This window comes from Jaculus jaculus, chromosome 17 (genome assembly GCF_020740685.1).
Source record: "Jaculus jaculus isolate mJacJac1 chromosome 17, mJacJac1.mat.Y.cur, whole genome shotgun sequence".
NCBI classification, from domain to species: Eukaryota; Metazoa; Chordata; class Mammalia; order Rodentia; family Dipodidae; genus Jaculus; species Jaculus jaculus.
The window spans coordinates 66,140,689-66,211,971 of record NC_059118.1 but is presented as its reverse complement, the minus strand read 5'-3'; the positions used below and the strand labels follow the sequence as shown (position 1 = coordinate 66,211,971).

Genomic DNA, 71,283 nt, shown 5'->3' with positions numbered 1-71,283 from the left:
ACCCACGGGGGCTTCCGCGAAGGAGTCACCGAGCGCTGCCCTGAGACCCACGGGGGCTTCCGCGAAGGAGTCACCGAGCGCGGTCCTGAGACCCACGGGGGCTTCCGCGAAGGAGTCACTAAGCGCCGCCCTGAGACCCACGGGGGCTTCCGCGAAGGAGTCACCCGAGCGCCGTCCTGAGACCCACGGGGGCTTCCGCGAAGGAGTCACCGAGCGCCGTCCTGAGACCCACGGGGGCTTCCGCGAAGGAGTCACTAAGCGCCGCCCTGAGACCCACGGGGGCTTCCGCGAAGGAGTCACCGAGCGCCGTCCTGAGACCCACGGGGGCTTCCGCGAAGGAGTCACGGAGCGCCGTCCTGAGACCCACGGGGGCTTCCGCGAAGGAGTCACCGAGCGCCGTCCTGAGACCCACGGGGGCTTCCGCGAAGGAGTCACCGAGCGCCGCCCTGAGACCCACGGGGGCTTCCGCGAAGGAGTCACCCGAGCGCCGTCCTGAGACCCACGGGGGCTTCCGCGAAGGAGTCACCGAGCGCCGCCCTGAGACCCACGGGGGCTTCCGCGAAGGAGTCACCGAGCGCCGTCCTGAGACCCACGGGGGCTTCCGCGAAGGAGTCACCGAGCGCCGCCCTGAGACCCACGGGGGCTTCCGCGAAGGAGTCACCGAGCGCCGTCCTGAGACCCATGGGGGCTTCCGCGAAGGCGTCTCCCGAGCGCGGTCCTGAGACCCACGGGGGCTTCCGCGAAGGAGTCACCGAGCGCCGTCCTGAGACCCACGGGGGCTTCCGCGAAGGAGTCACCGAGCGCCGTCCTGAGACCCACGGGGGCTTCCGCGAAGGAGTCACCGAGCGCCGTCCTGAGACCCACGGGGGCTTCCGCGAAGGAGTCACCAAGCGCCGCCCTGAGACCCACGGGGGCTTCCGCGAAGGCGTCACCGAGCGCCGTCCTGAGACCCACGGGGGCTTCCGCGAAGGCGTCTCCCGAGCGCGGTCCTGAGACCCACGGGGGCTTCCGCGAAGGCGTCTCCCGAGCGCGGTCCTGAGACCCACGGGGGCTTCCGCGAAGGAGTCACCGAGCGCCGCCCTGAGACCCACGGGGGCTTCCGCGAAGGAGTCACGGAGCGCCGCCCTGAGACCCACGGGGGCTTCCGCGAAGGCGTCACCGAGCGCCGTCCTGAGACCCACGGGGGCTTCCGCGAAGGAGTCACCGAGCGCCGCCCTGAGACCCACGGGGGCTTCCGCGAAGGAGTCACGGAGCGCCGTCCTGAGACCCACGGGGGCTTCCGCGAAGGAGTCACTGAGCGCCGCCCTGAGACCCACGGGGGCTTCCGCGAAGGCGTCACCGAGCGCCGTCCTGAGACCCATGGGGGCTTCCGCGAAGGCGTCTCCCGAGCGCAGTCCTGACACCCACGGGGGCTTCCGCGAAGGAGTCACCGAGCGCGGTCCTGAGACCCACGGGGGCTTCCGCGAAGGCGTCTCCCGAGCGCAGTCCTGACACCCACGGGGGCTTCCGCGAAGGAGTCACCGAGCGCCGCCCTGAGACCCACGGGGGCTTCCGCGAAGGAGTCACGGAGCGCCGTCCTGAGACCCACGGGGGCTTCCGCGAAGGAGTCACTGAGCGCCGCCCTGAGACCCACGGGGGCTTCCGCGAAGGCGTCACCGAGCGCCGTCCTGAGACCCACGGGGGCTTCCGCGAAGGCGTCACCGAGCGCCGCCCTGAGACCCACGGGGGCTTCCGCGAAGGCGTCACCGAGCGCCGTCCTGAGACCCACGGGGGCTTCCGCGAAGGAGTCACGGAGCGCCGTCCTGAGACCCACGGGGGCTTCCGCGAAGGAGTCACTGAGCGCCGCCCTGAGACCCACGGGGGCTTCCGCGAAGGCGTCACCGAGCGCCGTCCTGAGACCCACGGGGGCTTCCGCGAAGGCGTCACCGAGCGCCGCCCTGAGACCCACGGGGGCTTCCGCGAAGGCGTCTCCCGAGCGCGGTCCTGAGACCCACGGGGGCTTCCGCGAAGGAGTCACCGAGCGCCGCCCTGAGACCCACTGGGGCTTCCGCGAAGGAGTCACCGAGCGCCGTCCTGAGACCCACGGGGGCTTCCGCGAAGGCGTCTCCCGAGCGCGGTCCTGAGACCCACGGGGGCTTCCGCGAAGGAGTCACCGAGCGCCGTCCTGAGACCCACGGGGGCTTCCGCGAAGGAGTCACCGAGCGCCGTCCTGAGACCCCCGCGAAGGAGTCACCGAGCGCCCCTCTCCTCTGCTGCGTTTTGTTGCTGAGCCAACTCTGCTGGTGCTTTGCTGGACTAAGCCGTGCATCAATGTTTTGTTTCCCCCTGAAATTGAAAAAAAATAGGCTACAAGAAAACAAAAAGAAACAGGAAAAGTGAGCAAAAGAGGAACTAGGAATCAAAAACCTGGGCTTTGTACACAATGGACCCGTTTCTCTTGCTGTCCTCGGTAAGGCACGTAAACATCGTTAATGAAGCACGCTTTAGTCACATGCCCCTTAGAAAACCCATGTTGTTCAACATCTCTATCAAGGGAGTAATAAACTACCAAACATGACTCATAAAAATTAGGACTTGTGGGCTGGAGGGATTGCTTGGTGGTTAAGGCACTTGACTGCAAAGCCAGAAGACCCTGGTTCGATTCCCCAGGACCCACTTAAGCCAGATGCACAACGTAGCGCATGCCTCTGGAGTTCGTTTGCAGCAGCTAGAGGCCCTAGCATTCTCTCTCTCTCTTTCCCCTCTTTTCTGTCAAATAAATAATATATTCTTTTAAAATTAGGACATGTTACATGCTGGCGGTTTTTCCTAATGCACATATGAAGTTGAATGATGAACCCCATTCATTAGCCCACTGATCTCTTAAAAAAGAAAGTTTTCTGGACTAGACAGATGGCTTAGGGGTTAAGGTGCTTGCCTGCAAAGCCAAGGGACCTAAGTTTGATACCCCAGTACCCTAGTATAGCCAGATGCACAAGGTGGTGCATGTATCTGGAGTCCATTTGCAGTCACTAGAGTGCATCCATTCTCTCTCTCTGCCTCTTTCTCTCCTCTCTTTATCTCTCTCAAATAAATAAATAAAATATTTAACAACAATAACAAAAAAGAACGTTTTCCTTCACTAAGTCAGATCAAACTAAATGTGTGTCTTGCTAAAATGACGCTATTGTACCTTTTGAGGGAACCTAATGCAAGGTCTTGTGTTCATGAAAGCACAAATATGCCTAAATAAACACCACTGTGGATGTCACAGAAGTATAAATATGACTAATGGATCACTGAGATAATTATTTTTGAAACACCAATACTTACAAATAGCCTTCCTTTTAGATGTCTGTCCTAATTATTAGCCCAAGGACACAACAGGTTTTCTGCCCCCACCCCCCACCCCCCACCCCGGTTTTTTTTTTTTTTTTGCTATTTATTTTTAAAATATTTTTATTTTAATGGAGAAAGAGGCATATACATACATACATATATATACATATATAGATAGATAGAGACAGAGAGAATGAGAATGGGCATACCAGGGCCTCTAGCCACTGCAAATGAGCTCCAGGCACATGCACCACCATGTGCATCTGGCTTACATGGATACTGGGGAATTGAACCTGAGTCCTTAGGCTTCACAGAAAAGCACATTAACCACTAAGCCATTTCTCCACCCTGTTATCTATTTATTTATTTGCAAGCATAGAGACAGACAGAGAGAATGGGTTCACCACAGCCTCCAGATGCTACAAACAGACTCCAGATACATGCGCCACCTTGTGCATCTGTCTGGCTTCATGTGGGTGCTACAGCTGAGCCATCACCCAGGCCCAATGTCAGATTTTCTATCAGGATGATACAACATTCTTGCAATGTTCTCTCCTGGGTGTTCAAATAATAACTTGCTCATGTAGTAGTCTCTGCTCAAATGCAAAACTAAAACTGCACATGGATGTTTATCCCATGACCAAGTCCCTGCTCTTGTGACAATCAGCAAGCCTTGGCCACCACGCAAAGACAAGAAACCATTCTATCCTAAATTTGCAATTTAAAATTTCACTGAGGGCCTTAAATTAACTAGAGTATTGAAATTGCTGACGATATCCACACTTCACTCATTGATACCATTTGGATGTGGAATGTCTCCTGTGGGCACATGTGTTTCAACATTTGGTCCCAGCTGGCAGGGCCACTTTTGGAAGGATGTGGAATCTCTAGGAGGTGGAGCCATACTGAAAAAAGTGGGTCACTGGTGATGGGCCTTGAGTGTCTTGGTCTGGCCCTGCTCCTTGTCTGACCTCTACTTCCTGGGCTAGAGAGGTGTGAGGAGGTCAGGCACCAGGACACGTTTCCACAGCCATGGAGCAGGCAGCCACTGGCCTCCTGCCACAACAGACCAAAGCTCCTCAAACCATGAGTCAATATGACCCCTTCATCTCTGAAGTTGTTTAGTCACATATTTGGTCACAATAACAAGAAAGGGAACTAATACAGAAAAGTGGACCAAGAAGTGAGATCATTGCTGCAATCTCCCTGTGGTTCACAGGCCTTAGGAATGGGTTTACTGGAGCAATATGGAAGAGTTTGGTGCTGTGGGCTGGAGAAGCCCTAAAATGATGCAAACCGTGTTATTGGACTGTTCTTGTGGGAAAGCCAAGGACCAGAATGCTGGTAGAAATGCAGATGGTAAAGAGAGTCGTATGAAGTTTCAGAGGAGTGAGGAAGACTCTGTTGCAAAGCAGGCTAGAAACCATTCGTGTTATATTTGCCAGCATCTGTATGCCAGTGGCCTCATAGGGGCCGATGCCCCTACGCAAGACCTGAATAACAGGAGGGAAAAGATGGACACATCAAAATAGATGAGGGACTAGTTGGAAAGAAGGGGTTCACTGGAAGGGGATTCAGAAGAAGGAAAAGGTAGGGTGGTGGAGGGGACCATGATCATGATATATTGTCTATATGTGTGGAAGTTGTCAATAAAAAGTTTAAAACTTAAAAAAAAAAAAACCTTTTAGAAAATAGTCTAGATGCATTTGGCTTGTGCCCTGAGATTTTGTGTGAGGCTGAATTTAAAAGTAATTGATAAAAATGGGCTGGAGAGATGACTTAGTGGCTAAGGCACTTGCCTGCAAAGTCTAAGTAACCAGGTTCCATTTTCCAGAACCCATGTACGTCAGATGCATAACTGCATGCATCTGGAGTTCGTTTGCAGTGGCTCGAGGTCATGAGGTGCCCATTTTCTATGTGCCTCATCCTCTCTCTCTCTCTCAAATAAATAAATAAAATATTTTAAATAAAAATAATTGATAAAATCGTCAGATGGAGGAAATACCAAGCCAGGCAGTGGCTTGTCATCACTCACTGCTGCCAGCCACATTGATGGTGAACACTAGACAGATGTGGAAAGAATACAGCTTGGTGCTGGAGAGATGGCTCAGCAGTTAAGGTGCTTGCCTGCAAAACCTAACAAAGATCGATTCCCCAGTACTCCATGTCAAGCCAGATGCACAAAGTGGCACATGTATCTGGAGTTTGTTTGCAGCAGCTAGAGGCCCTGGCGGGCCCATTAGCTCGATGTCTCTTTTGCACACTCTCTCTCTGCTCCTCTGTGCTTGCTTATAAATAAATAAAAATATAATTTAAAAAATGTGCAGTCTGGCGAGGATGGGAGTGCACGCGTGGTTAAAGCTGTGGGCAGGGACCAGGCAGGCAAGGACAAAGTGCTCGTAATTGGTGAGGAGATTGGTGTTACTAAGGAGAAGCCACGCAGTTTGTAGCGGGACAATGGAAAAGGGACCCTGAGGGCAAGATTCCATGCGTCCAAACCTTCAGCTTGTTCGAGTTGGTGGTGCACACCTTGAATCTCAGCACTCAGGAGGCAGAGGTAGGAGGATCGCTGTGAGTTCAAAGCCAGACTGGGACTACAGAGTTTGCTCCAGGTCAGCCTGGGCTAGAGCAAGACCCTAACTTGGAAAGAAAAAATAAAAAAAAAGAAAAAGAAAAAGCTCCGTCTTGTAAGGATGCACAGTCATCTGGGTGGATTTGAACTCACTACATCACCTGAGGTCTCAGACTCATGGTTTGTCTCGTGCCTCAGCCTCCCCAGTGCCGGGACTAGAAGAAAGCCTGAACGAGAATGTCACCCCAAGGGCTCTGAGATGGCTTGAAGGTAGAATGTCCCCATCAGCTCATTTGTCTGTGCCGAAGCTCCATGCGGGTAAGAAGAGGCATGGAGGAGCCTCGCCTGGAAAGCGGCCTGCCTCTGCGGCCGGGCCGGCTGCTTGCCAGCGCTAGCGAGCGCAGCTCACCCTTGCTGGTTCCCCGCGGAGCGAGAGACGAGGCGTGCACCTGTCTGTTCTGCAGTGCTGCCCTGGAGGCGGCCGCTGGAAGGAGCCCTTCCCTCCGCCAGCGCGTTCTGTGCCAGCGACAAGGACAGCTCTGCAGGCCCCGCCCGGCCACAGCCGCCGAGGGAAGACTTTTCCAGGTTTGGCCGGGAAGTCTCGCAGAGCTGCTCTTCCCGTGGTCCGAGGACACCAGGCTGCATCCTGAGCTGGCAGAAGGACTTGAACTAACCACAGGATGCTGGTTTTGCAGCCACGCGAGGGGCAAGGGCAAGGACTCCTCCGAGCGTCCGGTCCCGGCGCGGCTCCCGAGCGGGCCGGGCACGGGCTGTGACGGCGGGGCCTGCCTCGCGGTGAGGCCCGGACGCCGGAGATGCCGAACTGCGGCATGGCCTCCGAGGGAAGCCGGCTGCAGAGGCCATTCGGCCACAGGCGCTAGAACCGAAGGGTCCGACTACCCAGGCCTGGCAGAGCCCGAGGACGTCGTCACGAGCCTCAGGTGCCGGACACGGAGCTGCAGAGTTGCTTGTTCACTGCTCTTACTGCTGGTCTGATTCCTTGCTTTGGTCTGTTCTTCCTTTGTGGCCCACCTGTTCCACTGTGTGTTGAAAGCACGTAACTTCCTTTTTTTTTTTTTTTTTTTTTTTTTTGAGGTAGGGGCTTGCTGGAGTCCAGGCTAACCTGATATTCACTCTGTAGTCTCAGACTGGTCTCAAGTCACAGCGATCCTTCTGCCTCTACCTCCTGGGATTAAAGCGTGCACCACCACACCTGGCGCAACCTGCTGTTTGAATTTGTAGGGGCTGACAGATAACAGTGCCCTAGGTCCCTGGAGAGACTCTGGACTTACAGTACTGGAACTTGAAGAGTACCGAGACATGAGGTTGGATTGGACGCATTTTGCATTAGGAAGTGACCATAACCCTACTGGGGCTAGGGGTGGAAGGCCATGGTGTGAATGCGAATATCTTGCATAGGCGCATGTGTTTGAACACTCGGTCCTCAGTTGATGATGCTGTTCTGGGCGTCTCTCGAGCCTCTAGAAGGCAACGCCTTTCTTGAGGATGTGGGTCACTTGGGAGTGGGTCTTAGTATGTATACCCTGGGCCTGCTTCCTGTCTGGTCCTTGATTCTTGGTCTGCAGGGATTTTAACAGGGGAGCAGACTTGCCCATGCCTTCCCTCCACCATGGCACTGCCAATGCCGTGTCTTCCCAACCAAGATTTGCATTTGACTAAAACAGTGAGGATAAGAACTATACTAGGCATTTTCAAATAGTGTCTAACACAAGGATGCCCACTTTATTACTTGTCTTTGTTTAAGAAATATGCATTTCTATGTGCTGGAGAGAGATGGCTTGGAAGTCTAAGGATGGCTGTGAAGCCTAAGGACCTAGGTTTGATTCCCCAGTATCCATGCAAGCCAGATGCACAAGGTGGTACAAGCATATGGAATTCTTTTGCAGTGGTTAGAGGCCCTGGCATGCCCATTGTCTCTTTTTCTCTCTGCATCTATCTGCTACTTTCTCTCTCTCAAATAAATCAATAAAATAATTTTTTAAAAGAAATATACATTTTCTAGAGCAAGGTATGGTACTTTATATCTTTTTTTCTTTTCTCTTCTTTTTTTTTTAAAGGTAGGGTCTCACTGTAGCTCAGGCTGACCTGGAATTCACCGTGTAGTTACAGGGTGGCCTCAAACTCATGGCGATGCCTTCCAAGTGCTGGGATTAAAGGCGTGTATCACCATGCCTGACCACGATACTGTACACCTTTAATCCCAGTGCTCTAGGGGTTAAAGTAGGAGGGTTGCCATAAATTTGAGACCAGCCTGGGACTATAGAATGAGTCCCAGGTCAGCATGGGTCACAGTAAGACTCTGCTTCATTAACAATAGAAAGGAATAAAGGAAAGACAGAAGGGAGGGAGGGAAGAAGGAAGGGAAAAGGAAAAAGTTTTAAAAAATACATTTTCCAAAACAGTTTTATTTTTAAAATTTCAAGTGTGTGTGTATGTGTGTATGTGCGCAGTGTGAGAAAGAGGGAAGCAGAAGGGCATGGACATGCCAGGCTTCTGGCCACTGCAGATGAACTCTGGACACATGCACCCAGTACATGTATCTGGCTCTATATAGGCCTGGGAATTGAACCCAGGCCTACAGACTTGCAAGCAAGCATCTCTAACCACTGAGTCATCTCCTTGGCCCCCAAAGTTTCATGTTTTAAAAATATATATTTCTTTATTTTTTGTTATTTTTGTTTATTTATTTGAGAGAGACAGAGAGGGACAGAAAGACGCAGATATAGAGAGGAAGAGAGAATGGGCACGTCAGGGCCTCCAGCTACTGCAAACGAACTCCAGACACGTGCGCCCCCTTGTGCATCTGGCTAACATGGGTCCTGGGGAGTAGAGCCTCGAACCACGGTCCTTAGGCTTCAGAGGCAAGTGCTTAACCACTAAGCCATCTCTCCAGCCCCAAAGTTTCTTTTTTTTTTAATTTTTATTTATTTATTTATTTGAGAGCGTCAGACACAGAGGGAAAGACAGATAGAGGGAGAGAGAGAGAATGGGCGTGCCAGGGCTTCCAGCCACTGCAAACGAACTCCAGACGCGTGCGCCCCCTTGTGCATCTGGCTAACATGGGACCTGGGGAACCGAGCCTCGAACCGGGGTCCTTAGGCTTCACAGGCAAGCGCTTAACCGCTAAGCCATCTCTCCAGCCCCAAAGTTTCATTTTTAAAGTTATTTTCTATTCCACTCTTCTATGCAATTATTTACTCTTGAAATTAACTCAGGAATGTAAACCCATCTATGCAAATGCTTCGCAGCGCTCCTAGAAGAAAAGCCTGGATGAAAATGTGTCTACAGTCTTTCAACTAAGCACACACGCTGTTACGAGAAAATGTGCGCTGTACTACTCCATGTGGGCAAAAGTGTATAAGCTTATTTTAATAGTCCAACACTGACTTTGTATTTAAATACTGGACACTATTTTTAAGCACAGCAGTGTTCCTGGATATGCTGTTAACTCCTCACTACATGTGTGGTTGTAGCCTAGAACTGCAATTTAGTTTTGCTCCCCAAACAAGCTCTTCCCTTCAAATACTAAACCTCTAACTTCATCCTACATGAATTAAGATCATTTACATAACACGGGCCATTCCCTGTTTAATTGCTGGTCCGTGCCCTTACTTCTAACCTTAAAATGCTTCATTTAGCAGAAGCACTGAAGGGAGTAAGTGCATGGGAATGGAGCTTCCCCCAAAGTTAAATGTGTAGTCGATACAAAAGACGTCCTTGCAGCAGTAATCCAGGAATCAGATTACTAGACTTGTCCTTCTTTCTTCAAGGATGGAAGAAGGAAAGGGTGTAACCATGGGAATGTTCCTTCCCAAACACAGATCTTAAACAAAACCCCAGTGCCTGGAAACACACAGGAGTGCAGAAGGGCCAGCCTTGACAGAGAGCCCCCGCCCTCGCCCCAGACAGAGCAGCGACGAGAAACCCTTTCCAGCACAGCAGGTCCCATCCAGACAGCGTTCTGCTTTTACTGAAGGCAAAATGCCTTTAGTCTATAAAATAGAAAACATGTCAGCCACTATAGAAATGAGCTACGTGTCTAAAATGTCCTTAAGGATATTGCTCAGTACCTAGAATCTGTAATTTTCTCTTGGTAATTACTGTATCATTTGAATCCCAAATTAAAGCTTAATACTTATTTTTAATATCTTATTTTAGTTATTTACTACAGAGAGAGAAATGGGTGTGTCAAGGCTTCTAGCCACTGCAAATGAACTCCAGATGCATGAGCCACCTTGTACGTGTAGCTTACATGGGTACTGGGGAATCAAAACTGGGTCCTTAGGCTTCTCAGGCAAGCACCTTAACCACTAAGCCATCTCTCCAGCCCAAAGCTGAATACTTATTATGGTTGAACTAGGTAGAGTCCTACGAGGAACATGGATTTTTTCTGGCATAAACTTCAAAAGAAACTACTAAAATCTGGATAAGTTCATATAGAAATATAAACTGTCTCTCTTGTTAAAGAGACTGAAGTATGGGCTCACTATGATCAAATTAATTAAATAATACCTATTATACACCTACATATGCTAAGTAATGTCAACTGCTAGGAAATCAGCTGCCAACAACAATGACAAGAAGGCTGGAGAGATGACTGGGCAGTTAAAGGCAGGTGCTTGCAAAGCCAGCCAGCCTGGGTTCAATTTCCCAATACCCACATAAAGACAGATGCACAGAGTGGCACATGCTTCTGGAGTTCGTTTGCAGTGACAAGAGGTCCTGGCACACCCATGTAGACTATCTCCTCTCTCTCTCCCTCCCTCCCTCCTCTTTCTCCTTTCAAATAAATGTTAAAAAATAAGATTTTCTTAGAAAACTTGACAAGATTTCTGCCTTCATAGAATTTACATCAAATTTGGTGGCCAATTATTAAAGTAAAAGAAATATGAGCTGGGGAAATGGCTCAGCAGTTAAAGACATTTGCTCGCAAGGCCTGACAGTCTGGGTTCAATTCCCCAGTACCCATGTAAAGCCAGCTGCACAAAGTGGTGCACGTACGTGGAGGTTCTTTGTAGTGGCAAGAGTCCCCGGTACACCCACACTTTCTTTCTTTCTCACACTTCTTTCCATATTTGTTCGTGAAATGAACCACGAAGGCTCTCACCAAATGCCGTCCTTGGCCTTAGACTTCCCAGCCTCTAAAACTGTAAGAATAAATCTGTGTTCTTTAAAAATTACCCAGCCTGTGATATTCTTGTGTATTAGGCTCATGTATGTGCAGTTGTGCTCACAGCACACGGAGGACAGAATATCCAGTGTTTATTCTCTATTGCTCATCTGCACACGTTTCCTTGAGATTCCATCTCCCTCTGAGTGTGGAACTGTGGTTTTTGGTTTTTGCAAGCCCCAGTGACTCTCCAGATCTCCCCACAGGACTGGGGTTTTAGACGTGCGTGTGTGACCACATCCAGCTGCTTGCATGGTGTCCTGAAGTCTAACCCAATCAGCCTCATGGCTCCTCTGGTTCCCTACTTCTGTTAAGTGTTGATCCCTAAAACTAATCTTTAGGGGGTTTTTGTCTGTTTTGTTTTTCGAGAAAAAGTCTTCTTATGAAGCCCAGGATGGCCTTGAATTCAGTCTTCTTGCCTCAGCCTCCAGTGCTGGGTTTACAGGCATGTACCACCACATCCAGCTTCCCATCTTTAAAAAAAAGAATTTTTTTCTTCTTCCTCTATATTCCTTATATTCTTAAATATTACTTTTTTATTAGCATATGCCAACCACACACAACAGTGGGCCTCACTATGGCATTCTCCACACATGCATATAATGGACGCCAATCACCCAATCATGCTTACCCCTCACCCCCCCATCCCTTTCTCCTGTCCAGTCCCCCTCACCTCTACACCTACCTGATCTACCCTTCCCTTTTGCCGTTTTCATCAGCAACCCAAGACTCCAACCAGAGCCACCTACAGGAGCCTGGGCAATTCACCAGTAGCCACAACACAGAAGAAAATCTCCCTTGCCGAGAAGCCATCACCAGCCAGCAGATCTTTAGGGAGGGGTGGGGTTCTCAGCAAAGAGAAAACATAAGGAAGCTTATCAAATGAAGAGTATCAGTCAGTAACCACAATAAACTTGTGAGAATTAGAAGAGAGCCAAGCAAGCTTAGTACCTTAAATATTTAACTTGTTCATTTAGGAAATTAAAAATAGTACCCAAACTGAGGTTAAGATATGCCATTTGAGGGCTGGGTAGATGGCTTAGCGGTTAAGGCCCTTGCCTGCAAAGCCAAGGGATTTCAGTTCGATTCCCCAGGACCCACGTAAGCCAGATGCACAAAGTGGCACATGTGTCTGGAGTTTGTTTGCAGTGGCTGGAGGCCCTGCCCATTCTCTCCATCTCCCTCTTTCTCTCTCTCTCTCAAATCAATAATTTTAAAAACATATGCCATTTGAGATAATAAAGAATTTTAATATAGTATTCATATGCATTTAATTAACTTTAGAAATTAAATGAGCGAATTGGTCAGCATATGGGTGTATGTGAATTAAATGCTTAACGGAAAGTAATGACCCCGTCTTTCCTTTACCAGGTCCTAAACAGAATTTAAGTAAATAGTGTCCACCCACTACTGGCAGGCTGAGAAAGTCGTCATCCTAGGAAATCCTGCTGCCAGGATTCAAACCCGAGCAATGGCCTCCGGATCAAACGGTCACAAGGCTATCTCGCATACCTCATGACTTAGGAAACCATCTCCTACGCGCTAGGAATCCTGTCTTTGACCGTATATACGACCACCTAGCAATGAAGCAAAACTGTCGCCGCCCAGCGTTTCTCTTACCCTTGCGCTGCTGGGAGCGCGGGCTGGGGACAGTCATCGGGCCTTTGCCGCCCCCTGCTGGTAGAGACAGCCGCACACACGCCCCAGTCAACCGCAGCCTCCCTCGAACATGGAACCCCAGATTTTCATTATGCATGATTTTCTAGAACAATCCTGGTACATATGAGAGTCACAACTGATTTCTGTAAAACTGGACTGCAATGTTTACTGAACCTTTGCTATGCACTGGAGCCTTGTTTGATAAGAACCTTTTAATTATGTAAATGACTCACTATAAAACATGAGGGTTTTTTTTTTGGCAATTTTTGTTGTTATTATTGTTGTTTTCGAGGTAGAGTCTCCCTGTAGCCCAGGCTGACCTGGAACTCATTCTGTAGTCCCAGGCTGGCCCCGAATTTATGATGGTCCTCCTAGCTTAGCGCACCCCCCCCCCCCATTGCTGAAGCCACCACACACTGTGGTTAAGGTGGAGCTGAGGTCACGGCCTCCTCCCTGGGGCCTCGGTTCCTCGATGTGGGCAGGTGCTATGCAGGCAGCTGGCAGAGAAGTAAGTCCTCAGCAATCTCACCCAGCAGCAAGACCTGCCTTCTGGTGCAGGGCTGCCCCAGAGGTAACCAATCACTCTCTGAATTAGAGGCCCGCTTCACAGGGGGGGAGTTCATGCCTGGTATTTGAAAACCAGTTGAAAAAAAAAATGGTCGGAGCCAGGTGGCTTTAATCCCAGCCCTCAGCAGGAAGATGTAGGAGGATTGCTGTGAGTTCGGGGATAGCCTGGAACTACAAAGTGAGTTCCAGCTCAGCCTGAGCCAGAGTGAGACCCTACCTAACCTTGATAAAAAACAAAAAATAAAAAACAAAAGAAAGACATGATCATTTTAAAAATCAGGACTGGAGAGAGGGTTCAGTGCTTAAAGTTGTTTGCTTGCCAAGCTGATGGCCCAGGTTCAATTCCATAGTACACATAAAAAGCCAGATGCACTTGGTGGCCCATATGTCTGGACTTCATTTGCAGTGGCAGGAAGCCCTGGTGCATGGTGTGCCCATACACACTACCAGCCTCCCCTCTCTCTCTTTCTCTCAAAGAAAATATTTTGAAAAGTTAAAACAAGACATGGGCAGGTGCCACTAAGTATAGCACAAGAAAAACCCAACAGGGAAAGGCTGGAGGCTCAGGGTGCCCACTTCTGGCTCATGTTCCCAGAATAAACAAAGCATACCTAGAAGAAAAATGAGGGGTGAGCTGCAATTGCTTTCAACAGAGGAGGCAGAAATGGAGATGAAAACATTTGACATTATTAACCAAACTGAGGACACTGACAAGGGCTTTTTCAAGTGGTCTTAAAAGGAGGACTAAGCTCAGTGGTAAAAGTACTTGCTCACCTAGCTATGTCCTGGATTCTACCTCTATGATGCGATATGGACCAAAGAAGTGGGGGAGCCCAGGAAGGGAGGAGAGGGAATATGCCTGGGAGGGGCAACAAGTCCCTCCGGTCTGGCACAGAACGCCAACCAGGGCACCAAGTCTAGGCAGTGTTTTTGCAAGGACCATACCAGCTGTCGCAGCATGGACATCACCCTGACCCCATGCAGCTAATGCAGGGCCACTCTCTGAAGGGAGAGGACACTGCTACAGCCCAGCCCTGCCTCTTCAGTTTCCTCTCTTGGGAACAGCCTCTGCTCACTGGCTGAGGCTCTGCCTTCCAAGAAGGTAACAGCCTTGCCCTCCTGGTGTTGCCATGGTCCCCCAGCCCTACCCTTCCTCTGTGGGGGAGAAGGTGAATGGGAGTTTTCCTCCAGTAATAATGTGAGGTCATCTTGGGGCAAATGATGCCTTGACCCAGTAGCTGTGACATCCTTGGAGCAGAACAATACGGTGGCAGCAGGTCTATGGAAATGGTAATGAAACAGCCTTCTGAAACCCCTAGAAGGCAGAAGAGGGGGAGTCACAGACCCTTACCTGTGCTTCTGCTGATTGCCCCCCCCCCCACACACCTGCAAGTGATCTTGGGGGCTGGATTACTCAGGAATTAGGTTAGTGTGGCGGTTTGAATGTATGACCCACACACTCAGGTGTTTTTGATTGAACTTGCGCCTTGAGTCTCCAGCAGGCAGAGCCCTGCCCTGCACAGGGATGCAGCGAGTGCTGGTGTTGCAGATGCCTTCAGAGGCAGTGCCAGCCCTGGCTGTCCCTGTTCGCTGGCTGATGGTGGCGTCTCTCTGCGGTGATCTATGGAAGGAAGCCAGCTTCCTCCACCACTACAGCTTTCCCCTGGATCCTGTCAGCCTGAAATAAACCCTTTCTTCCCAAGAGCTGCTTCGGGTCGTGTGTGTTCCCAGCAATGCTGTCAGTGCAGCAGTTAGGGGAGGGGAACTTGAAGATGCGGCTTCCAGGCCCCATCCAGGACAGGGCGGGGCTCTGCTGGGGAGCAGCGGCTTTGCAGTCACTTGTGCTCCTAAGCAACCTAACCCACTCACTGGTTCCCTGCACTGGGCTTCGGTGTGACTGTGCTTTGGTTTCTCCTCTGAGCCCTCCTGGATGAACAGACAAGTGCTTGGATCTCCTCAGATAGGAGACTTCTCACCACACCCTGGGAGTGAGAACATCATCCTGCTCTCCTGATTTCAGACAGACTGCTCAGGGTGAGCCTTTTTTTTTCTCTTTTTTTGAGGCAGAGACTCACTCTAGCCCATGCTGGCTTTAAACTGATGGTGATCTTTCTTCCTCATCCTCCAGAGTGCTGAGATTAAAGGTATGTGCCACCATGCCCAGCTGAAAGGCTTCCTGAAGGAGAATTTCTCCCTGGGGACATCCTTGCCAGGATCAGCCCAGTGGGGCTCCTCCTAGAGGGACCACAGCTGCGTCCTTCCCTGCAGCCGTTGGTGCTCAGAGCCAGAACGCCAACATGAGATTATGCATAAGGAAACCTATACCAGAAAGTGTTACGACTAGCTGCACATGCCAGCTCTTGCCTGTAATCCCAGCACTCAGAGCTGAAGCTGGTCATGACGTTCCACACCAGTCCGGCCTATATAGCTAGACTCCGCCTCACAAAAAGAACACAGTTATCTGTTATATTTTCCAGGCATGGTGGCACATGCCTATACCAGTATTTGGGAGATAGAAACAAGAGGTGAAGAGTTTGAGGCCAGTTGGTAAACAGAAGACACACAACGAAAACACAAAAGTGGGCTGAAGAGATGGTCAGCAGTTAAGGCACTTACCTACAAAGCCTAAGGACCTGGGTTCAATTCCCCAGTGCCCATGTAAAGCTAGAGTACAAGGTGACACATGTGTCTGGAGTTCATATGCAGTGGCTAGACACCCAGCTGCACCCATTCATTTTCTCTTTCTCAAATAAATATTTTTAAAAACCACAAACACACACACGTGTTAGATATATCAACGGAATTAAGCAAAGTAACAGGATTCAAAATTGACATGTAAGAATCAGTTGTGTACTGGAGAGATGACTTAGCAGTCAAGGCATTTGCCTGCAAAGCTAAAGGAGCCGGGTTTGATTCCCCAGGACCCACGTAAAGCCAGATGCATAAAGGTGGTACATGCATCTGGAGTTCAGTTGGTTAGAGACCCTGGGGTACCCATTCCCTCCCTCCCTTCTCTCTCAAGTAAATTTAAAAAAAAAGAAAATACTGGGCTGGAGAGATGGCTTAGTGGTTAAGCGCTTGCCTGTGAAGCCTAAGGACACCGGTTTGAGGCTTGATTCCCCAGGACCCATGTTAGCCAAATGCACAAGGGGGAGCATGCATCTGGAATTCGTCTGCAGTGGCTGGAAGCCCTGGCGTGCCCATTCTCTCTCTGTGTGTGCCTCTTTCTCTGTCTATTGCTGTCAAATAAATAAATAAAAATAAAATAAAAACCAAAAAAATTAAAAAAAAATACAAAAACAAATTTTAAAAGAATCAGTTGTTCTCTACTTATTAATAAAAAAAATGCCAGAAAAAGAAACTAAATTAAAACTAAGCTAAAACCAAAACAAATCTAATTTATGATAGTTCACAAAAGAACAGACCATCCAGCCATGCCACACTGCCAGGGATGGTGCTGCTCTGTGACAGCCTGGAGATGTCTGCATAGGGATGAGGTGACATGGAGGTGTACAGCTGACAAAGTTACCAGGGACTAGTGTGTGCTCAGCCCCAAACATGACATCTAAACTGCATCCTCCAATGTCCAAGGTTCCTTGCAGAATGCTGTCATCTGAACGTGACAAGTTCAGTACCCAAAAAGCTGGAAGCTGCGGCGGGCCTCTATAATCCCTCTAAATCCTAACATGCTGAAGGTAAAGTGGGAAGGCCTGGGCACATGGGTGCCCACATACATGAACATGTATATACATGCACACAAAAATTAAAACAAACAAATGGCCAACAGCTTCATGAAACCATGTTCAGTATCACTGAGTAAGACAGTCATGGTGGCAGCCTTTTGCAATCTCAGCACTTGGGAGGCAGAGGCAGGAGGATCACTAGAAGTTCAAGGCCAGCTTGCTCTACATTTCAAGCTCCAAGCAAGCCAGGGCTACATAATGAGACCCTGACAAAAAAAAAATAAAATAAAAATAAAATATAAAAAAAAATTAAAATTAAAACCAGGGGAAGAAGCCAGGTGTGGTTACACCTAAAACACCAGCGCTCTAGAGGCAGAGGCTGGGGCAGGACAATCACTGAGTTTGAGGTTAGCCTGGGCCACAGTGTGAGGCCCTGTATCAAAGAAGAGATGATCTATGCTGGTAACAAGCACACACTGGTGATGCAAACTCAATACAATTAGAGAAAGCAGAGCTTCCTTAAAAGCTTAAAACCAGAACTACCATTTGGTTATGTCACTCTACAGGGAGTGTAAACAGAGACCCCACCCTTGTATGCTCAGGGCAGCGTTATTCATAATAGCTGAGGAGCAAACACAACGTAGGTGTCCACCAATGGCACATGCCTCTCATTCTAGCATTCGGAGGGCACAAGTAGGAGGATCGCTGCGAGTTGGAGACCAGCCTGAGATGACAGAGTGAGTTTAAAGTCAGCCTGGGCTACAATGAGACCTTATTTCGAAAACGAGATGGGGCTGGGGGCGGGGGGCGGGTAGTGGAGAAAGGAGATCTTAAGTTTTGTCACACAATAAAAGAAAAAAATAAAAGAAGGTCAAACAAGGAAGAGGGCAAGAGAAATTGCTCAGTGGTTAAGGTGCGTGCCTGCAAAGCCTAAGGACCTAAGTTCAATTCCCCAGTATCCACGTAAAGCCAGATTTACTAAGTGGCTCATTTGTCTGGAGTTTGCCATGACTAGAAGCCTTGGTGTGACCATACTCTCTCATTCTCTAGGTCTGCTTCTTGCTCTTTCAAATAAATAAATGAATAAAATTGTTTAATAAAAGAAGGAAGAGGGACAGAGGGAGTTATGAGGTGATGAATATAGTTATTAGCTTGACTACAGAATTATTTCACAATAAAATATGTATATTAAAACACCATACTGGGGTTAGAGAGATGGCTTTGCAGTTAAGGCACTTGCCTACAAAGCCAAAGGACCCAGGTTTGATTCCCCAGGACCTACATAAGCAAGATGCACTAGGTGGCACATATGTCTGGAGTTCATTTGCAGTGGCTGGAGCCCTGGAACAACCCATTCTTTCTCTCTCAAATAGAAAAATAAAAAAATAAAATGCCATATTACACTTAATCTTGGCTAAAAGGCTGAGAAGTGACTAAAAACACCATACTGTACATCTTGAGTTTTTAGTATTTATTTTTGCATTTTCAAGGTAGGGTCTTGCTCTAGCCCAGGTTGACCTGGATTTCACTATGTAGTCTCAGGGTGGCCTTGAACTCATGGTGATCCTACCTCTGCCTCCCAAGTACTGGGATTAAAGGTGTGCACCACTACGCCTGGCTCTTACATCTTGGGTTTTTTTCAGTTATATATCAATAAAGCTGGAAAAATCCTGGTCACTGTTGACACTTGGTAAATTCACTGAAATTCATTGAGATATATATGAAAATTGTGTGATTTTAGGTAACTATACCTCAATAGTGATTGAGAAAATGATCACACAAAAAAACAATTGTATGGTATTATGCATATGTTATGAATTATTTCTATGAGGACATCCTCCACCCTCAGTGGGCACTTTGGGGAGCTCCAAAATGGAACCATAAGTAGTACAGATAATATACAATCACTTTCAGCCACAAAAAAACACTGTAAAGTCCAAATAAACTTTGTAGTTTTTAAACTTGTCATTTGTCTTTTGTTTGTTTGTTTGTTTTTGTTTATCGAGGTAGGATCTCACTCTACCCCAGGCTGACTTGGAATTCACTATGGAGTCTTAGGGTGGCCTCAAACTCACAGCAATCCTCCTACCTTTGCCTCCCAAGTGCTGGGATTAAAGGTGTGCGCCACCACGCCCAGCCTCATTTGTCAGTTTTAAAATTACATAATTATTTTAATCATTATTTTTTATAATATTAAGTAATCTTAAAGACAGCATCACCTATAAAAAGTCAGAAATGATACAATTTTGTTTCTAGGAGAACCCTGACATACAGAAGGGCAAGTGGGAGGGCACAATTGTAATTTAGGCGTTTGGTGATCCTCACTTTTTTTTTAATTAGAAAATTGTCAATAGTTTTATTACCATTACTGTAGGCCTTGTATCACTGAGTTTTTTCTGTTGACGTAGTAGCTACCTAGCCAAGGTATTTTTTTTTAATCTCAAGATGGTTTTATGCTATGTCTAGAGAAAAAGTAAAATGTTATACATCATCCTCCAGGTGAGGGGATTTGTCTATGAGGGAAAGAGTAAAATCTTGATGCAGGAACCATCATGTTCTAAGGTTCAGTCTAAGCAATAACGACTTTCTGTGAAATTAGAATTGAGACAGTAACTTACTGAATAAAATGTTGATGAAGATTAATTATCCCTTTTGTTTAAATTGTTTTAAATTTTAGTTGTTTTAAAAGGAATTTGGACTAAATTAACAGCTTTATCTATCTCTGTGTCCTAAGTGCTGAGATCAAAGGCATGTGCCACCATTCTATCATATAATCCTACTTTAAAAAATATTTATTTTTACTTATGAGAGAGTGAGAGAGCAAGAGAGGGAGAAAGAGGGCATGCTGGGACCTCCAGCTGCCACAAATGAACTCCAGACGCACATGCCACCTTGTACATCTGGCTTACGTGGGTCCTGGGGAATTGGACCTGGGTCCTTTGGCTTTGCTGCTAAACCATCTTAACAGCCCTAATCCTAAATTTTTTTGTTGTTCGTTTGTTTTTGTTTTTCAAGGTAGGGTCTCACTCTAGCTCAGGTTGACCTGGAATTCACTATGTAGTCTCAGGGTGGCCTCGAACTCATGACGATCCTCCTACCTCTGCCTCTGAGTGCTGGGATTAAAGGCATGTGCCACCACAGCTGGCCTCTAATCCTAATTAAAAAAAAAAAATTATTTATTTGTAAGCAGACAGAGGCAGAGAGACAGAAAATGAATGAGCAGTTAAGGTGCTTGCTTAGAAAGCCTGACAGCTTGGGCTCAATTCCCTAGTCAGATGCACAAGGTGGAGCACACATCAGGAGTTCATCTGCAGCAGCAAAAGACCCTGACATGCCCATTCTCTCTCCTTGCAAATAAATAAAATTTTAAAACTCAACGTTTCACATTAAAAAAAAAAAAAAAGGCTGGAGAGATGGCTTAGTGGTGAAGGAGCTTGCCCGTGAAGCCTAAGAACCTAGGTTCGATTCTCCAGGACCCACGTAAACCCAATGCACAAGTGGCACATTCATCTAGAATTTGTTTGTAGTGGCTGGTGCATCCATTCTCTCTCTCTGCCTCTTCCTCTCTACAATAAATAAAGTTAACTAATTAATTTTTTAAAAAAGACAACTAATGGGCTGGAGAGATGGTTTGGCAGTTAAAGGGCTTGCCTGCAAATGCAAAGGAACCAGCTTCAACTCTGCAGGTCCCACATAAGCCAGACGCACAAGGTGACACATGCGTCTAGAGTTCATTTGCAGCAGCTAGAGCCACAGATGTGTCCAGTTCCTTTAGTTGCTTGATTTTAATACATGTACCAGAACTACTTCAGAACAAAAACAAAGCAAGCACCAAGCACTCAAGAGGCAGAGATAGGAGGATCATCGTGAGGTCTAGGCCAGTTTGGGACTACAGAGTGAGTTCCAAGTCAGCCTGGGCTAAAGTGAGACCCTACCTTGAAAACAAGCAAACAAAAAAAACCAAAAAACAAAAAACAAAAAAAGAAAAGAAACAAAAGAAACAAAAAAGCAAGCAACCAAGCAAGTAAATTTAGACTTGCTAGTTCAGACCTATAACCCCAGCTGTTTCCAAACAGCTAGGTTCCAAATGTAGAAGTAGACAGTGTTGCCTAAAAGGCGAGCTACAGTCTTGTAATGCACACCTGTAGAAACTTACGAGGCATATTGATAGGGTTTGAGACTGACGACAGTGCAGTTTAGACAATACAAATGTAACACCTTAAGTCCCAACACTGGAGAGACAGATCACAGTAGGATCACTGAGTTCCAGGCAAGCCTGGAGTTTCAGATCAGCCTGGACCAGAGACCCGGCTTAAAAAAAATTTCTTAGCCAGGCGTGATGGCACACGCCTTTAATAATCTCAGTACTTGGGAGGCAGAGGTAGGAGGATCGCCATGAGTTCCAGGTCAGCCTGGGCTGGGGTGAGACTACAAACAAAAAGTACAGGTGCTGACCTTTTGCACAAGAAGGGACCCAATTCAAAAGTATTTTCAGGGCTGGAGGGCGGTTAAGCACTTGCCTATGAACCTAAGGACCCAGGTTCGAGGCTCGATTCCCCAGGACCCACGTTAGCCAGAAGCACAAGGGGGCGCACGCGTCTGGAGTTCGTTTTCAGTGGCTGGAGGCCCTGGTGGGCCCATTCTGTCACTCTTAAATAAACAAAAATGAACAAAAAAAACCAAAGTATTTTCAAATTATTTCTGGAATGAGCATCTAATTTGGAATAATACTTAAACAAGCTAAGATCGAGGCGTTCAGAAACGCATAGCTGTCCCCAAAGCCTGCACACGTGTCCTGGCGGCCGGCGACGACCACGCAGCAGGGCCGACAAGCCGCCACGGCGTCGTTCCAGGGCGCGGAGAGGCGGAGGACGTAAGCCCGGGGTGGACTCGATCTGGGATAAGCCATCACCGTGGGAGAGAGGAGAGCGAGCCCGGGGAAGGGGACTCCGCAGCAGCGGCCGCCCGCCGGAAGCAAGCCCGAGCTCCGGGGAACAGCGCGCACGCGAGCGCCGCGCGTCCAGGCCAAGCACGGCCCCAGGATACAACCACGCATGCGCCGTCCTAGCTAGACAATTCCGGGAAGCGGTAGGCCGAGCGGTCCCTTCCGGTTGCCCCGCTACAACCGAGCCCGCTGGAGCGGCGTTCCGGGTCTTTTCCTAACCGTGTGCCCGAGGAAGGAGGCAGCGGCTTCACCTTTACAAACCGCCATGACAGCACAGTCCTGAGTATTTCTGAAAGTTCTCCGTTTCTCTCCAAACTGCTGGTACCGTGCGGGTGAACTTGGTAAGAAGAATGTCCTGCCGGCACCGCGTCCTCAAGCTGCTTTCCTCCGCTTCTGTAAAGTGGCTGGTGCAAACCCGAACCTGGCCCCTGTCAACTCGTGTCCGTTACTGTCAGCCAACTTGAGCTCCGCATAACAGGTATCACGAGGAGCAGAAAGCCAGACCAAGGGCGAGACAGCAGAGTTCCACCAGCTCTGCGAGAGTCCACGCTTTCCCTCCCTCCCCCAGCGCCCAGCTTCTGCATGGCCCCAGTCGGGAAATCCCGGGCATGCCGCGACCCCTGGCCCGGAAGTTGCGTCTTGCGCTCGCGCCGCTGTCCCCGGATGTAGGGTTTTCTATCCGGATTCTGAACGCGGACCGCACAGCTCCGCTGCGCCCGGAGCGCTCTGCACATGCGCGACGGCGCTTCCCTTCTTCCCCCGCTTCCGCTGGCTTCCGCCGTCCCGGGAGCCGCCGCCGCTGCCGCCGCGGAGGAGTCGGGGAGTTCAAGATGGCCGCCGCGGGGACGCCGTCGCTGCGGGAGCAGCCTGAGTAAGTGCCGGGGCCCCGGGGGTCCGGAGCCGGGCGGCCGCCGGGGAGCCGCGGACCCTGCACCGCCGGGCGGGAAAGTTCAGGCCCAACGGCGAGAACCAAACTTTGCCCGGCCGCCGGCGATCGGAGGCGCGGCGGGCGGCCCCGGCCTGGCTCCCGGCCGGCTGCTGGCGTGCGGGCTGCGCGGCGGGCCCGGAGGCGGCGGCTTCCTGCGCGCCGGCTTCCGCCCCGGGAGCGGGCCGCGGCGCTCGGCTCCTCCTGCGGTTCCCCGGCTCGGCCTGCGCGGTGTGTCAGCCGCGGGACCGCCGGCCGAGGGGCGAGGGCTGGGGGTCACACTTGCCAGCCATCCCGGGATCCTGCACCCCTGAAGCCTCTGCTCCCAGCACCCACCCCGAATCGCTGCCCTGACTCTTGGCAGCTCATTTCCAACTTGCAAACTTGAGGCAGACTAGGATAGGGTCCTCGGTCCTGAGGCCTGGCAGTTCTTGCCCGAGTGTATGCAGCCTTGTAGGACTCGTGGACGGGCTGGCAATTGCCAGCGACTTCAAAACCAAACCACTTTGTGTCTGTAGTTAAGCTAATGATAGAATCCATGAGACCAACACACACGTGTAAGCAGAGGCTGTTCGTTGCTTAAGTAAAAGCAATAGTTTGTTTCGTGTTTACGCTAGGAAAATGTAATATCCCAAACGAGAAAAATATTTACTGAGGGTGTTTGAAGGTCCTATTATCATTACAACAGTTTGGTTCAGCAGAAAACAAATGGGGTTTTAACTAGACTTGGTTTACTGTTTCCAGCGGAGGTCATGGTGTGCCACAGTTACAGCATGCCAGTACAGTGCACATGTTAGCCTAGTAATCTGAAGGGTTCCCAGCTTTCTGATCGCTTATTTGATTTCAGGGACGAGTTCAGATTGATTTTGAGAGTGTGATTCAGCCATATTTCATGTTCATATTTTAAAAGTCTCAATTACAATTAGGTATTTGTTTAGGCTCTTGTAACTATAAATAACACTGACACAAGTCTTCAATTTCCCCCTCCCAGCTCAACAGAGCATGTGGTATAATGGAACATTTGGTCTGCGTGTGTGTCCTGTTTTCACTAATTGGAAAATAATTGATGAAGTAGTAACTGATATGAAAGCAAGTACAATGCCTGCTGATAATAGTTCATAACCCTCAGAAGTCAGACGTGGTAGCACACACCTTTAATGCTAGCACTCAGGAGGCTGGGGTAGGAGGATCACTTTATGAGTTTGAAGCCAGCATGGGACTACAGAGTGAGTGCCAGGTCAGCCTGGGCTAGAGTGAGATCCTACCTCAAAAAAAAGAACAAAACTGGGGGAAAAAAAGTAGTAATCCTCGGCACAGAGTCTGAGCAGTTCTTTGGAGAACACTGAGTAGTTTATATTTATATTTATACTTTTGTATTCAAAATAAAAGTGGGGGGGGAGAGAGAAATGGTTTTTAAGCCCTTCAAAGGCCCAGTGTTGTTTTTTAAAATACTTTTTATTTATTGATTTATTTATTTGCAAACAGAGAGTGATAGAGACAGACAGACCTAGAGAATGGCATGCCAGGACTTGCAGCCACTGTGAGTGTACTACAGATACGTGTCCCTCTTTGTGCATCTGGCTTTATGTGGGTACTGGGGAATTGAACTCAGGTCATTAGGCTTTGCAGGCATGTGTCCTAACCACTGAACCATCTCTCCAGCCCCTTAGTGCTTTTTAAAAATATTTTGTTTATTATTTATTTATTAAAGAGGCAGATAGGGAAAGTGAGTATGGGTTGCCAGGCCCTCTTGCTACTGCAGATGAACTCCAGACACATGTGCCACTTTGTGCATCTGGTTCAGCCCAGTTGGTTTTTAGCGGAGTGACTTGTACGTGTCAGCTTCTTGGCCCACCTTTTCTAAAAGTCTGTTTATATTTACCATAGCCAGGTGCTACTCAGATTGTTGAACACGTATGAGCTCACTTGTTCTTGTGACAACTCTGGGTAGATACTGCTAATGTCTGTATTTTACAGATGATGAAACTAAAGCCCAAGGTAACTTGCTGAAGGTCACGCTACATGGAAGACTCATTTGAGCTTGGACAATCTGATTAAAAGCCCTGCTTCTAACTGATATCTCATGCCTCTATTTTAAACTGTCCTTAAGGTTTGAAAAAAAATATTTTTTTCCTTCTTGTTAATGTCCTAGAAAGATGGTGGTTTGGAAGTCAGAAGTGGGTACTGATGCTCAAGCTCAGCCTTGCCTATGCTGTGCCTGGGCTCTGCTGCTGAGCTGCATTCCCGTACAAAGGTCCATTGAGGGTAGGGTGCTGGGGAAGACCCCGGGCCTCAAATCTTCTATTGCAGATCTGTGGCATTCTGCCAGTTTTTTCTTTAAATATTTATTTAAGAGAGAAAGAAACAGAATGGGTACACTAGGGCCTCTAGCCACTGCAAACAAACTCCACACACAGGTGCCACCTTGACTTTACATGAGTACTGGGGAATTAATTATGGATCCTTAGACTTTCCAGGCAAGCACTTTAACTGCCAAGCCATCTCTCTAGCCCCAGGTTTGTTGACTTGTTTTTTGAGATGAGGTCTGGCTTTGGCTCCAAGGTTGGCCTCCAACAGGGCTTCAGCCCTCCAAATGTTGAGATTATAGGCACGGGCCACCATGCACAGCCAATGATTAATTTTTGATATGATACTTAAAATTCATTAAAACTTAATTTCTGAATGTAGTTTGGAAAGGTAAGGGCAGAAGCTAGGTCTAGTACCAGTTGGTCTTTGGGGTGCATCGTAACCTTTTAGTGTCTACATTAATTCTATATTAAAAGTATTTCAGTTTGTAAAGCAGGTTAATTACTTGCAAAAGGTAGTGACAGCCACCTTGCTTATCTTCAACACTTTCAAAGAATCCTCTAGCTTGAAAACTGTTTTGTTCATGCATAAATATAAACTTTCCAGTTCTCTGTTGCTACCAAGGCATGAATTGAATGCTTTCCAGATAAATTCATGAAGACTGTTCTTTCACCTGGGCTTGGTGGTGCATGCCTGTAATCCAGCACTATGGGCGTTGGGGCGAGAGGATTTCTAGAGTTCAGGTTAGCCTGTGTTGTGTAGTGATACCCTATCCTCCAGCAAGAGTTTTGCTGAAAAGAAGTTAACACTAGTGCTTGGTAAGTGATCACTTTATATTATTGTGAAGTTGTTTCGTGACTTTCATTGTCAAATGCTCTAAGACCTGGGTTGTTTATAGTGCAAAACTTAGCAAATGAGTCAATACTTGTCTGTATTTGATTCAGCTTTGCTCTGGTCATGTCTGGGAGGTCCTCAGTAAATACTTGCATTGTACCATATTTGCAGATAGGCTAGTATACACATGCACTTGATGATTGTGTGATATTACATTGTAAAATGCAAATATAAACTTACACATATAGAATTTATGTAGTCTTTGTTATCAGCATAAACTAGTCAAGAAGCCATTAGTTTTGTTAACCAGCAACCTTTTCCTTAGCTTTAAGAGAAAATTCTTGGTAATGAACTTGGTTTTCTGCTTTATTTATTTACTTATGCATTTGTTCATTCGTTCATTTATGGTGCAGAGGATGGAACTAAGGCTTGGTACATGCTTGGTCCTCTGCCACTGAGCTGCCCCAAAAGTCATTCTTGTTTTCTGAGATTTGCTGTCAAAGTTTACCATATGTGTGTGTGTGTGTGTGTGTGTGTGAGAGAGAGAGAGAGAGAGAGAGAGAGAGAGAGAGAGAATATGAATGAATTTTGGTCTTGCTGTGGTTCATGCTGTTGACCCTAAGGTGCCTGACACAGCAGTGTCAGGAATCTAGTTTTTATTTCTTGAGGTTATTCTGCTTACTAAGTTATAGTAAAAACTGGGGCTGGGTGTGGAGGCTCATGCCTTTAATCCAGCATTTGGGAGGCAGAAGTAAGAGGGTGGGTGGCTGTGAGTTCCCGGTCGTCTGAGCTAGAGTGAAACCCAACCTCCAAAAAAAAAAAAATCCAAATAAACTGTGTAGGAATCACTGTGATGGCCACACTGGGATCACTTCCTGGGTAGGAATCACTGTGACGGCCACACTGGGATCATTCCCCGGGTAGAATCACTGTGTCAGCCACACTGGGATCCCTACCCGGGTAGGAATCACTGTGTCAGCCACACTGTGATCATTCCCTGGGTAGGAATCTGTAGGAATCTGACGGTGACATGGGGCATCACAATGTAGATCCATCCCAATTCTTTGACATTCCCAGCTCTTCTATGGGAAGCTTAGAAGAATTTTGAATTAAGACTGCTAAGATTTGTAGAAAGATCACTGTTCAAAACTTTTTTCTTTGCGGGGGTGATTAAACTTGAGGTATTTGGGTGTTACACATTAAATGAATAGGTTTACTGTGTTTGCACATAGCAGTGCTGTGTGGCACTAGGTGTTAACTGAGCAAAAGTAAAAATCTTCACTTTGAAGCTCTAAGAGTATATGGTAGGCAAAACCAGTGTCAATCAGGTGACTGCCGCTCTTACATTCTGTGCACATCATTTCACTAACAGCAAGCACACAGCTAGCTAAAATGGGGTCAGAAAAACTTGACTGAGAAGGGAACATTGATGCAGAGGCCTGAGGGAGACCAAAGGAACAAGTAGTGTGCATCTCCAGGGAGTGCATGTGCCAGCCCCAGGGCCCTGAGCTGGAGTACGTGTCCAGCTAAGGGATTATGTCTGGAGCAGAATGCGGGGGAAGTGGAGTGCCTAGGAGATGGTTTTAGCTTTAGGAAGGAAACAGTAGTGAAATTTCATAAAGAGTAGTGACAGAACCTAATATCTGAAAGCATCTTTGAAAGGTAGAGCTTTTAACACTTTGGGATGTAATACTAGCCTTCTCACTGGCATGGCTAGGTGTGACCTTAGGCAAGTTCTTTAAACCTACTCTGACCCCAGTCTCACCTGCATGTGGAAAGATAGTTTGCAGTTATGCGAGTGTCATTTATAATGGAGCTTGTTTGTCCCTGCAAACTTGTGCTATGTCTCCAGTCTTGGCAAAGGAAAGTCACACAGCTGTGTTGTGTTGGAGGCAGCATGTTGAGCCAGTGTTGACTCCAGTAGCTTGATAGTAGCTTGATTTGGGGCAGTTGGCGGCTCATGCTGAGCACTGTTGTGTCTAACATCCTTCTAGGGGGCATTATTTCTTGTTTCTGAGAATCCAGAAATCATAAACTTGAAATAGTTTCCAATTTGAAATTTAGATGATTAAATAAATTACTGAACAAATATTGTCTTGAACCCCTGTAGTTTCTGGTATAAGGTTATTCTTGCCTGGTGTCCTGTTCTGAGGTGGTTTTGCGTGGCTGAGGGTGTTTGCGCTGCTAACCTTGGCTCCAGAAGCCTCAACTGCACACTGAGGGATTACCTTGGGTTCCATCAGTATTAGCTCTTGAGAGGAAATCAAAACAAATACTCTGATAGGTTAATTGTAAAACTTCCAAGTTTACTGAATACCAAGTAGAAAAACTAAGTCTCTCAGTATATGTCAGTGTTGATGTGCTGTGTGAAAAAAAAACAGGGTTCTTTGTTATTGAAGTATTTATGAGAAGTACTGGATTAAAATGAAGTTACTGGGCGACCGTTAGAACTAAAATTAGTGGAGTTTTGCTCTAACTGGTCTAGATTTTCTTTTTCAATCAACTGACTTTGAACTGTACTCTGTATTTTCTCTAACATTTTTTTATTTAGAAGTGCAACCATTAAAAGTAAATTATCACATAGTTATCATCACTAGCCCAGTGCTTGTCAAATAAATGCCTTCTTTGAAATAACATAGCTGACGATTAAAAAAAAAACTGGTGACTAACTTAATTTATTACATTGAGATATATTGTATCATTACTGTTATTCCATTATGACTGGATCCTGGGTAAATATTGTGAGTGTAAAACGTGTTTCATGTGTTGATAGGATGGAAGATGCGGATAATTCTGAAAAGAGTGTAAATGAAGAAAATGGAGATGTGTCCGAAGAGCAGTCTCAGAATAAGCACAGCCGCCACAAGAAGAAGAAGCGCAAACACAGGAGTAAGCGGAAGAAACGCAAGCGCTGCTCTGACGAGGACAGGGACAAGGACAAGGAGAGGAGGCACCGGCACCGGCATAAGCACAAGAGACACAAGAGGAAGGAGGCGCTGGGCGCTTCTGACAGGGAGGGCGCGTCTCCTGCCAAAAGAACCAAGCTGGATGATCTGGCTCTGCTGGAAGACTTGGAAAAGCAGCGAGCCTTGATTAAAGCCGAACTTGATAATGAGCTAATGGAGGGGAAGGTCCAGTCCGGGATGGGGCTCATTCTGCAGGGCTATGAGTCTGGCTCGGAAGAGGAAGGTGAGATCCATGAAAAGGCAAGAAACGGCAATAGGTCTAGTACTAGATCTTCGAGTGCGAAGGGAAAACTTGAACTTGTGGACAATAAAAATAGTACAAAAAAACGAAGTAAAAGCAGGTCCAAAGAACGGACTAGACATAGGTCAGATAAAAAGAAAAGCAAGGGAGGTATTGAAATAATTAAAGACAAAACAACAAGAAGCAAGTCAAAAGAGAGAAAAAAGTCCAAAAGTCCATCCAAGAGAAGTAAGTCTCAAGACCAAGCAAGATCAAAGTCTCCCATGCTTAGACGGCGGTCTCAAGAGAGAGTAGGGAAGACCAGGTCTCCTGATGAGAAGGTTAAAATTGAAGACAAAAATAAGACAAAAGATAGGAAAAAGTCCCCAATTATAAATGAAAGTAGAAGTCGCGATCGAGGTAAAAAATCCAGATCCCCAGTTGACCTTAGAGATAAATCCAAAGACAGAAGGTCAAGGTCCAAAGAGAGAAAATCAAAACGGTCTGACATTGACAGAGAAAAGAAGCCAATGAAATCACCCTCCAAAGATGCTTCCTCTGGGAAAGAGAACCGCTCACCCAGCAGAAGGCCTGGCCGCAGCCCCAAGAGGAGAAGCCTGTCTCCTCGGCAGCGCGACAAAGCCAGGCGAAGCCGGTCTCCACTTGTAAACGAGAGGAGGTCTAAGCAGAGCAAGTCACCTTCTCGGACACTGTCTCCAAGCAGAAGAGCCAAGAGCCGATCCTTAGACAGGAAACGAAGGGAACCAGAGAGGAGACGGCTTTCTTCTCCAAGGTACCTGTTCATAAAATAGTCACACATCTTACCAGTGCCCTGCATTGAGTTTCTTATTCTTTTGTGTGTAGGATGTGGTGTGCGTGATGCGTGTACTGGATGTACCTGTGCGGCACACCATGCAGTGGCTGATTGTCCTGCTTCCCGGCTCTGTTAGACTCTCTTACTGATCCTGGAGCTTGCTGTTTTTCCTGCCACACTCCTGACTTCAGGGCTGCAGTTAACAGATGTGGACTTGTGTGGCCACGCCCTGCACAGTCATGGTCTCTCAGGCTTCCCAGGCCCTCACACTTGCACAGGAAGGCTCTGAGTCTTTGAGCCTTCCCTCTAGCTCCCTAGGCATTATTTTGAAGGGAAAAGTAGAAAGTGGGGGTAAATTTTTTAAGATGAGATTAGCAAGTCATAATTTTAAATATATTCTGGTATGCTAATGTTATCAGTGCTTAAATTTTGGTGTATATATGTTTGGGAGAGGTGTGGCATGTGGAGGCTCATACTTGTATGGCAAGCACTTGACCACTGAGCCACCTCCCCAGCCTCCAACACTTAACGGTTTTTTGTTTTTACTTTTTTTATTGAGAGAATTTTTATACATAATGTAATGTGTTCATTATCCTTTCCTCCTGTTCATAGTCCTTGTTCCCTCATTCCTGCCCCATTCCACTGAACCCCTTCTTTCCAACCAGTCACTCTTAAATATTTTGATGTCCTTTATCCCCTCCTCTGTTATCTTCATTTAAATGTTGATGGACGGAACGTTGCGCAGGTCTGTGGAATAATGGGAGCTGCTGGGAGGTTACGGAACACAGCAGCCACTTCACGACATGCTCCTCCCTTTAGACTTGACCAGTGACTGTTTATCAGGGCTGAGCTTGATGACAGTCAGTGTGAAGCTCTAGTTAGTTGAATCTCTAAGGTTATGTGGTAAGTCTACATGGGAGTATCTTCACTCTTAGGTGGCATTGTAATAAAACATCACCCCTTTCCCCTTCCATTTCCTTTAGCATTGAAACAGTTGTTAGTTACCTAGGTGTTTCTTACCCTGCAAGTCTTTCATAAGTTTGTTTTCAATTTCAAAAGGAAATTTGGTAAGTTTATTAAAAACCAAATCTGAGTATTTGAAGCAAGCCCCCGTAACCACTTAGCCATCTTCACAGCCCAGATCTGAGTATTTGAAACATATTTTTGTAAAATTATGGGAGAGGTGCTTACTAATCAAAGAAAAAGCCAAATGATGCAGATGCCTGTGAAAATTATCTGCCTCAGCCTGAACGTGGTGGTGCATGCCTTTAATGCTAGCACTCAGGAGGCAGAGGTAGGAGGATTGTCTTGAGTTTGAGGCCACCCTGAGTCTACATAGTTAATTCCAGGTCAGCCTGGACCAAGGTGAGACCCTACCTCGAAAAACCAAAAAAAAAAAAAAAAAAAAAAAAAAAAAAAAAAAAAAAAAAAAAAAATTATCTGCCTCTCCATCTCTGTAGCCACTCAAAAAGTTTGTCCCCTAACTTGCTGTGCACACATGATATCAGGTGCCCTTTGGAAGCTTGACCACCTTGTGTACCCATAACTAGATGTGCCCTTATGATCTAGGATATTAACTAATAACCATGTTGTCCCTTTTTGGAAAATGAATAGCTATTTGATCTAAATGTCTTGGATCAAGAAGAGTTAAATATTTTTATTTAAATGATTTTAAGGCAAGTAATATTCCATTCCTTCTACACTCTTACTTCATGACATCTAGTTAAAATGTTTAGTCAGTCTTTGAGAAGAGTGTATTTAGCAAATTATGTACTAAAAACCATTTCTCTAACTAACTGTGTATCAAAAACCCTGCCAGTCTGCAGATGTACCTTGTTATTTGAATGGGTCAGAGAAGGTGGTCTTGGTTATGTGTACTATGTCTACATTGTATCTTATCAACTGGAGAAATTGTGGAGGCAAACCAATTTACAAGTTGTCCTGACCATTCAGATGAAATAGTCCTCTACAAATCTAAAACTTCTGGACATGGTCAAGTTATTTATTTTTTTAAAGAAGAAATTGAGGGGCTGGAGAGATGGCTTAGTGGTTAAGATGCTAGCCTGAAAAGCCCAAGGACCCATGTTTGACTCTCCAGGTCCCATGTAAGCCAGGTAGATGCACAAGGTGACACAAGTGTGCAAGGTGCCACATGTGTCTGGAGTTTGATTACAGTGGCTGGAGGCCCTGGCTTGCCAATTCTCTTTGTCTTTTGCATTAAAAAAAATTTTTTTTAAGGTCAGCCCATTGGGCTTTCCTCAAAAACGGAAAAGATACTGAGTTGTAGAAAGGCCTATGCTAATACTACTGCTAATGAGAGTAAGGGTCTTCCTGAGTACGTGTAAAGCAGTTGTAGCAAAGTTGATTTTGAACAGGAATGACAGGTGTCTCCTTGTTTCTGAAGTTAACGATGACTCTAGGGTAGTGTTGTACTTAGTTGACAGTAAAAATAAGGTATTAGACTGCAGAAAGTCACTGTATAGAAACTTCAAAATGAAGAGAATATTATTACCCATGTAGGAGTTCCTTTTCTGAAATCAGAATCCACATCTAAGTATTTGAACAGCATTTAATCATTCTTAGATTCTGTGGTTGTAGGAAATAACACTTTGATTGCTGCCTTATGTGACACTGAAATGCTGTTGGGGTCATCAGGGTTTAACTTCTTTTTTTTTTTTTAATTTTTATTAACATTTTCCATGATTATAAAAAAAAATCCCATGTTAATTCCCTCCCCCACACACTTTCCCCTTTGAAATTCCATTCTCCATCATATTACCTCCCCATCACAATCATTGTACTTATACATATATACAATATCAACCTATTAAGTACCCTCCTCCCTTCCTTTCTCTTCCCTTTATGTCTCCTTTTTAACTTACTGGCCTCTGCTACTAAGTATTTTCATTCTCACGCAGAAGCCCAATCATCTGTGGCTAGGATCCACATATGAGAGAGAACATGTGGTGCTTGGCTTTCTGGGCCTGGGTTACCTCACTTAGTATAATCCTTTCCAGGTCCATCCATTTTTCTGCAAATTTCATAACTTCATTTTTCTTTACCGCTGAGTAGAACTCCATTGCATAAATGTGCCACATCTTCATTATCCACTAATCAGTTGAGGGACATCTAGGCTGGTTCCATTTCCCAGCTATTATAAATTGAGCAGAATTAAACATGGTAGAGCACGTACTTCTAAGGAAATGAGATGAGTCCTTCAGATATATGCCTAGGAGTGCTATAGCTGGGTCATATGGAAGATCAGTCTTTAGCTGTTTGAGGAACCTCCACACTGATTCCACAATGGCTGGACCAAGGGTTTAACTTCTGATGGAAGATAAATGAAGTAGTGCTACTCTCGGATTTCTCTCAATATGTCTTGTACATGTAGAACACATCCACTTTTGTTTATGATTTATTTTTCTCTTAATTCGCATTTTCTTTCCTTAAGAACACGACCTCGAGATGATATCCTTAGTAGACGTGAACGGTCAAAAGATGCCAGCCCCATCAATAGGTGGTCTCCAGCCCGAAGAAGAAGTAGGTCTCCCATTAGAAGGAGATCCCGGTCCCCACTGAGACGCAGCAGGTCTCCACGAAGACGGAGCAGGTCTCCTCGGAGGAGGTAAAGAAGGATTCCAAATGTCCTCTTGATTCAGTGACCTTCAAATAGTTCTGGAAATCTAGTGAGCTATACTGGTAGGTTCCCGGAAACCATCTTTCTCCAGAAAGTTACCTATGAGTTGCCAGCATGTAGTATGTCACAGAGATCTTTCTGCAACACACTTCCTTTTCTAATTTATGCAACTTGTTTTCATTGAGATTCACTTAACTTAGTATTTTAAGAGAGAGCTTCTTTTCCCTTTCATAAGAGATGAATTCTAAATCAGCTAGGCTTGGAGGTTTTTCTTTGTTTGATTTGTTTTGTTCTTATGAGGTAGGGGTTCACTCTAACCCAGGCTGGCCTGGAACTCACAAAGATCCTTCTTCCTCTGCCTCCTGAGTACTGGGTACCAACATGCCCAGCAGCTTGAAGATTTTTTTTTTTTTTTTTGAGGTAGAGTCTCACTGTAGCCCAGGCTAACCTGGAATTCACTATGTAGTCTCAGGGTGGCCTCAAACTCATGGCAATCCTCCTACCTCAGCCTCCTGAGTGGTGGGATTAAAGGTGTGTGCCACCATGTCCAGCAGCCTGAACAATTTTTAACTGGAAGATTTATCTTTAAACTAGCAAGATCATAATAAGTGAGTATTATTTCTTTGCAAATGGTGTTGGGGGAGGTGGTAGAATGGGTGTGCCAGGGCCTCTTACCACTGCAAATGAACTCTAGACGCATTTGCCACTTGGTACTTTCTGGCTTTATATGGGTTCTGTAGATTTGAAGCCAGGCTATCAGGCTTTGCAAGCAGGTGCCTTAATTACTGAGCATCTCTCCAGGCCTCAACTTTTTTTTTTTTTTTTTTTTTTGAGATTTATGTATGTATTTCTTTGCAAGCAGAAAGAGGAGAGAGACAGAGAGAACAGGTACCATTCTAGGGCCTCCAGCTGCTGCAAACATACCCCAGATGCATCTTCCACCTTGTAATACGGCTTTATGTGGGAACTCAGAAATTGAACTGAAGTCCTTAAGCTTTGTAGGCAAATACCTTAATTGCTGAGCCATCTCTTCAGGCTGCTCCTTAACATTCTTTTCCCCCCAAGGTAGGGTTTTGCCCTAGTCCAGGCTGACCTGGAATTCACTATGTAGTCTCAGGGTGGCCTTGAACTCATGTTGATCCTCTGCCTCTGCCTCCCAAGTGCTGGGATTAAAGGTGTGTGCCACCATGCCTGGCCTCAACATTTTTAAAGGGCTTTTTTTTTGTTGTTGTTTGATTTTTTTGAGAACTTTATGAACATATTGCAAGTTGGTCATATTTTCATCAGGTTATTCTGTGTTCCCTTTCCCTACCCCACTTCTACTGAAAATCCTCTTCAGAGGGGTTATTGGTATTCATTGTCAGGGTAGGAATGCACCATCAGACTCTGGGGGTGGGGAGCTATGCCTCAGAATACTCATTTCCACCCTGTGGCTCTTAGGATCTCTCTGCCCCTCTTTTATAATGTTCTCTGAGCCGGGGAGGGAGTGTTACAAGTCTCCTTCAGTGCTGAGATCTGCAGCCTGTGATTTTCTACCTTGATGAGTTCTGAGTCTCCTCAGTGTCTACCACCATCTCCCTGGAGGAGGTTCTCAGGCTGCCAGTGATAGCAGCACTCATTTAATCTGCCACTTCCTTGTAATGTTTCCTGGGTCCTGGGTGATGCAGGATCTTGTGGTTCAGGTTCCTAAGTTTATGAACCCCCCTTTTGGGTCCTATTCTGTTTTTAACAAAGAGTTGATAAGATCAGACTCAAGAAAGATAAATTAAGAATTACTGAGTTTATGGAAAAATCATAAATTATGGGGTTTATTTAAGGGAAATTGGGATCTAGAAAGAAGGCTAGAACAGTATTAAGAATGTGGAAAATAGGAAGCACACATTCATGTGGAAAACACGGCATAGTCCATGAGATTCACTCACGAGAAATTGAGGTTTTTAGGGAAAGAATCTGGTGCAGAGCCACAAGCACATGGAAGATGGAAAACACCTGTGTGGAACACATAGCATGTGTCGGAGGTTTAGGAGAAACATGTACAAGATATGCCCTGAGCCTCCCTGTGGAGGAAGGTTATTAGAGCAGGTGGTGGCTTAAGGAAGAATGGCAGAGAGAACATATCAAAGTTGAGGCCAAGAAGTTCACATGGGAAATGAGTAGTAAAGCATTATCCCCATGGTTACCCAGAGATTAGAGCAAGTACCCACATGGTAGATTAGAGTGTAAGGGAAATACACACATGATAGATTCCAAAACCAGAGGAAAATCATACATGTAATTTAAGTGAAAAGTGACCTCCAACTATAAAATGAAGGCAATCATTAAATTACCCAGAACAAGAAATGGTACTCACCTCTTCCCTGACCCAGCCTGGCTCAAGTGTATCCCTGTGACCAGAGCGAGGGGATAATCAGATTCAGGTATGTAAGGGGAAGACGCGATTGATTTATAGATTTGAAGGGCCAGCCCCATAGGGCAGCTCACCTAGGTAGTATGTTAGACTGTGGGCAGTAGGGGGCACTGCAGCTGTTGTTGATGAAGATCAGATGCGTGTTCCATTCCTGAGTTCCATTCCTGCCAAGGCCGGTTGGCATATGGGGTGCTGAAGCTAAGACCTCCAATACTATGTTAAATAGCAGTGGGGAGAGTATATGCCTCCATCTTGTTCCTGACCTTAGTGGGAATGCTTCAAGTCTTTTCCCATTTACTATGATGTGAGCTTTACATGGTTGTGTATATTATTACTAGTTTGAGATGTGCTCCTTTCATCCCTAGTTTATTCAGTGTTTTAATCATGAAGGGATGTTGCATTTTGTTGAAGGCTTTTTATGTATCGGAATGACCACATGATTTCTGTCCTTAAGTCTGTTTATGTGATGTATTGATTTATTACTGATTTCATATGTTGAACCATCCCTGTGTCCCTAGGATGAAACCTATTTGGTCAGGGTGGATATTTTCGATGTATTCTTGGATTTGAATTGCAAGAATTTTAAAAATATTTTTTATTTTATTATTTGAGAGACTAGAGAGAGGCAGATAGAAAGAATGGGTACATCAGGGCCTCCAGCCACTGCAAACGAACTCCAGATACATGCACCCCCTTGTGCATCTGGCTTACGTGAGTCCTGGAGAATCAAACCAAGATCCTTTGGCTTTTCAGGCAAATGCTTTAACTGTTAAGCCATCTCTCCAAACTGATTTGTAAGAATTTTACTACAAATGTTTGCATCCTAAGTTCATCATGGCCATGGTCTATAATAGTCTTGTGTCCCTGTCCAGTTTTGCTGTTAGTGTAATGCTGGCTTCATAGAAGGAGCCCAGAGCACTCCCTGCTGTTCACGTTCATGAGATAACTTGAGAAGCAGTGGGTTAGTTCTATAAATTCCAGTGGAGTTGGGCAAAGTCTGGGTCCAGTGAATCTATCTGGCCTGATTTATTTTTGTTGGGGGGTTTTACTTACTCTTCCAGTGTTACTGGATGTTACAGCTCTGTTCAAATACTTGATCTCTTCTGGGTTAGCTTTGGTAGGTCATATGAGTGAAGAAATCATTCCTTTCATATTTTCCAATTTTGTAGAGTATAGGTTTTTTTGTAATATGTCCTGTTGATTCTCCCAGTTTTGTTATCTGTTGTAGCATCTCCTTTATCAATTCTTAATTTTGTTGATTAGAGCCATCTCTTTTTCTTTCATCAGTTTGACTAGGGGTTTATCAGTTTTGTTTATTTTTTTCAAAGAACCAACTCTTCATTCCATCAATTTTTTACATTATTTAATTCATTGATTCCTGCCCTGAGCCTGATTCTTTATTTCTTTCTGTCTGTGGTTTGTTTTTTTTTTTTTTTTTTTTTGAGGTGGGGGTCTCACTAGCCCAGGCTGACCTGGACTTCACTATGTAGTCTCAGGGTGGCCTTGAACTCATGGTGATACTCCTACCTCTGCCTCCGGAGTTTTGGAATTAAAGGCATGTACTATAGCACCCACTTTGTGTGGTATTTTTGTGTTTTGATTATTCTTGTTCTTCTAATCATGAAGTTCTCTATTGGAGATCACTCCATTTTTGTAATGTAGGCAGTTAGAGCTATAAACTTTCCTCCTCAGACTAGCCTTCATTGTTAAAGGACTTTTAAAAAATTGCCTTTTAGCCAGGTGTGCTAGTGCATGCCTTTAATTATAGCACTTTGGAGGCAGAGGTAGAAGGGTCACCACGAGTTCGAGACTACATAGTGAATTCCAGGTCATATTGAGCAAGAGTGAGACCCTACCTCCCCCACCCAAAAAAAGCCTTTTACCTCTTTATTTTTGAAACTGTTATTTATGAGATAATATGATTATGAATGGGTGCTCGAGCCATCTGTCTCTGCAAGTGAACTGCCGCTACATGTACCACTTTGTGCATCTGGCTTCACATGGGCCCTGGGGAGTTGGACCAAAGCTGGCAGGCTTTATAAGCAAGTGCCTTTAACCACTGAGCCATCTCTCCAGCCCATTTCTTCCTCTCTGTATTACCAGTTTCCATGTTCTGGAATCTCCCTACCACATGCCTTTTTAAACAATGAGTTTTGTTTTTGTTCCATTATTTGGTTGTCATTATATAAGCAGAGGTTTGTGGCCTTCTGTTCCTGGGGGATTACTATTATTTCGCCTTGCTGCTTGCTTGGTTTATTTGTTAGACCTTTCTCGTCCCACTTGTTTTTATCCTCTCTCCTCATTTCCTGTCTTCTTTTAGGAGGCATTCACATTCTATTTTCTCAACTTTTCTTGCTTTATAAAAACATTTTTTTTCTTGAATTAGTATCTACTTTCAGATGCCATTGATGGGAGCTGTTTTGCCCTGGATCCTTCACTGCCAACTATTCTGACCTCACACTAACACGGAATGCTGGCTGGATGAGGGTACTGGCCTCCAGTTGACAGTGTAGACTTGGTCAGCTATTGGTCATCACTTCAGTGTGATTGGGATGTTGGCAATTTGATCTTTTCTCTTGGGCTAGTAAATTTTCCAGTCTGTGGTATATTGTAAACCTGGACACCAATAGCATTTTGCTTCCTCAAAATGTAAACTTCTGCTTAATCCCTCTGGATTTGATCCTATGCCTCCAGATGTTTGTCTGGTCAGTTGATTGGAGATTTCAAGGCAGAGTCTCACTATAGCCCAGACTGACTTGGAAACTCATTCTGTAGCCTCAGGCTGGACTCAGACTCATTGCGCATCTCCCTCCTCAGCTCCCAGAGTTCTAGGACTGAAGGTGTGTATCACCGTGGCTGGCTTAAACCAGTTCTTAAAACAGCCAACAACTCTTAACACGGGACATCTGAAATATTGTCATGCTGAAGGGAGTGATGGGCATTTCCCAGAGTCAGAGGGGATGACACAGGAGTGCTTCTGAACACTCGCCGCCCAACCTGCACCTTGTGTCATGCCCCATCCCTCTGGGGATGTAGCGTGTCCAGGTGCTGACTTTCTAGAGGTGACCCGGCATGCTTGTCAGCGTCCATGGTATGCCCACGAAGGTCAGCTCCATGTTCATACACTTTGCTCCAGTTGTTCACGTCAAGACACTTGCAGACATCCCTGCCAGGCCTTCACACTCTCCTGTGCATGTTTCGGTGCTGTCGCTCCAGCACTTCCGTCAAGTGTTGCAGACAGCTGTGACGTTGGCAGGGAGCTTCTCCGTCCCTTGCTGTAGACTCAGCCATTTCTGCCAGAAGTTCCTCAGCCCCTTTCACCCTTAGTACTTGAATTACCATGTTTATTAGCACAGGCCACACACTGGAGGCATCTGTAAGGATTTCTGAGGGTCACAGTAGAATAAGTTCAGTAACTGTAAACAGAACAAACCCAGAAAGCAATCTAGTAAGACCAAAAAGAAACCTTATTTTTACTATTTTAATCAAAACATACATACTTAGTATCTTAAACACCACCTGTGGTGCCATGAGAATGTAAAGGGCTGGTTATTCGTGTAGCTCAGTGGTAGGTGCTTGCCTAGCGCAAATAGTGTGGAGAACAACCAAATTTAAAACAAAAAATTACTCCAACCGGGCGTGGTGGCGCACGCCTTTAATCCCAGCACTTGGGAGGCAGAGGTAGGAGGATTACCGAGAGTTCGAGGTCATTCTAAGGTTGCATAGTGAATTCCAGGTCAGCCTGGGCCATAGCAAGACCCTACCTGGAAAAAACAAAAACCAAATCAAACAAACAAACAAAAAACAGTTATTCCCGCTTGAGCTTACATTTAGGTCCATATTCAGGAAACATTCTTTTTCTGAGCTCTGATATGTATGGCAGCTGTTCCAGTTAGTTTTCGTCAGAGTAAGTATGCAAGTCTGTATCCACATTGGCTTTGAACTCAGCCGTCTTGCTTCAGCTTCTAAGTGCTGGGTTAGGGATGTGCCACCATGCCTGGCTTACCTGTGTGTGGTGGGGAGGAGAGGTTAGGCACACATGTGCAACAGAACATATGTGCAGGTTGTTCAGAAAACAGCCTTGAGTGTCTTTCTTCTTGTTCTGCCTTGTTTGAGGTAAGGTCTATGTTTGCTCATTTGGCCCTGAGCATGCAGGATTCCTGCCTCTGCCGTCCGTCTCACTAGGGGCTCTTGAGCGCAGATGTCACGCCACCTTCAGTTTTATGCAGTTTCTGGGCATCTGAACTTGGGCCTTGAGCTTGTATGTGCCCCCAGCTCACTGGTTTTTATGCATTTTTTTTAAAATTTTTGTTTATTTTTATTTATTTGAGTGACAGAGAAAGAGAGAGAAAATGGGCGCGCCAGGGCCTCCAGTGACTGCAAAGGAACTCCAGACGCGTGCGCCCCCTTGTGCATCTGACTAACGTGGGTCCTGGGGAATCGAGCCTCGAACCAGTGTCCTTAGGCTTCACAAGCAAGCACTTAACCTCTAAGCCATCTCTCTAGCCCTGTTTTGTTTTTTTAGAGGTAGGGTCTGTAGCACAGGCTGACCTGGAATTCACTATGTATTTCCAGGCTGGCCTCAAACTCAAAAGTGATTCTCCTACCTCAGCCTCTTAGCTACTAGGATTAGCTTCACCCTCCCCGCCTTTTTTTTCTTTCTTTCTTTTTTTTTTTTCTTTTTTTGTGAGGTAGGTCTCACTCTAGCTCAGACTATCCTGGAATTCACCATGTGGTCTTAGGCTAGCCTCAAACTCATCAGCTTCCCGAGTGCTAGGATTAAAGGTGTGTGCCTGGCTTAAAAAACCATTTTTTTAAGAGAAGTTTTGAGTTCACAATAAATTTGTCTACAAAGTTCATACCACTCACCACACAAGCTTGCCCCCACTCTAATTGATACTTTTAATGTATCTTTTCTTTTTGCCTACCTTCAAATAGAGACCGAGGCCGGAGGAGCAGATCCCGCTTGAGAAGAAGATCTCGATCCCGAGGTGGCCGCAGACGGAGGAGCAGAAGCGCCGTGAAGGAGGACAGGTTTAAGGGAAGCCTGTCTGAGGGGATGAGAGCTGAGCAGGAGTCGTCATCAGATGACAAGTGAGAATGCTCCTCAAGATTTCATGGTTTTAAAGGCAAACTCGCATAGGATTTCATCCTGAATGTCTCATGTGGACCCAGTAATATGCTTCAGAATTTAACAGTTAGTCTTCTATGATTCTTGAGTAGGTTAATATTGGGGTAATACTTTTCTGGCTTTAGGGGTATCCACGTAGTCTAGATTGAATATTGGGCCGTCACTGCTACTTTTCCTTATTTTTAGTAGAAACAGCAGATCAATCTGGGGAGAGAAGTTTCTATATAAAGTTCAGACTTGTCATTTTATGTTGCATTCTTATTTGAGGTAGACTCTGTTGGCGTGTGCCTGTTATCATTTGGTGATAGAGAAATATCTTGTGACTAAATTTTCCAACATACTAAAGAAAAATTTAAAGTACCTAAATTGTCTTGTCTAAGTGCAAAAATCTCAAAACCAAACCTGGTTGGCATTTCTCTGTAGAATGACTTGCTTCCCTGGTGACATTTGGCTGCTTGAGGCACTTTGAGTTGTAATCTGATGGCAGGCGGCCAGAGCTTCTGCCTCCTGTCATACAGGATCCCCCTTCTGAAGTGGTTCATAGCAGAGCACCAGTCGTAGTCAAGCTGAGAAGCACTGGCCAGAGCTTGCTGGCCAACCTGGGTGGTGGTAGGAGAGTCTCCTACACAACCTGGGCAGTGCAGTGTCCTTTGCTGGTGTATCTGCATGGAGCACTCAGCTACTGAACGTAAGCTCCCCTCCCGCGTGGGAGGATGGTTGGGTAGTATTGGGTACTGAGCCAGGCTCCCCTTCTGCAGACAGGCAAGCGTTTGCATGTGCATTTTCTTCTGTTTTCATTTGTTGCTGGGTTTACAGACATGCGTCATCAGAGGCTGTTTGCATGTGTGATTTTGATAGGAAAGAGACCAAGAGCTTTGGTGAGCTTTCAAAAGGTTTTGTGATTCAGAAAAAATAACAAGTTACCTGCTTCAGCCAGAAGTAAAACATCCTTACTGGGGTCCTCAAAGAGTCAGCGGTGACATTTTTAAACTTACAGATCTTGCCTCCAGCTTTGGTGCTATGCAGTGGACGAGGAGACAAGTAGATCGAGGGTAAATGACTTACCAGGCTGCCAAGACAGTTAAAGGTGTCTTGAGATGTTTGCTTTTGTCATGATTTTAAAATGCCTGTTACAGTTTTAGAGCCTTTAACAATGTTTGCATTTCTTTCAAGCCTGGAAGACTTCGATGTAGAGGAAGAAGACGAAGAAGCTGTCATAGAACAGAGAAGAATTCAGAGGCAGGCGATTGTCCAGGTACGTGGCCTATGAGCACTTCGGAGCACTACCGTGTCATAGGAAGAGATGTGGCTGGCTGGTGGCTGACCAGGTCACTAGCAAAGAGCATGTCTGACACTCATGAGACCTAAGATAGCTATTCCCATGGTTAATAACTGACATTGTTGTTTGTTTCCTTAAATGTAGAATTTCTATGTAAACTTCTTAATAAGTCATAGAAATTCTCATATATAAGTGCAGAATAGGAAATTCATTTATGTAAATAGTATATCTGTTGCTATGTGAACGATACAAATATTTAAGTTTCTAATAAGTAATATCAAATTTTATAGTGCAGATGTGATTTAGATGAAACATTTGAAAATTTAAGATGTAAAACAAATGAATGGGAAAGAAGTGTGTATGCACGTGTGGATGAAGGCATGTGACTCATGTGTACATGCGCAGAACAGAGGGCATAAGGCGTCCTCCCTTCTCCGCTGTTCTGTGATGCTCAGTTTCTCCTTAAACCTAGAACTGAGGCTTCTCAGTTGGACTGCGTGGGATTGAATTCATGTCTGTCCTCATGTCTTCCAACAAGCATCTTGCCACCAAGCCACCCCTAGCTCCTGTTGTACACAGCTCTTGCTAGTTGTATAATACAACACAGGCAGCTTCTCCGTGGCTGTGCTGGGATAAAAACTGAGCGTGGCCACTGGGCCTCTTCGAAGCAGCCGTAATAGTATACCGAACACAGCAAACTAAGACAGCTTAGGGAAGAATGTGCATTAGCCCCCAAAAAGCAAGTCATATCTGGAAAGTTTTTTGGGATCACTGCTGAAGAGAGAAATTGTTATTAAATTGACACTTCTGAAAACTTTGTTGAATCTTTTTTGATCCTGATCTGGTCCACAGTCTCTTGCTGCCAACCCTTGCCAGATGGGCTTCCAACTCAGAAATTTAAAGATTTAGAACAGCAATGAGGTGCATCTATTCCTATCACTTACTGCTGTCAGAAAGGTCTAAAGTAGCCCCATGATCAAGATAGGATTATCTCTAAAGTGATGTTCCCAGCTAGTCCGCCCAGGGTGAATGAACGTAAGAAATAGCATCTCATCTGTTCTGTTCAGGTTTTTAACAGCTAAGTGGAGTCTACCAAACAGAAAGCTTTGCAGAGTTTTGTGAACCTTGGAGTTCCATGGGGATTATATGTATCTGACTCAGGCGGGTTATCAGTACTGTTCTTGTTTAACTTTGACACGTGCTCTTAACTTTCTAAGTCAGCAACTCTGAGCAAAGTGATTGTTCAGGTAGCATTCAGTTTGGTGAAATGATGTATTCCTATTACAGAAATATAAATATCTTGCTGAGGACAGCAATATGTCTGTGCCCTCTGAGCCCAGCAGTCCCCAGAGCAGTACTCGGACACGCTCGCCCTCTCCTGAGGACATCCTGGAGCGGGTGGCAGCTGACGTGAAGGAGTACGAGCGGGAGAACGTGGACACGTTTGAGGCTGCTGTCAAGGCCAAGCATAACCTGATGGCCGTGGAGCAGAACAACGGTGAGAGGAGGGGGCCTCGTGCTGGCTGTGCTTTTCGCTGGTGTTTTGAAACTATGGAGAGATGTAAGGAGTGGGGCTGTCCTACCTCCTCAAGGTTACAGGAGTATGAGGTGGATCCTTAGGAATGTTCCCTAGGATGGGTACGCTGAGCTCCCACCTTTCACCACCTGATGTTCCTGCTGTGCTCCCAGCCATGATCTCATTTCACCTGCAAAGACGTTTTTGGATCTCAGAGAAGGGCTTTCAGAGAGAAACAGTGTATTCTTACTGAGCTTGATTTTTGTATGCCTTCATTGTGTTTATACTTTATGGCACTGTCCAAATGGGTTGTACACAGTACACTTTGGATGTAGAACTTGTGTGGTCTTTTTGGTCCTTTCCTGTTCCTGTTCTTGGCATTTACTCAGGAGGGTACTGAGCGGCATGTCTTAGAGAGTTTTCCACTGTTTTCTCTGTGTGCTTGTTATTAGTGTGTGTGCCATATGCATGAGTCTGTGCTAATGCAGCGACCCGTGAGCTCTCTGGAGGCCAGCAGAAAACATCAGGTGTCCCCCTCCATCGCTCCCCCACCTGTTTTCCTTACTATTTCTGATTCGTGAGCTTGCTGTTCATGAGCCTTAGCAATTCTCCAGTCTCCGCTTCTCACAGGACTGGGGTTACCAACATGTGTGGCCTTGCCCAGCTGTTTACTTGACTTCTAGAGATAAGAACTTGTGCCTCCGCAGTGCTTCATGTTTGCACAAGGAATACACTTAACCACCGAGCCATCTCCACACCCCTCCCCGGTGGTTGTTGATTTTTGTGTGATGTATTTCTTTTTTGGTTTTTCCAGGTAGGGTCTCACTCTAGCCCAGGCTGACCTGGAACTCACTATGTAGTATCAGGATGGCCTCAAACTCACTGCCATCCTTCTACCTATGCCTCCCAAGTGCTGGGATTAAAGGTGTGTGCCACCACGCCTGGCTGTGTGATGTATTTCTTGAATAGCATTAGAGACAAGTAGATTTAGGTTAATTTTGGGACATGGGTATTCATGAGTGGAACTGTTAGCTTGAGCTTGATTCCTTAGTATCCACATAAACCCAGGTGCACAAAGTGGTGCATGTGTATGGAGTTGGTTTGTGGTGGCAGGAGGCCCTGGCATATCCATACTCTCGCGTTCTCTCTCTCTCTCTCTCTCTCTCAAATCCATAAAAATATTAAGAAATATACTTATATATTATTTGAGTGTGTGTGTGTGTGTGTGTGTGTGTGTGTGCGCGCGCGCGCATGTGCGTGCACCAGGGTCTCTTGCCAGTGCACTTGAACAGCAGGTGTTGACAACGCTTTGTGCATCCAGCTTTGTGTGAGTGCAGGGACTCAAGCCCAGGCCAGCAGTCGCTGCCAAGCACCTTCGACAGCTGAGCCATCTCCCCAGCTGTACTTAGTCATTGGATTAGAGAGCATGTGAATTGTGTTCTTATTTTGGCCATCCATTGGACTATCTGAATAGCATTGCTCATCAAGTTGTTTTCAATGCTGAGCCAGTGTGTTTGGGGTAGTTCCCTAGAAGTGGGACTGCTTGGGCAGAAGAGTGAGTGAATATGCACTGCTCAAAAAAATATTTATTTATTTATTTATTTATTTGAGAGAGAGAAAGAAGCAAGTATAGGGAGACAATAGGCACGCCAGGGCCTCTGGCCATTGTAAGCAAACTCCAGACACATGCGCCACCTTGCCTGTCTGGCTTTATGGGGATTCAAACCTGGGTCCTTTGGCTTTGCCAGCAAACACCTTAACTACTAATCTACCTGTCCAGCCCAAGGTATGTACTTTTACTGTGCGTTGTCAGGTTCTCCTCCTAAATGGAAGGGTGTATAATCCTGCCATCCCGGAAACTATATAATACCTGGCACTCATCCTGAGCCTTGCTAAACATAGTGTGATCTGGATTTTGAGTTTTTTAGCCCATGTCATAGGTAAGGAACTGTATGGCATTGCTATTTAATTTCTATTTCTCTTACTGTGAGGGTGAGATGTGTTCATATGTTGAAATCAGTGTCTCTGTACTGAGGTATTAACTCCTTGAAATTTTAAAATTAAAAATTGTTTCTTTAACTTTGATTTTCATCCAAAATTATCATTGAGCTGTTAGCTGTTGTCTTTGGTTAAGCCAGCGGTGGCAGAAGTCCATGGTGGCCCTTTTGCAATGTCCTAGAATTACAGTGTGGACAGCTTTATATATGCTAAGCAATAAAATGATTCCAAAGTGATTTGTTAGTTGGAAGCTAATGTGCAGAAAGGAAATGAAGCTAGATACTGACTTTTCCATTTCTCAAGTACTAACATATGTTTCCTTTAAGGTTCATCGCAGAAGAAGCTTTTGGCACCTGACATGTTTACAGAATCTGATGACATGTTTGCTGCATATTTTGATGTATGTAATTATAAACTGTAGGACAGAAGAAGCATATACACCATGTATATATGTTGCAGTCAGGTTCGCATTGCTGGTAGAAATCACCCAACCAAGAGCAGCTTGTGGAAAAAAGAGGTTTATTTTGGCTTGCAGGCTCGAGGGGAAGCTTCACAATGGCAGGGAAAATGATGGCATGAGCAGAGGGTGGACATCACCCCCTGGTCAACATCAGGTGGACAATAGCAACAGGAGAGTGTGCCAAACACTGGCATGGGGAAACTGGCTATAATACCCATAAGCCCGCCCCCCAAAAATACACTGCTCTAGGAGACATTAATTCCCAAATCTCTGTCAGCTGGGAACCTAACATTCAGAACACCTAAGGTTATGGGGGACACCTGAACCAAACCACCACCACATGTGAACATATGTGCCATGTTAGAATAAGGATAACCTAATGTGTTAACCTTGACGAACAGTCTGTAAAACCCCAGTGTCCTCATTATGCACCTTCCTCTAAGTCTAAACTTATTCAGACCTTTCAGAGCGAGTACAGGAGAGTCATGCACCTAACAGCTTTCAGTAGTAATTGCTTTGTGCATTCCTGTCTCAGTACTCATGGGAACAGGAAAAGACATCAGTGGTAGTGAGGTGATATGAAGTCAGTATGTTCTAGATCTTCCTTAAAATTGAGTCTGTTCTTAGTATTTGCATTGTGAGCAGTCAAGAACTTTAGAATATGGAGCCTATGGTGGTATAGTCCATTGAAGAGCTGGAACTGTTGCAGGAAATGGATTAAGATACCTCATGACTTCGCTGTTTTGTTGCTACAATGATTTCAACACATAAAATTTAAGAGAATAAGAGGCCTTGGTAAGAGGAAGTAGGGAGAATAATACAGAAAATAAAAGCAGGGTAGAATAAACAGAGCATGAGCCTCCCAAAGACCCTGGTAATTGGCTCAAGCAGCCTGTGCTGTGGCTCATTGGGATCAGGCAAGTCAAGAGGGTGAGACGCACACTGAGCCCCATCAAGAATCAGCACCCGCCATTTGTGTGAATGGTACTTGGGATGGAATATCTGAGAAAATCAACTTGTAAAAAGGAAAGATTTGTCCAGTTTTGAAGATACCGTCCATACTACATTGACCCTGTTGTTTCATATCCATGTCTCCATAGCACATTATGGCAGGAGTAGGCCTTGTGGACAGGAAAGGAAAAAATGAGCGCCTTTGGTCCCATAATCCTCTTCAAGAGCACAAACTCAGTGACCTAAAAGACCTCCCACTAAGTTCTGCATCTTGAGAATCTGAATGGAGAGGGTACACATGATGGCCACACGTGCAGGAGACAGCGAAGGGAAGGTAGAGGGTACACATGATGTCCGCACATGCAGGAGACAGCGAAGGGAATGGAGAGGGTACACATGATGGCCACACGTGCAGGAGACAGTGAAGGGAAGGTAGAGGGTACACATGATGTCCGCACATGCAGGAGACAGCGAAGGGAAGGTAGAGGGTACACATGATGGCCACACGTGCAGGAGACAGCGAAGGGAAGGTAGAGGGTACACATGATGTCCGCAGGAGACATTGAAGGGAATGGAGAAGAATTGCTAGACAAGAGTTGGACACTGCTTGACTGAATGTCAGTGTGTAGGTTTTGTCCATATCTGTCATATCAGCTAAAGAAAATCAGGTCTGAATTCACATTTTTGTTTTCACTTATAGTACCCTGATTATACTTACAGGAGCTTTTGAAGTTCTTTGTTAAATATTTTTTCTGTTACTGTAGTATAAGAGACTTCGGTAATTGCATCTCAGTTACATTAAAATAATACAGCCAGTAGTAGTTATTGTTAATAAAATGAATGTTTCATTATTCTTTATTCTTAAGGAAGTGCTTTACGTGTGTGGCCAGTGGCAACAGCACTTATTGTCTCCTTGATTTCAGAGTGCTCGTCTTCGGGCTGCTGGCTTTGGGAAAGACTTCAAGGAGAATCCCAACCTCAGAGACAACTGGACTGACGCAGAAGGCTATTACCGTAAGCTTGCAGTTCTCCTTCGCTCTAAAGTTCACCTTGCTACTTTATGAACGCACACTCCTTGATAAAATCCCATATTGTTGGACTTTGCATGGTCTTGATGGAAGAGTGTGATACATTCAGCCATGGAGTTAACTGCTGTAGTCTAGAGAGCAGCCCAAAGGTGTCACAGGGTAAGGTGAATTAGAGGTGTGGTGTGCAACCCAAGTCTGTATCTTTTCAGCCATGAGTGACTCCTCCTGGAGGAAGCACATGTCACTGGCTCCTGGTGCAGGTCCTCCGCCGTGCCGTGCAGTGAGCACAGCTGTGGTAGAACCACAGATGCTCACTCCCTCTGCACAGGGCTTGCAGCTTCTCCTTCTTTCAGAAGGACCAGTGGAGGGAGCCGTGGCTTTGATCCTTGATTGTGTCTAGGAAGCGATGTTGTGGAGATGAGACACAGTCTTTAACTGTGTGCCATGTGTTCCTACTTTCTACTTCTGTTATGATCAGATTTCTAACTTAAAAAAGAATTTAAACTAAAGAGTAATTAAGTACCTGAAGTTTAAGTACTTAGCTAAATACCTAAAGATTTGCCCAGTAATAACACCAATACGAGACTAGACATACACCACCACTTAACTAACCTAGTACCCTAAGACCCCACATGAGCATTCAGACGGAATTCTCTCCCCTTAACTCTTCCAGAAGAGGAGAAAGCGTAATTATAGCACCCCCTACCTACCTTGCTATCAAAATCTCCTGACAGTCCCTAAGTATAACCCAACAGGGAGGACAGGACCAGACCACCACCTAAGGGTATGACCTCTACGCAGTGGATCTTAACATGCATGGCTGCACTCAGCCCTGTCCTGACCACGTGATGAGTCCTAAAGGAATGCGTGGTGAATCTTACACCCTCCAGGAGAAAGCAAGGCATAGCACCAAGTAGAGATGTCCAATTTCGCAATTCTCTTGCAGGCGTAAACATCGGTGAAGTCCTAGATAAGCGCTACAATGTGTATGGCTACACTGGGCAGGGCGTGTTCAGCAATGTTGTCCGAGCCAGAGATAACGCCAGAGCCAACCAAGAGGTGGCTGTGAAGATCATCAGAAACAACGAGCTCATGTAAGTTCCTACCACAGCGAAGCTATCCACATAGCTTTGTACACATGCACATAGTTTTAGGATTTCAGAAACAGCACAGTCTGTAAGACAAGTGTCACCTTCACAAAGCTCATCCCTGTGACATCAGCTCTCAAAGTTGCCACGGCCAGTCCTGGTCTACATGGCACAAGACCCTATCTCCAAAGAGCAAACCACATTAAAACAACAAAAAGGATCTTAGTTTCCTTTAAAATTAAAACCCGCTCAGGAGATGGCTCAGCAGTTAAAGGCCTTGCAAGCCTGCTGGCCCAAGTTTGTCCCTCCCAGTACTCATGAGAAGCAGAATGCAAAGTGGCATGTGAGTCTGTGATCCCAACACACAGCACACCCGATGCAGTGGGAGACAGACCCGAGATCCATTAGTCTGGAAGGAGAAAGGAGAGTACAGATACCTCAGACTTGTCCTTGACCTCCACACGTTCATGTATGTGTGCACACATAGATGCAAAATAAATAAAAAAAAAATTTTAAGAATGGATTTTTATTTTATTTTACTTTTTGGTTTTTTGAGGTAGGGTCTTGCAGGCTAGTCCAGGCTGACCTGGAAAGAGTAGATTTTCAGTTCATTACCATGTGCCACATGTGAAGTTCTAGAACCATAGGCTGATTGCATTTAATCATTTCAATATTTGTCATACATATGTTTTAATACATATTCCATACCCCACACTGAGCTGGTGGTAAGTCAGTTTATCATTGGTTTTGAAATTAGTAGAATTACACATTTTTACTGAAGTCTGGACTTAGATTGTCCTGGGCATGGGAAGAATGTTTTGCTTGGTTGGGAAATCTAACTTGTTTATGCTCACTTTTCAAATGCAGCTGATTGGCAAGTTGTAATCAGACATTCATAAGATGAACAAATAGTAAAACTTAGCAAAACAAGGCCAGTCTGTACTGCAAGTCCTTTTGTTAAAAATGATCTTATCAAGGTATTTTGAGACAAAGCGTGCAAGATCGATTTTCCTTAAAGCAAGTTGAGTTGATTATTTTTTGTATTTGTTCATTGATCATTTTGGACATTAACTCTTACCTGTGGACCTGTTTAGCAACTGCATACTATGACATGAATAATATACTTCCCTCAGTACACAGGTGAGTGTATGAACTGTAAGATCACAGTGCATCAGACTGGGTCTGGCATTCCCCTAAGTTCTATGTGTGTTCAGTTTTCTTTACATTTTATTTATTTACAAGCAGAAGGGGGAAAGAAAGAAAGAAAATAGGCGCGCCAGGGTCTCCAGCCTCTGCAAACGAACTCTAGACACATGTGCCATCTTGTGCATCTGGCTTAAGTAGACCCTGAAGAATCAAATCTGGGTCCTTTGGCTTTGCAGGCAAGCACCTTAACCTAAGCCATCTCTCCAACACTTAATTTTCTTTTTCATTGCAGGCAAAAGACTGGTTTAAAAGAGCTAGAGTTCTTGAAAAAACTTAACGACGCTGATCCCGATGACAAATTTCACTGTCTTCGACTCTTCAGACACTTTTATCATAAGCAGCACCTGTGTCTTGTATTTGAGCCTCTCAGGTCCGTTTTAAAGCCTGTCCACTAAACTGCCCACCTTACTGGGCGGTGGGGGGGGGGGGGGAGGTCGCGGAGTGCCTTGACAGTGCCGGAGTCTGGAGGTCTGCTCATGGCTCTACTTGAAGTTGACAGTAATTACTATATGCAGCATGAGCTGATCTGTACTGGGTACTCACTGGTTACCTCAGGTAGCCTATGAGTAACCAGAGAATGTCTCAAATGGAAAGAGATGGGAACAGTGATTCTTTCAACAAGGATTGGTAATGGGGATTTTCATAGTATTTTCACAAGCAAATGTATGTCACACTTGATTCTTTTGGGGGTGGGGAGGTTGAGGTAAGGTCTCGCTCTGGCCCAGGTTGACCTGGAATTCACTGTGTGGTTTCAGGCTGGCCTCGAACTCACAGTGATCCTCCTCCTACCTCCTGGTGGTGAGATTAAAGGTGTGCACCACCACACCTGACATCACACTTGGTTTCATTTTATGACTGAAAATGTTTCTGCCTTTGATCTCTACGTTTTGCATTTTGACTCCTATTTTTGTATTTTCTCTGCTACAAGCATGAACTTACGAGAAGTGCTAAAGAAGTATGGCAAGGATGTGGGCCTGCATATCAAAGCGGTGAGGTCCTACAGCCAGCAGCTGTTCCTGGCCCTGAAGCTCCTTAAACGGTGCAACATCCTGCACGCAGACATCAAGCCAGACAACATTCTGGTAAGTTGGCCAGCCAGGCTACCTCACGTGTGCACCTCTTCCTGCTAGCGATAGGATTCTTGACTATATTCCGAAATAATATCTTAAAGCATGAAATAATAAATATTTATATTGATAAGCATGTATAATGATACTGTGGATGCCAGTTTTATCATTTTTGGAAATAGAAAAGTGAGGAAAGGGGAAATGAATCATTGTTCCCTTTTTTCTTGTGTGTGTGCTATGTCTGTGAGGTGAATTCATGTGGACATGAGCACACTGAGTATACACAAGTGCAGAGATCATCAGCCTCTCACTTGGAGCTGCAGAGTTTTTAAAATCTTTTGAAAACATTTCAAATTTTTTTATTGATAACCTCCATAATTATAGACATGGTAATTCCCTCCCTCCCTCCACTTTCCCCATTGAAACTCCACTCTCCATCATAACCCTCCCCCTCTCAATCAGTCTCTCTTTTATTTTGATATCATCATCTTTTCCTCCTATCATGATGGTCTTGTGTAGGTAGTGTCAGGTGCTGCAAGGTCATGGATATCCAGGCCATTTTGTGTCTGGAGAAGCACGTTGTAAGGAGTCCTACCCTTCCTTTGGCTCTTACATTCTTTCTGCCACCTCTTCCACAATGGGCCCTGAGCCTTGGAAGGTGTGATTGAGATATTTCAGTGCTGAGCACTCCTCTGCCACTTCTTCCTGGCACCATGGTGCCTTCGGAGTCATCCCAAGGTCACTGCCATCTGAAAAGAGAAGCTTCTCTAACCAAAAGTGAGGGTACCATTAATATATGGGTATGAACATTAAGAGAAGTCCTTACTGGGCAATTTGGTGATCATAGTGTGTGTGTGTGTGTGTGTGTGTGTGTGTGTGTGTGTGTGTGTGTGTATCCATATCCAGACAGCAGCAGACATTACACCCCTAGAGCTCATGACTACCTCTCTTTTAACTTTTCAGTATCAAGGATATATTCCCTCCCATGGAGTGGGCCTCCATTCAATTAGATAGCGGTTGGTTTCCCCTATAACATATATGCCACTATTGCACCCATTGGCTCATTTGGCCTGAATGGCCAAATTTAAGGCTTGCAGTGTCCACTGTTGAGTATCTTCACTGGTGATTTCTCTCTCTCCCATTGAACTGTGTGCAGCATAGCTTTTTCCAGCTTTCTGTAAGTTGGTCTACATGGAGGAGGTTTTCAGCTCAGCCCCAGCAGGATTTCTCAGTGACCTTGCAGCCCAACTAAGTGGCATCTTCAACAATAGGGTCTTACCATCTATTCCTGGTGGGAAACCAAGGGCCTTGGCAATGGCCTGTAATTTTGAGGGCATCAGGGACCTCCCTGGCCAACAACTCACTGGAAGGTATCCCATCCCTGGCACTGAAAATTTTCTGATAACAATTGATGGCTTCTGATTGTTCCATTGTCCAAAAAAGTAGGCTTCCATATGATTTATTTATATCCCCTTAGATTTTGATTAGCCCTCCCTCCACCTTTCCTTTACTCAGTCTCTTCCCTTGACCTCACTTAGGCCCTTTTATCCCCATTAATCTATTCTTCTACTTACACATATACAACACCATCCTATTAAGTCCCCCCACTCCCTCCCTTTCTATTCCCTTGATATCCTCTTTCTAGCTTACTGGCCTCTGCTACTGAGTTATTCCTATTCACAAAGAAGTCCAGTCCTTTGTAGCTATAACCCACATATGAGAGAGAAAATGTGACATTTGGCTTTCTGGGCCTGGGTTGCCTCACTAAATATAATTCTTTCTAGATCTATCCATTTTCCTTCAAATTTTATAATTTTTCTTCACCACTGAGTAGAACTCCATTGTATAAATGTGCCATATCTTCGTTATCCACTCATCAGTTGAGGGACATCTAGGCTGGTTCCACTTCCCAGCTTTTGTGAATTGAATGGCAATAACCATGGTTGAGCAAGTGTCTCTTAGGTAATGAGACTAGTCCTTAGGATGTATGCTATATATAGGAGTGCTATAGCTGGGTCATATGTTAGATCTATTTTTAGCCGTCTTAGGAACCTCCACACTGATTTCCACAATGGCTATACCAGATTGCATTCCCACCAACGGTGTAGAAGGGTTCCTCTTTTTCTGCATCCTTGCCAGCATTTATGGTCATTTGTTTTCATGATGGTAGCCATTCTGACAGGAGTGAAATGGAAGTGGAATCTCAACCTAGTTTTAATCTGCATTTCCCTGATAATTGGGGATGTAGAACATTTTCTTTTTAGATGTTTATATGCCCTCTGTATTGCATCTTTTGAGAACTCTCTATTTAGTTCCAGAGCCCATTTTTTTAATTGGGTGGTTTGATTTTTTTTATTAGTTTTTTGAGTTCTTTGTATATCCTAGATAGTAATCTTCTGTGAGATATATAGCTGGTAAAGATTTTCTTCCATTCTGTAGGTTGTCTCTTTGCTCTATTCACAGTGTCTGTTGCTGTACAAAAGTTTATCATTTAATGAGGTCCCAACTATTGATACATGGTTTTATTTCCTGAGCAGCTGGGGTTATAATCAGAAAGTCTTTGCCAAGACCAATAAATTGAAGGGTTTTCTCTACTTCTTCCTTTAGCAGTTCCAGGTCTGAGATTAAGGCTTTTGATTCATTTGGACTTAATTCTTAAGCATGGAGAGAAGTAAGGATCCATTTTCATCCTTCAGCACCATTTGCTGAAGATGCTCTCTTTTTTCCCAATGGGTATTTTTAACATTTTTATTGAAGATCAGGTGGCTGTAGCTACCTGGACTTATATATGGGTCCTCTATTCTGTTCCATTAACCTACATGTCTGTTTTTGTGCCAGTACCATGCTGTTTTTGTTACCATGGCTCTGTAATATAGGTTAAAATCAGGTATCCAGATGCCACCAGTCTTATTTTTATTTTTATTTTATTTTATTTTTTTGCTCAAGATTGTTTTAGATATTTGTGGACTTTTGTACTTCCAAATGAATTTTTGTATTACAATGCCATTGGAATTTTGATGGGGTTACATTAAATGTGTTGATTGCTTTTGGTAAAATTGCCATTTTTACAATGCTGATTTTTCCAATCCAAGTACAAGGGATGTCTTTCCATTTTCTCTGTTTAGTATTATATTGGCTGTAGGTTTTCATAAATAGCCTTTATTATGTTGGGATTTGTTTCTTCTTATTCCCAGTCTCTAGGACTTTTATCATGAGGAGATGTTGGATTTTATCAAATGCTTTTTCTGCATCTAATGAGGTGATGTGTAATTTTTGCCCTTCAGACCATTTATGTAATGTATTACATTTATCAGTTTGCCTATGTTGGACCATCTCTACATCTGTAGGATAAAGCCTACTTGTTTGGGGTGAATGATCTTTCTGACATATTCTTGTATTCTGTTTGCCAATATTTTTTTGAGAATTTTTGCATCTATGTTCATGAGGGAGATTGGTCTGTTATTCTCTTTTTTTTTTCTTCTTTGTCTAGTTTTGGTATCAGGGTGATCTTGGCTTCATAGAAGGAGTTTGGTAGGATTCCTTCCTTTTCCATTTTAAGGAAAAGTTTGAGAAGCATTGTTGTCTTTTTCATGAAGGTTTGGTAAAATTCACTAGTGAATCCATCTGGGCCTGAACTCTTTTAGTTGGGAGATTTTTTTAAAAATATTTCATTTATTTATTTAACAGAGAAAGAGGGAGAGAGAGTGAGAGAATTGGCGCACCAGTGCCTCCAGCCAGTGCAACTGAAGCTCAGATGCGTGCCCCCCCCCCTTGTGCATCTGACTAACGTGGGTCTGGGTCCTGGGGAATCAAACCTGAGCTCTCTGGCTTTGCAGGCAAATACCTCAACCACTAAGGCATCCCTCCAGCCCTAGTTGGGAGACTTTTTTTTTTATAACTGCTTGGATCTCCATACTTGATATAGGTTTATTTAAGTGGTTAATCTCATCTTGATATAATTTTCGTAGGTCATAAAAATCAAGGAAATCATCCATTTATTAATTTCTGTCTTTTCTCTCTTCTGGTCAGATTTGCTAAGGGTTTATCAGTCTTGTTTATCCTTTCGAAGAACCAAGTCTTTGTTTCATTGATTCTTTGGATTTTTTTTGTTGTTGTTGTTTCTATTTCATTAATTTCTGCCCTAATCTTTATTATTCCTTCCTGTGTACTGATTTTGTTTGCCTTGTTTTTCTTTTTCCAAGGCCTTAAGGTGAAGCATTAAGTTGTTTACTTGCAACCTTTCTAATTTATTAATATAGCCACTTAAAGCTATAAATTTCCCTCTTAGGACTGACTGCTTTCATTGTGTCCAAAGGTTTTGTTATGTTGTGTTCTCATTATCTTTTTATTCTATGAATTTTTTGATTTCCTCTTCATTGACCCATTCATCATTTAGTAGTGTATTGTTTCCATGATTTTGTGTATGCTCTATAGCTTTCCTTGCTGTTGATTTGTAGTTTCATCCCAATGTGATCAGATAGAGTACAAGGGATTATTTCAGTTTTCCTGTATTTGTTAAGATTTGCTTTGTATCCTAATGTATGGTCTATTTTAGAGAATGTTCCATGTGCTGCTGAAAAGAATGTGTATTCTGCATCATTTGGATGAAATGCCCTGTAGATATCTGTGACCTTGGTTCTAATAGCATTTGTTTGATGAAATTGGGAACCCCCATGTAATGTCCTCCTGATGGAGTGTTCCTTTATCAATATAAAGTTGCCTTCCTTATCTTTCTAACTAATGTTGGTCTGAAGTCTGCCCAGTCAGATATTAGGATAGCAACCCCTGCTTGTTTTCTAGGCCCATTTGCTTAAAACACCATTTTCCAACCTTTTACCCTAAAATAGTGTAGAGCTGCTGGTTTTAATCTGGCTGGGTGACCACTGAGCTCTTGGGATTCTCTGGTTTCCAGCCCTACTCCCCGCCAAGGACTGGAATACGGCATCCATGGCCATGCCCAGTGGAATCAGACTCCAGGATCAGGCCCACTCTTACCTTCTGTGCCTCTCCCACAACCCCTCCTCTTCTGCTTAGTTTGATGATAGTAACAAGTTTCTTTGTGAATCTAAAAAAGTGCTACATAGTGTTACAATTATGTCATCTGGTCTTTAGAATAGAGGTGGAGTTAGATACTGAAGGGATTCATCTGCTCATGGGTAGATGTGTGGTTTAAAAGGTGCCTGTCTTGTTTGTTTGGTTTTTTTGAGACATAGTCTTGGTTTTTAGCCCACATTGGCCCCAGACTGATGCTGTTCTTTCTTCAGCCTCTTTAACGCCAGCACTGGCACTGAAGACCTGTCCCCCTCTGCTGCCAACATGAGTGCCGCTGGGGCCCGTTGCTATCTTGAGAGGCATTCCTTCTGAAGCCTTGGCCTCTCTTGTAGGGACATCTGGTCCAGGAAGATTCAAATTTCATAACACCAGAGTGCTTTTGAGGTGCGAGGAGATGTCTTGGAGATGAAGGCAGACGTACACGTCTGCCTTCCTTAGCCCTGGTTCTTCACCCTGTTCTGTGCGGCTTGCACTGGGGGCATGTTTACAGCTTGGAGCATCGGGTTCTCATCTGCCCTTCCCTCCTTTCCTTCCTTCTTTCCCTCCCTCCCTCCCTTTCATTCATCCTTCCATCAGCTCTTCTACAGCTAGTGCCTAGGAAGAGCTCCTGAGAACAAGCCAAATGTCTAAGATGCTCTTCACTGAGAACTCATGTTTGAGCTCTCACAAACTAAACTAAAATATAGATAGATAGATAGATAGATAGATAGATAGATAGATAGATAGACAGATAGATAGATAGATAGATAGATAGATATGTCTTTTTTTTGAGGCAAGCCCAACAGACTGGCTTTTTTTTTTTTGTCTTTTAATGCAAGAGAGATTGAGAATTGGCTCATGAGGGCCTCCAGCCACTACAGTTGAACTCCAGGCACACACACCCTCTTGTGCACATGTGCAACTCTTGTATCACTGTGCCTTTGGCTTATGTGGGACCTGGAGAGTCAAACACAAGTCTGTAGGCTTCGCAGGCAAGTGCCTTGACATCCAAGCCATCTCTCCAGCCCCAGACTGAATCTTTTAAGACGATTATGGCCTTGAGCAGGAGCTGTAGCTCAGTGGTAGAGTGTTTGCCAACCTAGCACGGACAAGGCCTGGATTAAGTCCCCAGTGTCTACCAAAAAATAAAAATAAAAAGACGTCTTGTATTTAAGACTCCTGAGGCTTTTCAGTTTACATCACCTCTTACCTGAACAGTTCTTTCCAGATGAGCACATGAACAGTGAGGCATGGAGGTTGGAGACTTGGCTCTGTGAAAGGCCCTGGAATTAGGATCACAAAAAGAGCACACACAACCTTAAGCCTGGCATGTGGTGGGCACTTTTGACCCCAGCACTCAGGCTGAGGTAGGGTTACCTGTGAGTTCATTGCCAGCCTGGGCAACATAGTAGTTGCAGGTCAGCCTGGGGTTAGAATGAGACTCTGTGTGAATCACTTCACCTAAAAGTGCTCTTTAGACACGTTCTGTTGGTAATTGGCATGAGTCTGTGCTGTGTGGTATGGTAAATCCAGTATAAATTGAGGGTTGGGTTATTGAGTAAGCACAGTGAAGTGATAGGTACATTGTGAGTTGTACAGTGGTATGACCAACTTTACAATTGTATGTGTGCGTGTGTGCATGCAGCGTCTTACTGTCAGTGAACGCCTGGCTTTACATGGGTGGCTAGGGAATTGAACCTGGGCTGGTAGGCTTTGCAAATAAACACCTAACCACTGAGGCTTCTCCCTGATTCTCATAATTTTTTTTCCTTCTTTTGTTTTGTTTTTACTTCAGATTTGTTTTTCTCTCCTTTAAATGAGCAAAGCATACGTATCAGATAGTCTATAGAGTGTGTGCAGCTTGGTGGGCCTGTGCAGCACTGGGGCACTTAATGATGATGCTTGGCCATGTCCTAGAAGCATTTGTTTTTGTTTTTTAGTATTACATTTTCACTTGAATTAGTGCTAAACTACATAATTCTAGGATAGGTTTTCTCATGCATTTTAAAAACTGTTATCCCAAAAGATCTCAGAGCAGACATGTAGCTGGCATTCATTATTAGTATCCAAAGCTAAAAGCTTGTGGCTTCGGCCACCAGTATGACAGATGTGACACAGTCTACGTGGGCGTGTGGAGGTTGTGTAGCTAGAGTGAGATAGAAATGCTAGGGGTGTGCACACCACTGTGTGCATGTGGACCCTGGGATCCAACCCTGGAGCCGAAGAAAACCCCACGTACACAGTGTGTGCGGATGCCCTGCTGCCAGCTCGGCGGCTCACTGATGGGAAGTGTTTAATGAAGGGCTGACCGTGTGCCCAGACCTCCTGCTGCAAAAGAACTCCAGACAAACACGCCACAGTGTGCATCTGGCCTCCATAGGTGCTCGCAGGCTTTGTGAGCATGTGCTTTTAGCTGCTTAGCTGAGGATCTCCCCAGCCCTACAACCTTCATCTTTTTGGTTTTTCAAGGTAGAGTCTCACTGTAGCCCATGCTGGCCTACCATTCACTAGGTAGTCTCAGGCTGGCCTTGAGCTTAATTATACTCCTATCTCGGCTTCCCAAGTGCTGGGATTAAAGGTGAGCGCCACCATACCTGGTTCCAAGGATATAACATTTTTTAGGCTTGAAGTGACTATTAGATTTAAGATGGTCTAAGCCATCTTAGTTGAAGAACAGTGTGAGATTTTAGGTTTGTGTCCCAATTTAATAAGCACCATCCAATGTTCTCATTGCCATTGTAATTTTCTGGCAACTGAAACTTGATGTAAGCCTTACTTCTTTCTTAGTAAGTGATTTTGGTCCTCTGGAGATAACTTCGGGTAACCTGACCCTTACTCCTTCCCTAGATAGTGTCTTTGGTCTTTTGGAGGTAACTTCAGGTGACCTGACTTGACCCAGGGACTTGCGACTTTAGGAGATGCTGTGTCATGTGAAGTTAGATTTTTCTCCACTGCCCCACCCTACTTTAACCAGTATGTATTAAGTGTATCTGGAATTACCTCACTGAAAGAAAAGTCTAGCTAATTATAATAAAGTAATTAAGGGTTTTTTTTTTTTCGTAATTAGAACATTGAGTACTAAGATGAATAGAAAAGGAGTTTTTAGATGAGTGGTTTGTAACACTGAAATCATTATAACTTTTTAAAGCCAATTTTAATATGTTTTGTCTTAATTATTCCTGGCATGAATTAAAGTTCCTTGAAACAATGTCTTGCAGGTTAATGAATCAAAAACAATTTTAAAGCTTTGCGATTTTGGGTCGGCCTCACATGTTGCGGATAATGACATAACACCTTATCTTGTCAGTAGATTTTACCGAGCTCCTGAGATCAGTAAGTTCCTTCCAGTGTTGTTCCCCCCGGGCCATCCTGAGTGGTGGAAGCGGCATGTGCTATGTCTAAGTACTGTTTTCATCACACTTCAGCAGCTGCACGAGCTCATTCTGAGGAAGGGAACCGTAGCAAGTTCACCCTCCTCAGGTGGAATGAAGTTAGTTGTGACAGGAGTCTTGATCATGTCGAGCAAGAGTAGCAAAACAGTTGTGGAAAACCCTCGTCTTTAGAAGACTGCTCTTGGTTATTCAAGGTCTGATTATCATGTTTATAGACTGTCGGGGACCTTTGGTTTTTCTCTTCCTGTTGCCTGGGTTAAAGCGCACCTTCACCACAGGTGACATGAAAAAAGAGAAGTCATCTATATTTTCTCTACCCCTTCTCCTACAACCCTACTTTGAAAAGTGCTCTGTTTTGTTCTTGCATTAAGTCTGTTGAGCATCAGTGGGAAAGAACATGAAACTAATTGCCGAACTCTGAGGTGTTAGGCTAAGTTAGTCCCCAGTACTAGAAGGAAAATTAATACATCTGTCGGTCTTGTCCTCGGCTGCTGAAGCTTCTTTCTGTCTTCAGTTATAGGTAAAAGCTACGACTACGGCATAGACATGTGGTCCGTAGGTTGCACCCTGTATGAACTCTACACCGGAAAGATCTTATTTCCTGGTAAAACTAATAACCATATGTTGAAGCTTGCCATGGATCTCAAAGGAAAGATGCCAAATAAGGTAGGGCCATAAAGTGAACTTCCTTCTCCTGCTCTTCCTGTAGACCAGAAGGCTGGCACTGGTCTCCTAGACTGTGGCTATAGCGCGGAGTGCGTCGCTCCTGGCTCCCGGCCCCTTTCTGCCTGTCTCTGGTGCTCGCAGTCGTTGCTCTGGTCAGCCCAAAGCTATCAGGAGATGCAGCAGGGCTCTTCTGCCCTGGTGCTGAGGTTTGCAGCGAGATGGGGTGAAGGGGACACACGGGACATGCAGTGGCCAAAACGAGCTGAGACAGGGATGAGCGCAGTGGCCGTTCCTTAAAAGCTGGGAAGGCAGCCAGGCGTGATGGTGCACGCCTTGAATCCCACTGCTTAGGAGGCAGAGGAAGGAAGGTCGCCATGAGTTCAAGACCTCCCTGTGACTACATAGTGAATTCCAGGTCAGCCTAGACTAGAGTGAGACCCTACCTTGAAAAACCAAAAAAAAAAAAAAAAAGTTAGAGAAGGAAGACACCAGATCTCTTTATTTAAGTGAACATGTTTTGAACATAACCCCAGTTTCTGTTTAATAAGAAGGAGAACATGAGATGATTATTTTAAATGTCTGAGAGCCCAGTCATAGCATTTCAAGATAGCAGCATATGAGGCCAGGCGTGATGGCGCACACCTTTAATCCCTGCACTCGTGAGGCAGAGAGAGGTAGGAGGATCGCTGCGAATTCAAGGCCACCCTGAGACTACATAGTGAATTCCAGATCAGCCTGGACTAAAGTGAGACTCTACCTGGAAAAAAAAGAAAACTGTGGACCAGATTCCTGAGAGATTTGTTAGATTTTTCTTAGGATCAGAAGTCATGGACTTGAGACAGTCACACAGCACTTAGCTGTGTTGACAGCTTATTTTCATGAATCACATGACTTATGTTAGGGCTGTTGGAGTGTAACTTGTAAAATGTTATAGGTTTTTTTCCTAGCTACCAATTGTGTAATATTTTTCCTAAGAACCATGACACTGAGGATTAACCCCCAGGTGTGAATAGTGAAAACATACGACAGGATTGTTCTCAGTCACTGCCTGGCACGGTGCTGCTTCATGTTGAGGGACTGAGGTGCAGCGTCTGCGTGAGCTTTCACAGAGGCCAGGGAGGCCTGAGCAGAACGAGCCAGGAAGACTAGCGCACGCGCGTCAAGTCAGTACCCGCGGCTCGGTAGCTAGCATGGGCCGGGTGGAATGGGTTAAACCCGGACTTTCTGTTTTGTAGATGATCCGGAAAGGCGTGTTCAAAGACCAGCACTTTGATCAGAATCTCAACTTCATGTACATAGAAGTTGATAAAGTAACAGAGAGGGTAAGTCTAGTTAAAGTATCCTCACTGGATTGCTTTCCTTTAACTTACTGGGTTGCATGTGTTCAGTGCTGCGGACTGAGCTCAGGGCTGTGCGCTGAGGAGAGCCCAGCTCTGTGTAAACGCTGTGCTGTGTTGTTAGGGACTTGAGGTGCAGGTGGTGGACAGAACTGTGATACCTAACTCCCTTTTGCTACTGATCAATTTGTGAATAACAAATCAGGCCATGAAAGCAATAAAGGGATTTCACAGTGTCATATTTAGGCCCCTGTCACTGCTCCCTTAGGTCATGTGATCTGGCTTCATTTAGCTTCTGGACTGCTGGGGTGATCTTTCTGGAGACAAATCTGATTCTGCCGTTTGCCTTGTTTGAACTCCTCGTTTCCTGTACAGTGACAGTCGAGTTGCTCAGAGTGACAGAGCTTTCTCCGTCATGCGAACTGGGCCTTCGTGCGCAGCTTTCCTTCCTGCCGCTCCACATGACAGCAGGCACATGGCTTCAGAAAGACCTGGTGTCTTTGCGCACAGACTCCCACGATCCTATTGGTGTCAGAACATTCAGCATCAGCTGAAACGCGCACTCTCTATCAGTCTTTCTGAAGCGTCCAGGTTGAAGCAAACAGTTCCTTATTTTTGATCCATAATACCATGTCCCTTGTTTTGCCAGCGCTCTCAGTGGCACTGACCTGCTCCCTTTGTTCGTCTCTAGCTATGGAGACAGGGAGTGAAGGCAGTACAGATAGCAGGTTCTCTCTGTACAAAGGTGTCTTGGCCAACTTGGCCTTTTTCCATGTCATTTTTTTGGTTGCTTTTTGAAAAGATGTGGAGGATAAAGGAAAAACACATAAAAGTTTGAAAATGGTTAATTGATTTATATAAATATTCTTACATGTATATTATAGTTTTGGAAGACCAAAAGGTCTGATTTAAGTTACATACATATAACTTATTTAGAGATATGCATTGTAAAAATTATTTTTAGGAGAAAGTTACTGTCATGAGCACCATTAATCCAACTAAGGACCTGTTGGCTGACTTGATTGGGTGCCAGCGACTTCCTGAAGACCAGCGTAAAAAAGTACACCAGCTAAAGGACTTGTTGGACCAGATTCTAATGTTGGACCCAGCTAAACGAATTAGCATCAACCAGGCCCTACAGCATGCATTCATCCAGGAAAAAATTTAAACGAGATGAAGAAACTCCAAGGGTTTGAGTAATTCAATACAAAGACTGAAGAAATTTCACAGCAGTTTATTATTAATGTATATAAACTTATAAATATTTCTCCAGCAAATTTGAGGAAGCATGATCTATTTGAATTAATGCCAAGGGTGATATTTCTTTTAGAAATGGTAGTTCATGTGTTTGTGTCTTATGTGAAGTTTCACTGTAGAACTGTTCTAACTGCCCACACTGCACAGAACTCTAGTGCTAATGTGGATGGCTGCAGTTCCCATCAGAGACAGAGCCTCTGTGATGAGCAGTGGTGCTGGGTGGTTGATTGGTTTTAGCAGACTTGGCTTCAGTTTGGTCTTCAGATGCAATGGCCAGCATAAATGCTGTTTATATTCACGTTTTCCTAGGTGTGTGTGTGCAGGCCACAGCAGCATGCCCTTGGTGTAGTCAGTGCCGAAGGGGGTCTGTTCCTTCTTGAGCCTGCCTGCAGGGATGTCTCCTCTTTTAAAGCAGGTTGTGTACAACTTTCAGTACACTGAAGGTAAGCGAAACCATCAACGTCACCAGTGCTTTAAGACGTTATTGTATTGGAGTAATTGACAAGTGAGGGATGTTAGCTTTGTGGCAGAATTCCCTGCATGTGTGATAACTGATCTTATTTTATTTTTTGGCATCGCGACTGTGGCATAGTTAAAGTTTCTGTTCTTTTCATTGCATTTAAAAATTTGAAGAGTATGCGCTTGATGGATAGAGCGCCTTCAGTGTACTGTTTCTTACTAACTTTACTTTTTTAAATCAACTTGCTATAGACTTTATATACATTTTGTTAAATATAGTTCCTAGTGACATAGAGACAATGCATAGTTTTCATTTACTAATTACAAATGTTGAGGCCTAATTCTGAAAGTCCTCATATTAAAAAAAAAAAAGGGTTAGAAAACATAATGAAATTTTTAACTATTTGTATGTCATCTTAAAATGTGCTGCTTTGTGGGGAGAGTGCTGTCATCTGCTCACTGTCGTCTTTACCTGTGACCGTGTTGTTTTTCACGCAGGCACACCCTCCACTCTTGTCTTGAGAAAGCAGCTGCTTTCTAACAGCGGTAATTGCTTCTTTACCTTACTCTTTTGTAATGAAGCTTCTCTTTAAGACGCGACCTAAAGTGTTGTCTTGCATAAACAGTCGGCACTCACTTACTGTAAAGTGGAGATTGTTCTCCCGCACGTGGCGTGGGCCGTGCGGGTTCTGTATGTTCTCAGTATGCACCACTAGATAATAAAGTCTTTTGTGAACAAGGCATTTGTAGCCATTTTTAAAAGTTTTTGTCTTCAGTGCTGGTAAGTCAGATAAACCATAAATAATTAAAAGCAACCTTTATTTTTCTCCTGAAAGTAATTGAAAGCATTATCTGTTAAAGATGTAAATCTAGCCCAAATTTTTTCATTTTATTAATGATTAAGTATATTGCCAATTATTTCATCCTACAAGTGTTGTCAGCTTTCAGTGTAGTGAGGTTATTCCGGTAGGTTACGGGGTACAATTCAGGATTTAACTAATGTTTCTGCTATTTTCTCACTTTTCCTTTTGATGGTGCGGAAAGAGAAAAAGGAGAGCGGGCACAGGCCATCCGACGCCTTCTCCCAGGGTCTGATTTGCTGAGACACCAGCTTCACCTTCTTAACAAGGTTATTTCCGACAGCATGTGTAGTAACATTTAGCAGCCATTTGAAACAGCCGTGTAGTGTGAATCAGCTTGGCTTTGCAACACAGAGGAATTCCTAGTTTTTGAACAGAGTAGAAGAGATTTTCAAAAGCTTGTAATCTTTTTTGTGTGGGGGCTAAAATAATGCTTGTCTACGTGAGGAATATGGAAAGTAATCATTTGGGGGGGGGGTAAATAATATCTTTTAAATTGTAAATGGGATTCTTTTATTCACCCAGGCACTAAGTCCAACACGCATGCACGTTTTGGTGCATTCAAGATGGAGTTCAGAATAGCAGCATTCTCCCGGTGGGGTTGCTCCATCTAAAAGACATGAAATGAACCACACAGCCAGGAGTCTGGTAGATGGTAGAATAAGCCACCTCTGAGCTACCCCGGTTTCTTCATGGGTCAGATTTATTACAATAAAAACAAGGTGATTTCCATCTGCAAGTCGAGTGACGCCTTTTAAGCAAGGCATCACAGGCAGAACTTCTGCCTTAATGGTATGGCAGTGACTTTGGCAGTCGCTGCATAGTCACATCTTAATGGTATGGCAGTCCCTTCCCACCCTGATGGTTGAGGCTGCATATGCAAATCTATCTTTTGTAGTTTTTTTTTTACTCAAAATAGTTAATGTTTTGATGTTTCTGGTGGTTTTTATGACTTCATTTTAAATTACTTAATAAGTAAGTTAACTTCCACTAGAAACTGCATCTTATGCCTTCAAGACTGTTACCTGCTCGTCAAACAAACAAAGTTGCTTGTCACTTGTTCTTTGTGTTTTAGGTGCAGCTCAGTGGAAGATGATGACGCCAGAAGACATGAGCTAAGGTTTCTGTCCTATAAAGATTACAGATAATTCTCCATTTAGTTTGTGTGTAATTTGTAGTTCTCAGCATATGACATAGGTTCCATTAGTGTTTGGCACTTGGAGCAGTGGTGCCATTGTGCTCATCTGTAAAGTGTGTGTTTACCGTGCTTCCGGTAGCTCCTCCCACCCCCAGGAAAGGTTGTGGTCAAGTTTAGCCATCTCAAAGGCTCTTGGGAGGCGAGAGGCTACATATATATCACAGTGGTCATAAGTTGGATCCTGCCGAGCGTGTTGGCACACGCTTTTAATCCCAGCTCTCGGGAGGCTGAGGTAGAAGTTTGAGGCCAGCCTGAGACTACAGAGGAGTGAATTCCAGGTTAGCCTAGGCTAGAGCAAGACCCTATCTTGAAAAACAGAACAAAAACAAAAAGTCAGATCCTAAGGCTTGCTGAAAATGGCACCTATTAGGGTAGCTCCTCTGAGAGGGGTCCACAGCCAGGCAGGGCTGTGCACTACACGCCTGCAACCCATTGGACTGCAGTACAGGCAGTAGGGTCAGGAGTTTGAAGCCAACCTGGGCTACAAGAGACCCAGGGTTGTTTTGATTGGTTGTTTTTTGTGTCTGTCTGTTTCCTTCACAAAAAATTATTTTTGAGGCAAGCCCAACAGACTGGCCTTTTTAAAAAAGATATTTTATTTTTATTTATTTAACAGAGAAAGAGGGAGAGAGAATGGACATGCCAGGGCTTCTAGCCCCTGTAAACAAACTCCAGATGTGTGTGCCCCCTTGTGCAGGTGGCTAATGTGGGTCCTGGGGAATTGAACCTGGGTCCTTTGGCTTTATAGGCAAACGCTTTAACCGCTAAGCCATCCCTCCAAGCCCCCCCTCTATTTTTTAATGAGCAAGAGAGAATTGTCAACCAGGGCCTCCAGCCACTGAATTCGAACTCCAGACGTGTGCTACCTTGTGCACATGTGTGACCTTTTGTGCTTGCATCGCTTTGCATCTGGCTTATGTGGGACCTGGAGAGTCAAACATGGGCCCTTAGACTTCACAGGCAAGCACCTTAACCCCTAAGCCATCTCTCCAGCACTTCAAAATTATATTTAAAGGTCATCTTTTGTAGACTGGGATTTAAAGAACAATGTTGATAACTCTTCACCAGCTTAGCTGTAGCGTCCTGATTTTGTAACACTGTAATCTTAAGATAGGCTACAATCAGCAAGTGTCCATTTTTCTTGGGAACTGGAAAGGTTGATCCTGCGGGCTTTTCAAACTCGGTGATTCATGACTTGAAACTGTCTTAGATCCAACTGGGGATGAATGGACACACACACACACACACACACACACACACACACACACACACTTAAGTGAACTTGTCACTTTGCTGACATGAAAATTTGGAGCTCTGTAGGACCTCTGCTAGATTGTTGTCTACTGAATGACCCTATTCAACAGACCTGCCCTTAGGCTTCTGAGTAGCTGGTCGTTTTCAAATACAGTGATCTGTGATGAAAGATAACCCTCCAGAATGTAGTGCTTTCTGTTGGCTGGGGACAGTCTATTTGCTATCACACCTTGTCTGCAGACACCTTCAGAAACAAGTTTGTGAGGTTTGCAGAGGAGGAGCATCTTTTTCTACATGATGCTCCCTGCATCTGGGGTCACTCTTCAGACCTTATTAATCACCACCTGTTCCACTCCCCACACCCCCCATGCTCATCCCACGCCACTCTACTGGCACAACTATTTTGGGTTTTAAAATAAAAATAAGGCTTTTTTTTTTTTTTCATCTTAACACTATAATTACTACTTTTTTTCCCCAACAAAAGGACTCAGGACATTTTTACAGAGCGGATTCTGGTGTGTGGTAAAGCTGGTGAGAAGTAACGTTCTCTTCCTGGGTTGACACCCCGCCCTGCTTTACCTGCATCAGCATCACTGCTAAGGAGAGAGCGAGCCTGACTACCCAGGTTCAAATACAGCCTCGGCAGTGAGGCAGACTAAGCTGAGAGATGTGGGTCAGGCATTTGGAGAGTGACTTCTCACCTTTGGAGACGAGGCTGTGTAGTCACATAGGCAGTCTTCAGCCTGGTGACCCCATTATGATTGGGCTTCACCAGGACGTTTAATAGTATACTAGGGCCAGGCGTGGTGGTGCTCACCTCTAATCCCAGCACTCAGGAGGCCGAGGTAGGAGGATTGCTGTGAGTTCAAGGCCACCCTGAGACTGCATGGTGAATTCCAGGTCAGACTGAGCTAGAGTAAGGCCCTACCTCGGGGAAAAAAAAAAAAAAGTACACTAGTCGTAGCATAGTCACTGAGTTTTATTCCCCATGGAATGTTCTTATACAAATGTTTGCTGCAAATTCATTTGTATTTTGTACATGTCCACGATGTACATAAAATTGACTGGAATGTTATGCAGTTAATTTGGGACATTGCGGCACCCTTACCTTTTCTTCTTCTGCGTAGGGTAAGGGCTGTTCTTCTGAAGAGCCTTCCAGTTAGCGATCAAGACGCGGAGGCTGCTGTCTGGCGTGCTCCATGTGTATCCTAATTGTCTGGTGTCACTTGAATTGTAACTTGTATTTTAGCAGCACGGGTTCCCAACAACTTCCTCAGAAACTTAATAAAGTGTCTCTTGGAACATGTTGTCTGCTGAGCTTTTTCTTTGCTTGAGTTTGGCATTTCATATCTAAGGTAGAGGCACCATTTTCTTAACTGCTGCTTCTAGCTCCGTACAGTGACAGCTGGTTTGAAAAGTAACCTGTGTTCCAGTGTGGTTAGGGAGGTGGGCTGAAGTTAGATGGGGATCATCACGTACAAAGTCCTCAGGAGATTTCAGTGTGCATCCTGAACCCCACCGGCAGGAAGGGTGTGTGGGGAGGAAGAGCCCTGTAGGAGCACCCAGCACTCAGGGCCTGCAGCTTGCAAGCGGCTGCTGTGGTTTTCCCACAAACACTAAGGTGTTCTCAGAGCTCCACTACAGAGCTGGCTCCGGGCATCCCTGCTGCTCTGCTAATAGAGCCATAAGTCATGAGCTCGAGCCCTTCTCTCCAGCAAGAGACCAGAAACATTGGGCTCCTGCCTGATCTGCTCACTCAGACTCTTTAAGGAGATGTTTTCCACTTTAAAAAATGAATTGGGAACAAAGAATTACATGCAGAACAAGATTGGAGGGTGGGCAGTGAGTGGGTCTGGCTCTAACAGAATGCTATCCCCTCACAGGAGCTCACCACCACATAGCAGGCAGAGTCCATCCTGGCCGAGTCTGCTTGCTAAGGATTGGGTCCAATGGCGGAGGCTCTCATGGGCTTTGTAAGGGCTGGGTCCAGTGGCGGAGGCTCTCATAGCCTTGGTAAGGGCTGGGCCCAATGGTGGAGGCTCTCATGGGCTTGGTAAGGGCTGGGTCCAATGGCGGAGGCTCTCATGGGCTTTGTAAGGGCTGGGTCCAATGGCGGAGGCTCTCATGGGCTTTGTAAGGGCTGGGTTCAATGGCAGAATTTGTAAAGGCCCCTGCTGGGGACAGGAACATGAGCCTCAGCCTCAAGCAGGTATGAGGACTGCACCTGAGAAGGATGTACAGTGTGTATGGCCGGAAGTACGGGTTAAGTGCTTCAGGCCTGAACAAAGTTGGGCACTGGCACTTGGGAGTAGGTCAGGTTAGTCTCAGTGTATAGAACAGTGTTACGTTGTATTAATTTGTATTTAAAACCCTTCTAGATGTTTCCCTCAAAAATAATGGCTTTATAGCCTGGCATGGTGTTGCACACCTTTAATACAAGCAGAGGTAGGAGGATTGCCATGAGTTCAAGGCCACCCTCAGACTACAGAGTTAATTCCAGGTCAGCCTGGACCAGAGTGAAACTACCTCGAAAAACTTTAAAAAAAAAAAAAAGTGATAAAAATAATGGCTTTAAGCCAAGTGTGGTGGTACATGCCTTTAATCCCAGCACTCAGGAGGCAGAGGTAGGAGGATTGCCATGAGTTCTAGGGCACCCTGAGAATACAGTGAATTCTATGTCAGTCTGGACTAGAGTGAGACCCTACCTCGTAAAACCAAAAAGAATAATGACTAGCCAAGCGTCCCAGCATTCGGGAGGCAGAAGTAGGAGGATTGTTAGGGGTTTGAGGTCACCCTGAGACTACATAGTGAGTTCCAGGTCAGCCTGGGTTAGAGTAAACCCATACCCCCTGCCAAAAAAAAAAGAATACTGGTTTTTCCAGGAGTGGTGGCCCTTGCCTTTAATACCAGCCCTTGGTGCCAGAAGTAGGATCACTGAGTTCAAGGCCAGCCTGAGACTATGTAGTGAATTTCAGGTCAGTTTGGGCTAGAGTGAAGCCTATCTTGAAAAACAAACAAAAATACTAATAATGGGGCTGGAGAGATGGCTCAGTGGTGAAGGTGCTTGCCTACAAAGACTAAGACTAAGGACCTGTGTTTAATTCCTCAGTACCCACGTAAAGCCAGATGTGCAGTGGCTGGGGGCACTGGTGTGCTCAGTCTCTATCAGCCTCTCTCTCTCTCTCAAATGAATGAAATATTTAAATAATGGCTTTAATTGGCTTCTTGCAGGTCTGAAAGAGGGAGAAATATTTTTGACAGTTTACCTCTCCCAACAGTGAACTACTTTTTCTCTGAATTCACACATACTACCTTTTTCTTGTTTTTATTTGAGAATGACAGAGAAAGAGGCAGATAGAGAAACTGGGCATGCCAGGGCCTTCAGCCACTGCAAACAAACTCCAGATGCATGTGCCCCCATGTGCATCTGGCTTATGTGGGTCCTTCCTGGGGAATTAAGCCACGAACCGAGTCCTTAGACTTCACAGGCAAGTGCTTTGCCACTAAGCCATCTTTCCAGCCCTACACTACCTTTGTAAATTACTTGTTATTTTGGTTTTTTTCAAGACAGGATCTCGCTCTGGCCCACACTGACCTGGAGGAATTCACTGTAGTCTCAGGGTGGCCTAGAACTCTCAGCAATCCTCCTAACTTTGCCTCCCAAGTGCTGGGATTAAAGGTGTGTGCCACCTCGCCCGGCTTCCACACTGCCTTTTGGAGCAAGACTTCTCCCTGACTTGCTCATCAATCTCTGAGAAATTTGAGATGACTGCCTTTGCTAGGTCCTGGCAGTCCGGGTTCTGTCATTTTAGGGACTGTTTCCATGAAGTGGGCCTAAGAGTGGCTGGCCCCGTGCCCTGAGGGTGAGCTGCTGCTGGTACATGCTTAACATACCTGAAACCTGTCACCAGGCCTTGGTGCATGCCTGTTACATTGAAGGTTTGCATTTCTCAGTTTAAAGAAGGAAAAACAAGCTGAGGCTGAAGTGGGGGCACATGTCTGTAACTCCAGCACTTGGTTATGTGCTGACGGGATCAGAGTCAGATTCAGACTCAGCTTC

The 71,283-nt window shown here is 45.2% G+C and overlaps 1 protein-coding gene across 5 annotated transcripts; it reads left to right on the top strand.

Moving 5' to 3' along the window:
- The first annotated feature begins 22,648 nt into the window (after positions 1-22,648).
- On the top strand, positions 22,649-68,525 carry Prpf4b (pre-mRNA processing factor 4B). Of its 5 annotated transcripts, XR_006633975.1 has the most exons (19): positions 22,649-22,806; positions 28,775-29,980; positions 33,453-33,626; positions 40,984-41,139; positions 42,350-42,431; positions 43,743-43,953; positions 46,296-46,369; positions 48,304-48,394; positions 49,355-49,502; positions 50,935-51,072; positions 51,631-51,784; positions 60,019-60,133; positions 60,707-60,858; positions 62,094-62,180; positions 63,160-63,895; positions 64,410-64,457; positions 64,956-65,040; positions 65,847-65,891; positions 68,351-68,525. XR_006633975.1 is itself a non-coding variant. In XM_004666161.3 (15 exons), exons 1-15 carry the CDS (start codon positions 22,766-22,768, stop codon positions 63,361-63,363), a joined length of 3,033 nt encoding a protein of 1,010 aa, XP_004666218.2. In that variant the 5' UTR covers positions 22,649-22,765; the 3' UTR covers positions 63,364-64,654. The 5 variants fall into 5 exon arrangements, 1 of the variants encoding a protein (XP_004666218.2); XR_006633977.1 differs by lacking the exon at positions 64,410-64,457; XR_006633974.1 differs by having other exon boundaries at positions 63,160-64,457.
- Positions 68,526-71,283: the final 2,758 nt, after the last annotated feature.

What these genes read in the sequence shown, in the direction of transcription:
- Prpf4b (XM_004666161.3), top strand. Translation starts at nt 22,766, where the DNA reads ATGGCCGCCGCGGGGACGCCGTCGCTGCGGGAGCAGCCTGA. An exon ending in AGAGGCAGGCGATTGTCCAG is followed by an intron (nt 42,432 to 43,742) that starts GTACGTGGCCTA and finishes TTCCTATTACAG; the next exon opens with AAATATAAATATCTTGCTGA. An exon ending in ATCAGAAACAACGAGCTCAT is followed by an intron (nt 49,503 to 50,934) that starts GTAAGTTCCTAC and finishes TTTTCATTGCAG; the next exon opens with GCAAAAGACTGGTTTAAAAG.